The 72,089-nt window shown below is 43.5% G+C and overlaps 1 protein-coding gene across 1 annotated transcript in view; it reads left to right on the top strand.

Annotated features, from left to right (window-relative positions):
* Positions 1 to 70,939: 70,939 nt before the first annotated feature.
* Positions 70,940 to 72,089, top strand: part of LOC126091943 (probable phenylalanine--tRNA ligase, mitochondrial) — a 26,592-nt gene continuing 25,442 nt past the window's right edge. The window contains exon 1 of the mRNA XM_049907274.1: positions 70,940 to 71,632. Within this exon, the coding sequence (XP_049763231.1) occupies positions 71,084 to 71,632 (549 nt within the window). The 5' untranslated portion in view covers positions 70,940 to 71,083. The remainder of the gene's footprint in view (positions 71,633 to 72,089) is intronic.

Raw genomic sequence — 72,089 nt, forward strand, 5'->3', positions numbered from 1 at the left:
GCGGCCGCAAAGATTTTCAAACGGAGAAAAATTTTCATCTAACTCTCGTTCAGAACATGTTCTGTCATACGCAGTCTATTATTTGGTTCTTGTAGATCATTATCAAAGAAAGCAGCAGTGTAAGTAACAACAAATAGCAGCCTCTTTCCATTGTTTCGCTAATGAGACGATTCCTCTCTCTCTCCTTTTTTTTGTAAGCGGCGGTAGCACGCACAAAAGCAAGCCATGCCGCGAGCCGCGACAGGTCGTAAACACGCACTATCAGAATGTGACAAACAATGCATGACACAGTACAGTAATGCATTTTCAGCTTAAGAGTGATGTAAACACCTATAACAAAGAAAACGGCAATCATCAGATCGAAGCAAACTAAGCAATCGATTCAAACGAGACGAAGCACGTGAAAAAGGAAGGGTACCCGAATAAATACGGATGGTGCGCCTGCCGCATAGCAATGGCTACCTGGTAAAGCTTAACTGCTATGCTTACGACTCGAACCAAACTACTGTAGCTGTATCGTCATTCATTCGACCTAAATTGTGTCTCATATTACAATGGACCAACTTTGTTTCGATTTGGAGGTGCGGCCTAAAAATTTTCTCTCCCTTTGAATTTCGAGTCTAAAATTACAGGTGCGCCTTAGATTCGGGAAATGTTTATTTCCTTTATTTCGAGTCTCATTTTTCAGGTGCGGCTTGGATTCGAGTGCGGCTTAGATTCGAGTAAATAGTCCTGATCTTTACCTGTGTTCTTATCATGCCTTTGGTCCCTTAGAAAGGCCTTGAAGGATCAATGACTCCTGTTGGAAGAGGGTGTGCAGCAGGCAGTGACAGATTTCTTCACACAGCAGGACACAGTGTTTTACCAAATGGACATCTTCAACCTGGTGCATGGTTAGAATGATTGCCTCAGTTCTCATCATAATTTTGTCTTATTGGCATATGAGGAGTGGTCAAAACGTTTCTAGCCCTAGATAGTTACTGTAATGTCTCGCATAAACACCACCACCTACTTTTATGGTGACCCTTTATGGGTAGCCAAGTCAAATTTTGCAGCTTCAGCTTCATTAGTTTTGCCACTAAGATGCATTGTATACTGTAGTGTAAACAGAGTGCTGAATATTGGGAGAATCAAGAATTGTGCAGTGATTGAATATCTTCATTTGAAGGGAATGACGTACAAGGAAATTGTGGAAGACATGCATTATGCTATTGCAGCCTCCTGTGCCATTTGAGAGAAGAGATAAAGAAAAAGAGGTGTGGAAAATTGACTCACTGAGCTCTTTTGCATCAGCTTAACACACTGGCACACAAAGCCCTCACAACATTGGAAACTCTGCGTGTCTGCAGGTTCGATTTGTTACATTATTCTGCCATGTTCTCCAGATTTGACTCTGTCAGACAGTTTTCTTTTCTCAAACCTAAAAAAATACCTCAAAGGATGATGATTTGACAATGATGATGCAGTGATTGATGCTGTGAATGCTTTGTTGGACTCAAAATTAAAGACCTTTTATTTGTACGGTTTGCAGAAGTTATCTGAGCATGCCTGGAAGTGTATTAGTGTACACAGATATTATATAGAAAAATAAATTAGTATTATGAAATTTCTGTCATTCTTTATTTTCTAGGCTAAAAACTTGTACATATGACCTCATATCTGAAAAAACAGCAAACTTTTCACAGCAAGTCACAATTTTAAGGAAGATAGCATCATTGGCTTTGATTTACTTTCAAAAAAACACATATTTGTCTAAAAACAAATCTAATCACGATTTTCTGAACATGAAATACATATTATCTTGGAATGATTGGGGCAAGCAAATTTTTTATATGCATTACACACTTTTCTTGTACTTTTATTTCTCGATCTTCCACAGTCGTAGCAGCAATCCACAGAACTACTCTGTATCATTCCTGAAGTTGCTGGCTGACTTTCCAGGAGACGAATGTCAAGAAAATCCTTTATCTTGAAGGATAGTCACCTTGACAACATTTTTTTTCCATAGAGTATGTAACCAACTAACTAAATAACTAGCCAGCTAACTAACTAACTTTGATTGGATGACTGATGCATTTAATGATGGTGACTCACTCTGAAGTCATTTGCCTGTGTTCTCTCTGTTGCAAAAATGTGTGCTATTAAGGAAGATAATACTATTAGTTTGTTCTTTGAGTTGTCACATGAAACTAAAAATAACATTCATATAAATGATCATCAAAAATAAATGAAACTTTGTCGTTCCAGAGATCTTTACAAGTCTCAACCAACTATGCTGTATACATGCAGACTGAAGTGATGAATAAAAATTTGTACCAAGGCTGGGATTTGAACGCAAGCCAGCATTGCTTGGCATAGGTAATTGATCACTTTTAACCAAACACACATTAGGTACACTTGTAAATATGCAATCACAATTAATAGGGTGTGAGACACTAGCACTGAAACACACTCATACATCCATTGTTCTGAAGACAATGTGGGCTGGCACACAAAGTCTGTTAATGATCAAAAGAAACACAAAATAGCTTGCAAACACACAACAACAATATCAAGATCACCACTGTGGATATTACTTGTCGTAGGGAGGTAATAACACTCCTTAGATGTCGAATATACATTTATTTAGCACAGAAGAAATCAAATACAATATGTCAGTAAAAGCATAGTGCACTGAGGGAACATAGACAAAGATAAATCAAAGATGATCGAGTCCAAAGATATGGTATTTTACTCCAGAGGTGCCACAAGTCATTTTACATTCATTTGCCAATTAATTTGGACATACAGTTACATTATGAACATTTCTAATGTCGAGAACGTCTTATGATTTTCCATTATATCAAAAAATTCAGGGTGTACGTAAGGTCTGGGAACACTTTCAATTATTTATTGCACAAGAACCAAACATTTTACAGATATCATAGGTATGTCATTTTGAAGAGAAACCCTGAAAGTTCTTTTCATATATATCGCCACAGCGTAGTTTGGTAATTTGCCGATAGTCGGCGCTAGTCACCAACATGGAGAGTTCAGGTGCGGAGTGAGCTTTCCGTGTGTTGGAGTTTGATGAAAACAAGTTTGCTACAGCTGTTCAACAGATGTTTAGAACCAAGTATGGTAAGAAGCCACCGACAAGGAAGGCCATTTACCACTGGCACAACAAATTTCTTATGACGGGTTGCTTGTGCCCAGCAAAGAGAAACAGACGTCCCAATGTGAGTGAAGTGAATGTGGAGTGTGTATGAGAGACATTCGTAAAGAGTCCTTAGAAATCAGTGTGTCAAGCATCCCATGAACTTGAAATGGCTCCAATGACAGTGTGGAAAGTTCTGTGACAGAAGCTGTCTATGAAACCATTCAAATTGGAGCTAGTGCAGGAGCTCAATGACAAAGACAAGCATTTTGAGTTTTGTTCACAGTTGCAACAATTGAATGAGAATGAGGATGGCATTGTTGATTGCTTAATTTTTGGTGATGAATCCACTTTTCACACTAATGGGAAAGTGAACAGGCATAATTGTCAAATCTTGGGTATAAAGCATCCACACAAATGCATTGAATTTGAGTGTGATTCCCCCAAAGGTAAATCTTTTTTGTGCCTTGTCACGTCGAAAACTGTATGGACCATTCTTCTTTGCCAAGAGCACTGTCACTGGCTATGTTGCAGCAATGGTGATGTCTCAAATGCAATCAGACTCTCCATTCATCTTTCAGCAGGATGGGGCTCCACCCCATTTTCATCATGAAATTCGTGGGTATCTGAATACAGAGCTGCTGCATCGATGGATCAGACGTGCTACGGAAGAGGACAGCTGTTTCATGAAATGGCCTCTCCGATCACCAAATTTCACTCCATGTGAGTTTTTTTTTGTGGGGACACATTAAAGATTTGGTGTATGTACTGCCTCTAACACATGATGTAGCAGAGTTATGGGAGAGAACACAGGAAGTGACGGCCACAGCTGATGATGCCATGCTGAGACAGGTATGGCAAGAATTCGATTACCGTGTTGATGACTGCCGGGTCACTCATGGTTCACATATTTGTAAAAAACCTTCAGAGTTTCTCTTCAAAATGCAATATGGCTCTGAGCTCTATGGGACTTAACATCTGAAGTCATCAGTCCCCTAGATCTTAGAACTACTTAAACCTAACTAACCTAAGGATGTCACACACATCCACACCCGAGGCAGGATTTGAACCTGCAACCATAGCAGTCACGTGGTTCCAGAATGAAGTGCCTAGAACCGCTTGGCCACACTGGCCAGCAAAATGCAATATGTGTGACATCTGTACAATGTTTAGTTCTTGTGCAATAAATAACTGAAAGTGTTCCTGGACTTTATGTACACACTGTATAAATGTATGATAGGAATGGCAGGCTTGTTAACATGTTGCTGAAACGTACAATGGTAACGAACAAAAAGCTCTATTTGAAGTGTTACAGAAACTGCTGGCTATAGTAACTCCCACATTTAGGTATTTAAATATTATTTTGATGTTATAGTAAGACAAGGCATAGAATTCATTATAGTATTGTTAAATACAGCATTGTTTATTATACATGTTATCCTTTGCATGAACAGTAAAAATTATATACATTTCATTCAGATTTATTGCCAGCTTGTTTCAACTATTGCCGCAAGAGGTACAGTCACTTCAACATAAAAATATAAGAAAAAGGAGAGACAAACATTTTTTCAAGGCAGGTTCTTGATCCTGAATTACCACAGCATTACATATAAATGTTTAGCAGCCTATACCATTTTTCACAGCACCTACCATCTCTTGTAATTGTACCCATGATGTAGTCTGGAATGCCTGAACAACCATTGCAATCATGATCATTAATTACCCTTATAATGCACTCAATATATTAAATACATACCTATCATTTTTTACTTTAAGACTCATTTGGAAAAATAATATAAATTATTTCTTTAGCAACAGTCCTTCTCACACAAGCAAGGAAACTCACCAAAAACCATGAACACTTCATCCTGGTTACTGTAAATGTACTCCCCAAACTAGCAAATGAAGCAAACACACGATCAACTTTTACTTTTGTAGTACTCTATTTCACCCATAACAGTTCAATATACCAGATTGCAGACAAAATGTTCACCAAATCTTGTACTCTATCTGTAAAATGTTTGTATTTCTCACCCTGCACAATAGGTCAGATACTCCAAGCAGTACACCCTCTTTAGTATTAATTACTTCCCAAGGTAGCTTGCTTGGAATCATTTCGGTTCATGTCAGAGATACTAATCCCATGTTTCCTGTGACCTTAACTGTCTTGGGGTAATTTCCATGCTTCAATGTAGCAAGTTGTATCATGGTAACTGTAACTGAATGCAGAAAATTAACCACTCATATGATGAGGGGAACTGGAAATATAACAATAACAGACAGAGTGTAATCCAATGAGCAATTATAGTTCTGTCTCTTCTTCATATTTCAGCTTTATATTCAATTGCAGGTTTTTTCCCATCATTTGAACTGAATAACCACATCTCTGGGCTGGCAATTATAACACCAACACATTTAGGAACACCAGTTGTGACATTTCACACCTTCCAAAAGCACATGAAACTAGTCTGAAATTCAAATTTTGAAGATGAAAAATTTATGCACTACATAGACACTGTAATATGCAGATGGAACATGATTCAGCAGCAGAAAGTTATTACTAAATTAGAGATTGTTATAAAGAGAAGATCCCTCATTTTGTTTATATTTTGGAGCTTTTTTCCACTTACCAGTGCAAAATGAAGCTTTCAAAACATCACTCCAGAAAGACACATTCACACACACTGACAAGGAACATACTTGGCTGTGGTTTACCTCCTCTTTATATTATCATTTTATTAAATTTGACTATGTGGTAATTCAATTTGATCCCTGTGTTTAGTCATATCTCTACCAATTCAGTTACAGTTATCTTGACAGAGAGAACACTGAAAATTAGCAGAATATCTCTGCTAGTAGTTGGTTGGTTGGTTGGTTTGTGGGATTAAAGGGACAGACTGCTATGGTCATCAGTCCCTTTTTCCAAAACTTAAAAACACCCACACAGAATAAAAACAAACAATGGAAAAGATGACAGATGACACAGGACAAGAAAGACAGACAGAGACCAGACAATAGGATTTAAAATTACACAGTGTGTGACTGTGGTTGGCCGACCATAGAGACAAAAAAGGAAAAGCCAACCATCGAGAAACACATTAAAAACTCAGTCTAAAATCGTCGGCCAAAGGCCAGACTCAACACAAAAAAACATAACAAACACTCAGATTAAGTGATAAAAACCCTCTGCCTGAATAAAACACAAAACTAAGCCTGCCATGGCAGTGCCATTTGTTAAAAGGGCAGGGAGCGGGTCAGGCAGGGCGAACGTCTGCCTGAGCACAGCTAAAAAGGGACACTCCAACAAAATGTGGACCACTGTCAAAATGGATCTGCAGTGACATAAAGGTGGGTTCTCACATTGCAATAAGTGGCCATGCGTCATCCATGTGTGACTGATGTGCAGCCGGCAGAGGACAACAGACTCCTTGTGAGAGACCCGCAAGGAGGAGCGCCACACACCGGTAGCCTCCTTGATGGGCCGAAGTTCGTTTTGTGAAGGCAGGGTGCGCCATTCAGTGTACCAAAGTTTGAAAACTTTGCAGCGTAAGACTGCTCGCAAATCAGTCTTCAGGAGGCCAACGTCCAGAGATGGGTTACTGGTGGCCTGTTTTGCCAGGCGGTCAACATGTTCATTGCCGGGTATACCAACATGGCCTGGAGTCCACACAAAGACCACAGAGCGGCCGCAATGGGCAAGAGTATGGACGGACTCCTGAACAGCGACCACCAGACGAGAGAGAGGGAAACACTGGTCGATAGCTCGTCCACCACCAATGGGTTCTTCCCAGGTTTCAAAACGTGGGTAACAATGCTTTCCCGCCATTGCGACGGATACTCACCCTCGAACTAGATACGGTTGTAAAGGTCGAGGAGGCGTCGCTGGCAGTCCACTGAGAGGTGTTTTAGCATCTGCACAGTGGATGCAAATCTGGCCCAGGAGCTGCATCTAGGGCACTGTGGAATTCCCACTCACTGAATGGAACATTTTAGGATTCAGGATGGCGGGTGTGAAATGAAAGGCTCCGACGTTCCAACCGCTCTTTAATGGAGCAGAAGGCCAGTAGGTAATTCACAGAAGCGGTACTGAGAGCAAAATGGTCTGCTGAGTGGTTTGCAATGATGTAGGTACAAACTGCTCCATTCAGTGAGAGGGCAGGGACGCTGACAAGGGTCTGATAGCCGTAGAGGCGCCTAATCTTGGCTCAAACCTGCGTTGGAGAGATATGGAGGCCAATGGTGGAGACATACCATTCCCAGCACTCCTGCTTGTTTTGGTAAATGATGCGGCGGGCCTGCGCACAGAGCAGTTTAAAGGTGATGAGGTTTTCTAATGAGGGATGGCGCTTGTGACACTGGAGCGCCCACCTGTGATCTTTAATCGCCTCGGCGATTGCAGGCGACTACCAAGACACAGTCCTCCATCGAGCGGACCCAGAAGAATGGGGAATGGCAGATTCTGTGGCAGTAACGATGCCGGTGGTGACCCAGTGAACCACCGCATCAATGACTTCATTAGACAGAGGCTCAATGGCGGCAGTGTTGGAGAACAAGTCCCAGTCAGCCTTATTCATAGCCCATCTGCAAGGGTGCCCAGAAGAGTGATGCTGTGGCAGTGACAGAAAGATCGGGAAGTGGACACTACCACACAGGTCATCATGCACACTCCATTGGACAGACGGTAAGAGGTTAGGGCTGCAGATCGAAAGGTTGATGATGGAGTACATACCATGCGCCACACTGAAATGTATGAACACACCATCATTTAAAAGGTAGAGGTTGAGCTGTGCCAATACATGCTCAATGGTGGCCAGTGACCCACCCCACAGAGGGTTATGGGCGTTGAAGTCCTCCAGTAACAGGAAAGGTGGCGGCAATTGGGCTATCAGCACAGACAGGACATGCTGCGGGACATCACCATCCGATGGAAGATACAGACAGCAGACAGTAACAGCCTGTGGCGTCCACACCCGAACAACGGCAACCTCTAAAGGTGTTTGTAGAGGGACAGACTCGCTGTGAAGAGAGTGAAGGACATAGATGCAGACTCCACCAGATACCCCTTCATAAGCTGCCCGGTTCTTATAATAACCCAGATAGTCACAGAGGGTGGGGGTTTGCATCACTGGAAACCACGTTTCTTGAAGAGCAATGCAGAAGAAAGGTTGAAGGCTCTTAAGTTGTCAGAGCTCAGCAAGATGGTGGAAGAAACCGCCACCGTTGCACTGGAGGATGATATCTCCATGGCTAAGAAAGGCGTGAAGGGACTGGGGAGGCAGATTACGCCACTGGGTCACTTGCTGCCACCGATGCAGTGCCCGCACAAGGGATATCCATTGCACCCAAAGGTCCGGCGAGATCCAGGTCTTCAGCAGAGTCTAGAATCTCGACCTCATCCTCAGATGCTGAGCTTGTATGAAGCGGTGGGACGAGTGCCATCGCAATGTCGTGATTCTTTCTCTTTTTCTTTTTCTGCTTTTCACACTGTGCCTTCGGTGGTTCTGGCTGGGAGGGCTTCCCCAGGTCAGTCTCAGGGACAGACGACGACGGGGAGGCCCTACAACCAGCAACCAGTGGTTGTTTCAGCCATTTGCGGGTGTCTGCTTTTCCGGCGGTCGGAACTTGCAAAGGGAGGTCCCCAAGGGACCCCTTCCTGGTGAGAGGAGCCGAAGAAGTCTTACACTTCTCTGGCTGGGAAGTGGGAACTGATGTCCCCCATGGTTGGGAGGGGGGGGGGGGTGTTGCCCCTGAAGTAGGTGGAGCAGGAGCAACAGGGAGTGAAGTGCCCCCCACAGTGAAGGGGGCAGGTGGATCCTGACAGATCATAGAGCCAACCGTATGTGAAGACATGGGAGATGGGAGAACTGTTGTTGTAGCAGCGGCATAGGTTGACATCATTGACGTAGGATGGAGCCTCTCATATTTCTGCTTAGCCTCAGTGGAGGTCGTGCGGTCCAGGGTCTTATATTCCATGATCTTCCATTCTTTCTGGAATATCCTACAGTCCGGCGAGCAGGGGGAATGGTGTTCTCTGCAGTTAACACAGATAGGAGGCGGGGCACATGGAGTATTGGGATGCGAAGGACATCCACAATCTCGACACATGCTGCTGGAAGTACATCGGGATGACATATGCCCAAACTTCCAGCATTTAAAACACTGCATCAGAGGAGGGATATATGGTTTCACATCACAGCGGTAAACCATCACCATGACCTTTTCGGGTAAGCTGTCACCCTCAAAGGCCAAGATGAAGGTACCGGTGGCTACCTGATTATCCCTCGAACCCCGATGGACACGCCGGAATAAGTGAACACCTCGTTGATCTAGGTTGGCGCGTAGTTCATCGTCCGACTGCAGAAGAGGATCCCTGTGGAATATAATACCCTAGACCATGTTTAAACTCTTATGGGGTGTGATGGTAACGGAAACATCCCCCAACTAGTCACAAGCGAGCAACCCTCGTGACTGGGCAGAGGATGCTGTTTTGATTAGAAATTATCCAGAGTGCATTTTGGACAAGCCCTCCACCTCCCCGAACTTGTCCTCTAAATGCTCCACAAAAAACTGAGGCCTGGTCGACATAAATAAGTCACCATCAACTCTCGTACAGACAAGGTACCAGGTTGAATAATTTGCACTGCTGTCTTTAGCCAAACATTCCTCCCATGGAGTAGCCAGGGAGGGAAATGATCTCGGATAATATTTCTTCCCATTGAGGTTAGACCTCGATCGCTTAGAGAGTGCTGGTGGAGGCCCACTAGTGAGAGATGATGTACCATGCTTCATTGTGGGTCATCCGCCCTGAGGCCAACCACTCCAACCAGGGGCTGTCCCCATGGGTGCCACCCAGCCACAGCAAAGACCACCTGGCAGGATGGCCTTTGCCGGGAGCCCTGATGCCCCAGAGGGGTAGGCATCTACTCCTCGGCATATGTGGGGAGGTAGCAGCTCAGGCATCAGCAGTGTGATCCCTGTGTAGTCAGGGGGCTACCCACCGAGAGGGTACATGACGACCCCACCACAACGGACTGGCTACCGTGCTGGATGTCGGGTGTCGAATATCCATGTGCATCATGAGGGCAAAGATGGAAGTGCACAATGGAGGGAATGTATGTTAACTGAAGGACAATGCAGCTGATGTGTCCAGAATCTTGGTGTAACTCCACCTCCACGACAACAATGAATGTGCCTGATCTTAGGGCAAGATGGATATACAAATGATTGAAACGATTTCACAGCTCTACAATAACTTTATTATTTGAGATATTTTCAAAATGCTTTGCACACACATACAAAAACTCAAAAAGTTTTTTTAGGCATTCACAAATGTTCGATATGTGCCCCTTTAGTGATTCAGCAGATATCAAGCCGATAATCAAGTTCCTCCCACACTCGGCGCAGCATGTCCCCATCAATGAGTTCAAAAGCATCGCTGATGCGAGCTCGCAGTTCTGGCACATTTCTTGGTAGAGGAGGTTTAAACACTGAATCTTTCACATAACCCCATAGAAAGAAATCGCATGGGGTTAAGTCGGGAGAGCGTGGAAGCCGTGACATGAATTGCTGATTATGATCTCCACCACGACCGATCCATCGGTTTTCCAATCTCCTGTTTAAGAAATGCCGAACATCATGATGGAAGTGTGGTGGAGCACCATCCTGTTGAAAGATGAAGTCGGCGCTGTCGGTCTCCAGTTGTGGCATGAGCCAATTTTCCGCGGGCTACGCGTGAAATTTGCCCGCACATGTTCAACCGTTTCTTCGCTCACTACAGGCCGACCCGTTGATTTCCCCTTACAGAGGCATCCAGAAGCTTTAAACTGCGCATACCATCGCCGAATGGAGTTAGCAGTTGGTGGATCTTTGTTGAACTTCGTCCTGAACTGTCGTTGCACTGTTATGACTGACTGATGTGAGTGCATTTCAAGCACGACATACACTTTCTCAGCTCCTGTCGCCATATTGTCTCACTGCGCTCTTGAGCGCTCTGACGGCAGAAACCTGAAGTGCGGCTTCAGCCGAACAAAACTTTATGAGTTTTTCTACGTATCTGTAGTGTGTCATGACCATATGTCAATGAATGGAGCTACAGTGAATTTATGAAATCGCTTCAATCATTTGTAATAGCCCTGTATAATACAATACATAAGGCATCCTTCCCCAAATGGTATGCACTATCAGAAAGTTTTGAAAGGTAGTGGTCAAACCCCTGAGGGGACCATCACATATAAACCGAAACACTTGAGACTCCTTTTAGTCACCTCTTACGACAGGCAGCAATACCACGGGCCTATTCTTACCACCGAGCCCACAGGGGGCTCTGCTAGTAGTAAGTGGTGTACACTCTAATCTTTCATATCAGATGAAACAGATCTCTCACAGAAGTTGGAATTGCGATCACACAATTCCATTTCTGTGATTTAGAAGCAGTTTATATTGGGGTCACTATAAAACTACTTACTTGCTACTTCGTCTCTCAAGGTATGCCCATACTTAGTCCAATGACTTGAAAGCCTTGTTGTCAGGCACATTTCGATCTTTTCAGTGTCCTAGAGCTTTGGTCATCCTGTGGTAGTTCAGTTTCAATGAGCTTGTTGCTCTCTTGTGGTCGAGATGATCATAATTCATGTCTCTGAATTTTAGATGCAACACTACTGATCTCAAGTTTAAGATCACAGCTATTGATTTTATTTTGAATAGTCTATCATAAACCTGTTCTTATAGTAAAACAGTATAAACATGCAAGGACTAAGCTCCTCCGTCGTGTATCCAAATTGTTGTTCACCGAGAGGGGTGCTGGTGAGTATCCACAACACTGATGGTCTTTACACTCCGTTTAAATAGGCCTCATTTCTTCTGCTGTCTTTGTATCAATGAGTTTATGTTAGTTTACAGTACATTGTATGCATCTAGTAGTCAGTTTGTATACCTGATCAAGTTCATACTGTATTGCCTCCTAATGAGATGGAAGGAGGAGGTTGGAATTGAAAAAAAGAATGCTATAATTGTAGCTCTGCACCACAAAGGCTTTCCTAGCAAGACAAGAGTAACAATATTTGGCTTAGCCAAATCTACAGTGGTGTATACACTGCTCCAGTTCAAGAAAATTGGTGCCAAGGCAAGAGTTTCACAATTTGGAAGACCCTAAGCAACATCATAAAGCATAGGTCAGTTCATATGTGTACAGAGTAAACGTGAGGACTCTTGCTGCATCTGAAATTAAGAACCAAGTAAACAATATATGAGCATCTCCAATCTTTGCCTTAGCAGAGCAATGCCATTTATTTGAACATGACTTAAATGAATGGATAGCAGCCAAAAAACCTTTATTACACAAACAAAAGAAGTTGAACTGACTGCAATGGGTACAGCAACATAAACACTGGAGAGTGCAGCAATGGTCCAAGGTGTTGTTCATGGATGAATTGAGTTTGAAATTTGGAAGCCATCACTGAATATTTACTCATTGACTTCATGGAGAACATATGAAGTCATTGAGTAATGCCAATGGCGAAGAGTGGTGGAGGGTCGGTCATGGTGTGGGAGTGTTTTGTGGGTGATAGAGTCGGTTGTCTAGTGAGAATTAATGGAACATTAAAAAAGGAAGGATATCACAAGATACTGATTAGCAATGCAGTTCAATCTGGCCAGAGACATGTTAGTTGTGGGTTGTTCTGCAGCAAGGCAGTGATCCCAAACAGGCTTCCAAATTGTGCAGAGGGTAAGTCAATAGAGGATAGAAATGTGGGAAACTGAAGGATATGATCTGGTCAAGTCAGCCACCTCCTCACTTAAATACCATTGAACATTTACAGGATGAACTTGACAGGGAGGTCAGAGATCTGAGATCATCAAATGTTGAAAATCTATGGAATAATTTACAGATGTGCTGGACTGTAACCTCTGCAAAAATATTACAAAATATTATCTCCAGAATGCCAATAGTCTGTGCAACTGTACTTAGCATGAAGGGTAGATACTCTGAAGAGGCTAAAATTTAAACTGTGTTGTATTGTACTTATGACAAAGAGAGAAAATATTTATTTTGTTGGCCTATTTAGTTTGTATAATGTGGGTGTAAATTAAAATAAAGTATACAGCTTTTTTCATAGGTGATCAAATACTTTTGACTGGTAGTATATACTTAGTACCAATACTGTAACTACAATAAACAGAAAATAAGCAAATATAGAGATCCTTGTCAGGGAAGGTGATTTATTTACTAAACTATACAGGTAGCAATGAAATGCTTATCATGTATTCTGCTGAAAAAAGGAAGTGTTATACCCTCAAAGAAATGGTCATTTTATTGACACATGATGTGACATCATTGTAGGAGTATATTACAAAAAATTCAGGTCAAATTGTAGTGTTGGCAGAAGAGCCAACACCATGTTGCTAGAGGAGGCCGAAATGCACGCTATAAGCTCACGCAGGATGGCATGAGGTCTGGAACAGTTAAAGGAGATGAGTCTACTAAATAAAGTACGTAGTTGATGTAATACTTAACTTTAATCCATAATTGGTGTACATCGGTCTGATGGTTCATGCTTCATTAGACACATAGCAAAGGATAAATGGCGCCTCGCTAGGTCGTAGCAAATGACGTAGCTGAAGGCTATGCTAACTATCGTCTCAGCAAATGAGAGCGTATTTGTCAGTGTAGCTTCGCTAGCAAAGTCAGCTGTACAACTGGGGCGAGTGCTAGGAAGTCTCACTAGACCTGCCGTGTGGCGGCGCTCGGTCTGCAATCACTGACAGTGGCGACACGCGGGTCTGACGTATACTAGCGGACCGGGGCCGATTTAAAAGCTACCACATAGCAAGTGTGGTGTCTGGCGGTGACACCACACAAATGAAACACATGTCACAGTGAAGGGTGTCCAGTCATATCACTACAATGCATACCACTCTCTGATGGCAATGCAGGTGTGTATTTACACACACAAATGATCATGAAGGTGCCAAATGGCACCCTGCAAAACATTGCCCCAAAGCATCTTGGGCCTTTTGTTGCAATTTGGCAATGGTTCTTGCAAGCTCTGGAGAAAAAATATGTTTCCAGTTCATCATGTCCCATATATGTTCAAATGATGAGAGATTTGGTTGGCCAGGGCAGCTGTTTTACATCACGAAGAGCACATTGTGTCACAATAGCCATATGTGGATGTGCATTGTCCTGCTGAAAATGCGCATCAACTAACTGTAAAAGAAATGGCAGCAGCATGGGGGTAACAGCTTGTGCAAAGTAGAGAGCACTGGTTACTTTATCTTGTGGAAGCACCAAATGTGACTGAGTTGTAATTGATGGTCCCCCACTCCACAAAGCCTGGGTTGGGAACTATGCATCATGGGTGACTGCACACTGGAATATGAAGCTCACAGGTCTACACCATATACAGGTATATTCCTCACACTCGTAAAGACAGACAGAACCTACTCTCAGCAATGACAACAACAGAGCACCATTCCATATTCAAGTTGACCCCTTCATGACACCTGAGTCACCATGCTTGGTGGTGTCGTGTGTCAGTTTTAATCTGGCCAGAGCCACACATGATTCTAGTCCTGCTGCAAGATGATGACAAGTGTTCATCAGAGACAAGGGTATCAATGGGAGTGCCCCAGAGAAGTGTGATAGGCCCACTATTATTTTCTGTATACATAAATGACCTGGTGGACAGGGTGAACAGCAATTGCAGCTGTTTGCTGATGGTGCTATGGTTTATGGGAAGGTAGAGTGAATGTAGAAGGATACAAGATGACAGACAAAATTTAGCTGGTGTCTAAAGTAGAAACATGTAAGTTAATGCAGATGACTTGGAAAAACAAAACTCATAATGTTCGAAGACAGCATTAGTAATGTGCTATTTCACACAACCACATCATTTAAATACCTGAGTATAATGCTACAGAGTGATATGAAATGGAATGAGCATATGAGGACAGTGGTAGGGAAGACAAATAATCAGCTCTGGTTTATTGGGAGATTTTTGAGAAAGTGTGCATCTGTATAGGAGACCACATAAAGGACACAAGTGTACACTTTCTGGAGTACTGCTTGAATGTTTGGGATCAGCACCAGGTCAGTTTAAAGTGAAGCACCAAAGCAATTCAGAGGCATGCTGCCAGATTTGTTACCAGTAGGTTCAAATAACAAACAAATATTACAGTGATCCTTCAGGAATTCAAATAGAAATCCCTGGAGGGAAGGCAATGTTTATTTTGTGATACAGTACTGAGAAAATTTAGAGAACTGGCATTTGGAGCTATCTGCAGAATGATTCTACTTCTGCCATCATAAATTTCACCTAAGGACAACATAGATAATTATATGAGAAATTAGAGCTCTTATGGGGGCATGTAGACAGTTGTTGTTCCTTTATGCTGCTAGATTTGTTACCAGTAGGTTCAAATAACAAACAAATATTACAGAGATCCTCCAGGAATTCAAATAGGAACCCCTGGAGGGAAGGCAACGTTTGTTTTGCGCAACAATATTGAGAAAATTTAGAGAACTGGCATTTGGAGCTATCTGAAGAATGATTCTACTTCTGCCATCATACATTTCACAAAAGGACAACATAGATAATGTATGAGAAATTAGAGCTCTTATAGGGGCTTGTAGACAGTTGTTGTTCCTTCACTCTATTTGCAAGTGTAACAGGAAATGAAGGGCTAGTAGTGGTATGGGATAACACCAGGCAGTGACTTGCAGAGTAAGTACACATAGATGTAGATGTAGATGTAGATGGTTCCCCATGATCCTTGATGACACCACATGTACCTCAATTTCATTCCTGGATTATGTTTGGTTGGCCACTGCTGTCCATGTAATGCATCAATCTTGGCATGCGTCTGTACTATCTGGAAGTCCTGAACCTCATCTACAGGTGAGGGAATGTTCCTCAGACCACTGTTGATAGATATGACACAGCACCAATACACTGTGCCCAACATGTGTAGCAGTCCACCAACACATCCATCCAGCTTCCTGCAGGTCCACAATGCATCCAAGTTCAAATGGTTGAAGCTGTTCAACAGGAGTACATACTCACTGGCATGGAATCACTGTCCAGAAGAAATAATGTAGCAAACACTGTTCAACCCTAAACTCAGCACAGTTACTGCCCGCAGAATCAAAAGAGAGGCAACACAGACAGCCCTCCTGAGCATCATGACTGTAATGAATGAATCACTGACACTGAAACCCCTCAGTATGCACTTGTTATACCCACGTGCCACTGAATACAGTCCTTGTGAGTGTTGCATTTTTCTCCTTGTAGCATATATTAGGATCTTCTTGTTGTGGTTTCCTGTCTGAAAATCGGTTTGATACAGCTATCCACACTATTCTATTCTGTGAAATCCTCTTCCTATCTACATGACTACTGCATCTTACATATATTATGGCAACTTGTTTCCAAAAACAGAGGTGTTAACTGTTATAAAAACATACATTCTAAAAGCCATATAGCTTGTGAAAAGTCTGCACCCAAACACTTATTCAGATTTCCACCAGTACAATACTAGAAATAAAGAAAGATTTTACATTGGCAGCCACAGAACAGCACTTTATGAAAAGGGGCCTCAGTACACAGGTATAAAATTAGCTAATGCACTGCATAGTGCAGTTATGGCTCTTCCTACAATTAAACTGAAACATCAGCTTAAGAAATTTTTAGTAAAACACCCTTTCTACACATTAGAAGAGTATCATACTTATATGAAGAACAACAAATACTTTGTGAAATTATGTGAATAGAAATCAGTAAACATCTTATTGTAATTTTGTTGTAAATTAATGATGTATTCAGAAGAATGTGTCTTGTGTATTGTACAAATAACTTTAATCATTAATCTTTCTTTGTACATACGCAGTGTACCATTCGATATTGAATAAAGCTATTGTTGTTATTATTATTATTATTTCCAAACTGAGAGATCCTTGGTGCCTTGGAATGTGTCCTATTTAATAATTTTTCTTTTTTCCTTTTTTTTAGTGAAGTTGTACCACAAATTTCTTTTTTACCCATATTGATTCAATTACTTCTCATTGGCCATTCAATCCACCCATCTAATCTTTAGCATACTATTCTAGTCTGAACTGCTTATCATCCAGTTTCACTTCCACATAGCTGTACCCCAAATACCTTCAGCAACTATTTCCTAACACTTAACCATGAACCATGGACCTTGCGGTTGGTGGGGAGGCTTGCGTGCCACAGCGACACAGATAGCCATGCCGTAGGTGCAACCACAACGGAGGGGTATCTGTTGAGAGGCCACAGAAATGTGTGGTTCCTGAAGAGGAGCAGCAGCCTTTTCAGTAGTTGCAGGGGCAACAGTCTGGATGATTGACTGATCTGGCCTTGTAACATTAACCAAAACGGCCTTGCTGTGCTGGTACTGCGAACGGCTGAAAGCAAGGGGAAACTACAGCCGTAATTTTTCCCGAGGACATGCAGCTCTACTGTATGATTAAATGATGATGGCGTCCTCTTGGGTAAAATATTCTGGAGGTAAAATAGTCCCCCATTCGGATCTCTGGGCGGGGACTACTCAGGAGAACGTTGTTATCAGGAGAAAGAAAAATGGCGTTCCACGGATCGGAGCATGGAATGTCAGATCCCTTAATCAGGCAGGTAGGTTAGAAAATTTAAAAAGGGAAATGGATAGTTTAAAGTTAGATATAGTGGGAATTAGTGAAGTTTGGTGGCAGGAGGAACAAGACTTTTGGTCAGGTGAATACAGGTTTATAAGTACAAAATCAAATAGGGGTAATGCAGGAATATGTGTAATAATGAATAAAAAAATAGGAGTGTGGGTAATCTACTGAAAACAGCATAGTGAATGCATTATTGTGGCCAAGATATACACAAAGCCCATGCCTACTACAGTAGTACAAGTTTATATGCCAACTAGCTCTGCAGATGATGAAGAAATTGATGAAATGTATGATGAGATAAAAGAAATTATTCAGGTAGTGCAGGGAGATGAAAATTTAATAGTCATGGATGACTGGAATTTGCGGTAGGAAAAAGAGGAGAAGGAAATGTAGTAGATGAATATGGATTGGGGCTAAGAAATGAAAGAGGAAGCTGCCTGGTAGACTTTTGCACAGAGCATAATTTAATCATAGTTAACACTTGGTTCAAGAATCATGAAAGAAGGTTGTATACATGGAAGAACCTGGAGATACTAAAAGGTATCAGATAGATTATATAATGGTAAGACAGAGGTTTCGGAACCAGGTTTTAAATTGTAAGGCATTTCCAGGGGCAGATGTGGACTCTGACCACAATCTATTGGTTATGAACTGTAGATTAAAACTGAAGAAACTGCAAAAATGTGGGAATTTAAGGAGATGGGACCTGGATAAACTGAAAGAACCAGAGGTTGTACAGAGTTTCAGGGAGAGCATTAGGGAACAATTGACAGAAATGGGGGAAAGAAATACAGTAGAAGAAGAATGGGTAGCTTTGAGGAATGAAATAGTGAAGGCAGCAGAGGATCAAGTAGGTAAAAAGATGAGGGCTAGTAGAAATCCTTGAGTAACAGAAGAGATACTGAATTTAATTGATGACAGGAGAAAATACAAAAATGCAGTAAGTGAAGCAGGCAAAAAAGAATACAAACGTCTCAAAAATGAGATCAACAGGAAGTGCAAAATGGCTAAGCAGGGATGGCTAGAGGAGAAATGGAAGGATGTAGATGCTTATCTCACAAGGGGCAAGATAGATACTGCCTACAGGAAAATTAAAAAGACCTTTGGAGAAAAGAGAACCACTGGCATGAATGTCAAGAGCTCAGATGGAAACCCAGTTCTAAGCAAAGAAGGGAAAGCAGAAAGGTGGAAGGAGTATATAGAGGGTCTATACAGGGGCGATGTTCTTGAGGACAATATTATGGAAATGGAAGATGAAATAGGAGATGTAGATGAAGATGAAATGGGAGATACGATACTGTGTGAAGAGTTTAACAGAGCACTGAAAGACCTAAGTCGAAACAAGGCCCCAGGAGTAGACAACATTCCATTAGAACTACTGACAGCCTTGGGAGAGCCAGTCCTGACAAAAATCTACCATCTGGTGAGCAAGATGTATGAGACATGTGAAAGTCCCTCAGACTTCAAGAAGAATATAATAATTCCAATCCCAAAGAAAGCAGGTGTTGACAGATGCGAAAATTACCGAACTATCAGTTTAATAAGTCACAGCTGCAAAATACTAACGCGAATTCTTTACAGACAAATGGAAAAACTGGTAGAAGCCAACCTCGGGGAAGATCAGTTTGGATTCCGTAGAAATGTTGGAACACGTGAGGCAATACTGACCCTATGACTTATCTTAGAAGAAAAATTAAGGAAAGGCAAACCTACGTTTCTAGCATTTGTAGACTTAGAGAAAGCTTTTGACAATGTTGACTGGAATACTCTCTTTCAAATTCTAAAGGTGGCAGGGGTAAAATACAGGGAGCGAAAGGCTATTTACAATTTGTACAGAAACCAGGTGGCAGTTATAAGAGTCAAGGGACATGAAAGGGAAGCAGTGGTTGGGAAGGGAGTGAGACAGGGTTGAAGCCTCTCTCCGATGCTATTCAATCTGTATATTGAGCAAACAGTAAAGGAATCGAAAGAAAGGTTCGGAGTAGGTATTAAAATCCATGGAGAAGAAATAAAAACTTTGAGGTTTGCAATGACATTGTAATTCTGTCAGAAATAGCAAAGGACCTGGAAGAGCAGCTGAACAGAATGGACAGTGTCTTGAAAGGAGGGTATAAGATGAACATCAACAAAAGCAAAACAATGATAATGGAATGTAGTCGAATTAAGTCGGGTGATGGTGAGGGAATTACATTAGGAAATGAGACACTTAAAGTAGTAAAGGAGTTTTGCTATTTGGGGAGCAAAATAACTGATGATGGTCAAAGTAGAGAGGATATAAAATGTAGATTGGCAATGGCAAGGAAAGCGTTTCTGAAGAAGAGAAATTTGTTAACATCGAGTATTGATTTAAGTGTTAGGAAGTCGTTTCTGAAAGTATTTGTATGGAGTGTAGCCATGTATGGAAGTGAAACATGGACGGTGAATAGTTTGGACAAGAAGAGAATAGAAGCTTTCGAAATGTGGTGCTACAGAAGAATGCTGATGATTAGATGGGTAGATCACATAACTAATGAGGAGGTATTGAATAAAATTGGGGAGAAGAGGAGTTTGTGGCATAACTTGACTAGAAGAAGGGATTGGTTGGTAGGACATGTTCTGAGGCATCAAGGGATCACCAATTTAGTACTGGAGGGCAGCGTGGAGGGTAAAAATCGTAGAGGGAGACCAAGAGATGAATACACTAAGCAGATTCAGAAGGATGTAGGTTGCAGTAGGTACTGGGAGATGAAAAAGCTTGCACAGGATAGAGTAGCATGGAAAGCTGCATCAAACCAGTCTCAGGACTGAAGACCACAACAACAACAACAAATTTATATTAACAAAATTCTTTTCTCAGAAGTGCTTTTCATGTATAACAATTCTGCATTTTATGAGGGGCACCGAAATATCAACCTCACACTTGCCACAAGTGGACCATGGAATGGTTCCTTTCAGAAGTTATCACCGTACATGTTAAGACATTTATCTCACTGGAAGACAAGATGATCAATTCCTGTTTTGAGGAAAGCAAATAGCTGCTCATGATTCCACATCTGCTATCACCTTTGCATTTCCTTTTCCATCTGAAACTGACATCCATGCATATCTTTCTTTCTTCAGATAAAGAAAGATTTGAAAATCACATGGAGAAAGATTTGGGTTGTATGGAGGATGTTGCAGCATTTCCCAATGAAATCAGAGAAGCATACACTTTATCCAATTGAGAGCATGGGGGCAAGCATTATTATGCAACAGGATGATTCCACCCAACAGCATTCCAATACCCCAAGGTAAAGTGGCAAAGCCAACAGTGTAAACATTCCACGTCTCCCCCACCAAAGAAACCCGAAACTGTTCACACAAGTTCTGTTAAGACCATGATGATTTTAATGCATGAGGATGCCCACCTGCTACGCTGCCAATTGGGCCAAAGGCTACGCTTCAGCAACTTGGTTGGGAAACATTGCAACATCCTCCGTAAAGCCTGGATCTTTCACTGTGTGATTCTCATGTCTTTGGCAGTCTGAAGAAAGACATGAGTGGACATTTTTTCAGTTGGATGAGGAGTGGGTACTGTTGTGGATCCATCAGTGGCCTTGTGTTCTACAGAACTGGGATTGATTGTTTCATCTCCCAGTGGGATAAATATCTGAATTGTGTTATGACGGCTTTTGAATGGAACCACTCCATGGTCCTGTCATGTCAGGTGTTTGATTTTCATTTGACTGCTCCTCATATAGGGTGTTCCATAAAGAATCCAATTTCTAATTCAATAACAAAGCACCTAATTTATTTGAAAATTGCTAGTATTAATATGTCAATATGAAACACAAAGACTGCAATTAAACATGAAACAAAATATTGGGCAAATGTCATCCATGACTTCATCCATATACATCCATTCTATGGACAAAATTTCTGATGACTCTAGAGCAAAGTTCCATGCAAATTTGACCCATGACACATCTAATTCCTGCCTTGAGGGATAGTTCATGAATTTTTCACCTTAATGCAAGATCTTACATACCTCCACAAAACAGTCATATAGTGTCAAATCACGTGATATCAGTGACAGTTCTGATTGTCATTGCTAGAGATGAGATGAACAGGAAATCTTTCTCTTAGCAACCTAGTTGTTTCAACAAGCATTGTGGCAGGTTGCCCCATCCTGTTGGATGTTTCACATTCAATTCTTGCTCTTGCAATTGCAGCCATAAAAGCTGTGTTATCATCTGACAATAACAATCACCAGTCACTGTCACTGCTTTTCCAATCTTGGCTTCAAAAATGTATGGCCCATTTAGTCAGCCAGCCCACAACCTGCACAAAACAGTGACTTGTTCTGGATGAAGGAGGGCTATGCGAGAGGCGTTCAATGAATTCGAAAGTAAAATTATATGTACTGACTTGGCAGAAAATCCCAAGAAATTTTGGTCTTATGTCAAAGCAGTAGGTGGATCAAAACAAAATGTCCAGACACTCTGTGACCAAAATGGTACTGAAACAGAGGATGACAGACTAAAGGCCGAAATACTAAATGTCTTTTTCCAAAGCTGTTTCACAAAGGAAGACTGCATTGTAGTTCCTTCTCTAGGTTGTCACACAGATGACAAAATGGTAGATATTGAAATAGATGACAGAGGGATAGAGAAACAATTAAAATCGCTCAAAAGAGGAAAGGCTGCTGGACCTGATGGGATACCAGTTCGATTTTACACAGAGTACGCAAAGGAACTTGCCCCCCTTCTTGCAGTGATGTACCATAGGTCTCTAGAAGAGCATAGTGTTCCAAAGGACCAGAAAAGGGCACAGGTCATCCCCGTTTACAAGAAGGGACGTCGAACAGATGTGCAGGACTATAGACCTATATCTCTAACGTCGATCAGTTGTAGAATTTTGGAACACGTATTAGTTAGAGTATAATAACTTTTCTGGAGACTGGAATCTACTCTGTAGGAATCAGCATGGGTTTCAAAAAAGATGATCGTGTGAAACCCAGTTCGCGCTATTCGTTCACGAGACTCAGAGGGCCATAGACATGGGTTCCCAAGTAGATGCCGTATTTCTTGACTTCCGCAAGGTGTTCAATACAGATCCCCACAGTCGTTGAATGAACAAAGTAAGAGCATATGAACTATCAGACCTATTGTGTGATTGGATTGAAGAGTTCCTAGGTAACATAATGCAGCATGTCATTCTCAATGGAGAGAAGTCTTCCGAAGTAAGGGTGATTTCAGGTGTGCCACAGGGGAGTGTTGTAGGACTGTTGCTATTCACAATATACATAAATGACATTGTGGATGACATCGGAAGTTCATTGAGGCTTTTTGTGGATGATGCTGTGGTATATCGAGAGGTCGTAACTATGGAAAATTGTACTGAAATGCAGGAGGATCTGCAGCAAATTGATGCATGGTGAAGGGAATGGCAATTGAATCTCAATGTAGACAAGTGCAATGTGCTGCGAATACATAGAAAGAAAGATCCCTTATCATTTAGCTACAATATAGCAGGTCAGCAACTGGAAGCAGTTAATTCCATAAATTATCTGGGAGTATGCATTAAGAGTGATTTAAAATAGAATGATCAAATAAAGTTGATCGTTGGTAAAGCAGATGCCAGACTGAGATTCATTGGAAGAATCCTAAGGAAATGCAATCCAAAAACAAAGGAAGTAGGATACAGTACGCTTGTTTGCCCACTGCTTGAATACTGCTCAGCAGTGTGGGATCTGTACCAGATAGAGTTGAGAGAAGAGATATATAAGATCCAATGGAGAGCAGTGCGCTTTGTTACAGGATCATTTAGTAATCACAAAAGCATTACAGAGATGACAGATAAACTCCAGTGGAAGACTCTGCAGGAGAGACGCTCAGTAGCTTGGTACAGGCTTTTTGTTGAAGTTTGGAGAACATACCTTCACCGAGGTGTCAAGCAGTACAGTGCTCCCTCCTATGTATATCTTGTGAAGAGGCCATGAGGATAAAATCAGAGAGATTAGAGCCCTCACAGAGGCATACCGACAATCCTTCTTTCCACAAACAATACGAGACTGGAATAGAAGGGAGAATCGATATAGGTACTCAAGGTACCCTCCACCACACACTGTCAGGTGGCTTGCGGAGTATGGATGTAGATGTAGATGTAGATGTAGATGTAGATGAAGACACTTCTCACTGTCTGTGCAAGGATTCTCTGTGCCCCAAACCTGGCAATTTTATTTGACATATCATTTATAACTTTAAGTTTAATATAATAAGCAGGAAGTGTGCCTTGTCACAGAAGGTCATTTTTTTATGAAAATCACTGTCGAATTCTTGTTTTGTGAATATCCAATCAGCTAATATTTGTCACTTCAAATGGTCCATTGGTTTCAGCTTATGTGTTGTTTGGGTCATAAGGGAATGCAAATGCAGATCTTTTGTTAAAATTCAATGCAAATTGCTTCTCAGAAGGGCTCACTGTTGAGAACAGCAGTTAATTCACGTCATTGCACTTGTAGTGACACTCTCAATGATGACTGAGACATTCTCTAATGACTGACAATAATGAGGACATCCAGATGATTTTACATTTCCCGTCAATCCTGTACCTTCAGATTTCCTTACCAGTCTCTGCACCATTTGCACATTAGGCAATGGCTATCAAAAATTACAAAGTCTTCAAATGGTCTCTGCATGGCATTCAGTGTACTTGAAATGCACTTTCAAAATCTGGATTTTTGATCCATCATGTGTCACTCTACAGGGTGTTTATAAATGAATATGGTGGTTTTAATGCTTTATAACGTTTATTACATTAAACTTACAGTTACAATTGATATGTCAAATGAAAGAGCAACTCAAACAGTTTTACCAAGAACCTTATAAATGTTCAATGTGAGCACCATTTGTCACATGGCACACATCAAGTCTATAGTTGAGTTCTTCCCAAACGCAAGGGGCCCGATGACAGGGCTTGCTTTGCATGGCCTCTATGTTCACCCAGCCTAATGCCATGTGATTTTTTCCTTTGGGACTTCATCAAGGATTGTGTGTATGTGCCCCCGCTACCAGCAGACCTCCCTGAATTAAGTAACCAGACTGAAGCAGCTCTTGCTACAATCACTGAAGACACACTTGTCAACATTTGGGAAGAACTCAGCTATTGACTTTATGTGTGCCATGTGCCAAATGGCACTCACATTGAACATTTATAAGGTTCTTGGAAAAACTGTTTGAGTTGCTCTTTCACTTGACATATCATTTACACTCCTGGAAATTGAAATAAGAACACTGTGAATTCATTGTCCCAGGAAGGGGAAACTTTATTGACACATTCCTGGGGTCAGATACATCACATGATCACACTGACAGAACCACAGGCACATAGACACAGACAACAGAGCATGCACAATGTCGGCACTAGTACAGTGTATATCCACCTTTCGCAGCAATGCAGGCTGCTATTCTCCCATGGAGACGATCGTAGAGATGCTGGATGTAGTCCTGTGGAACGGCTTGCCATGCCATTTCCACCTGGCGCCTCAGTTGGACCAGCGTTCGTGCTGGACGTGCAGACTGCGTGAGACGACGCTTCATCCAGTCCCAAACATGCTCAATGGGGGACAGATCCAGAGATCTTGCTGGCCAGGGTAGTTGACTTACACCTTCTAGAGCATGTTGGGTGGCACGGGATACATGCGGACGTGCATTGTCCTGTTGGAACAGCAAGTTCCGTTGCCGGTCTAGGAATGGTAGAATGATGGGTTCGATGACGGTTTGGATGTACCGTGCACTATTCAGTGTCCCCTCGACGATCACCAGTGGTGTACGGCCAGTGTAGGAGATCGCTCCCCACACCATGATGCCGGGTGTTGGCCCTGTGTGCCTCGGTCGTATGCAGTCCTGATTGTGGCACTCACCTGCATGGCGCCAAACACGCATACGACCATCATTGGCACCAAGGCAGAAGTGACTCTCATCGCTGAAGTCGACACGTCTCCATTCGTCCCTCCATTCACGCCTGTCGCGACACCACTGGAGGCGGGCTGCACGATGTTGGGGCGTGAGCGGAAGACGGCCTAACGGTGTGCGGGACCGTAGCCCAGCTTCATGGAGACGGTTGCGAATGGTCCTCACCGATACCCCAGGAGCAACAGTGTCCCTAATTTGCTGGGAAGTGGCGGTGCGGTCCCCTACGGCACTGCGTAGGATCCTACGGTCTTGGCGTGCATCCGTGCATCGCTGCGGTCCGGTCCCAGGTCGACGGGCACGTGCACCTTCTGCCGACCACTGGCGACAACATCGATGTACTGTGGAGACCTCACGCCCCACGTGTTGAGCAATTCGGCGGTACGTCCACCCGGCCTCCCGCATGCCCACTATACGCCCTCGCTCAAAGTCCGTCAACTGCACATACGGTTCACGTCCACGCTGTCGCGGCATGCTACCAGTGTTAAAGACTGCGATGGAGCTCCGTATGCCACGGCAAACTGGCTGACACTGATGGCGGTGGTGCACAAATGCTGCGCAGCTAGCGCCATTCGACGGCCAACACCACGGTTCCTGGTGTGTCCGCTGTGCCGTGCGTGTGATCATTGCTTGTACAGCCCTCTCGCAGTGTCCGGAGCAAGTATGGTGGGTCTGACACACCGGTGTCAATGTTTTCTTTTTTCCATTTCCAAGAGTGTATAACTGTAAGTTTAATATAATAAAAATTATAAACTGTTAAAACCCCAATATTCATTTATAAACACCTTGTATTTTTGGTGATAACAATTCACACAAATGTCAATTGACAATGACAATCAGTAATCATAATATCTTCAGATAAAAGTCTCTTAAATTTCACATCCAGCAATCTAACAAACCAAAAGAGGTCCTCAGTTTAAAAGCTGCATTCCTTATGGGACACCCTTTATAATCTATCTACTTCAGCCATTGTTGGCTACTTTACTGCTCATTTACTACTTTTTGTGTCTCATTTCCTAACCTACTACATTTTAGAACAACTTTAATTGATGCTTATCTTATAAACTCGTTCCAAGATATTACCAATCCCATTCAGCTGCCCTTCATCCTTAGTCTTCACAGTCATAATATTTTCTTTTTTTAGTTTCTTGTGCCTGACCTGTAAGTCCCTTTCCAGATTTGTCAATGGTTTTCTATACTGCCTGCTCAGCGTACAGACTGAATAACATTTGGGATAGGCTGCAACCTTCTCAGATACTACTTCCCTTTCATGTCCTTTGACATTTGTAACAGCAATCTGTTTTCTGCACAAGTTGTACACTACTTTTTGCTCCCTGTATTTTATCACTATTAGCTTCAGAATTTTAAATCTGTGTAGTAGTCAGCAGTGTCAAAAGCTTAGGTACTTCATATGACAATTAATTTTGTAGACTGCATAATATGCATTGAGTGTACAACCCCTACAAATCTACAGATTCGTAAACTTGTCCAAATTGTGACTCCAAAAAAATTCATGATGCATTGTTTTTCAGAAATTCTATGCCTAATACATGCTATAGACAGCTTATTAACAGAAGGAGCATCGAGAACTTTTCCACTTGTTTCCTGACAGGAACAGTACTTGACTAAAAATTAAGACATTATTGCAACTTTACAACAAATTACATCAAGTACCTCCTAATTCATGTGCCTGCTACAAAAATGCTGATTTGGCACAGTAATATGAAAATGTGTGTGGTCTAATTACATGTGGGAGATTGAGGGAAGAAATTCTTCAATAAACCATGACAAATGGCAATTAAAAATAAGTTACTTGCTCTAAGTAAGCAAGTATGCAAAGTTTCTTTTATCAAAAATGTTATTTCTTTTGAGTCAACCTTCATAGGTTATAATGCACATGTAACAAATTGAATTTTAAAGGACTGATAACTGCACTTTTATATTCCTTGCTATGACCCTCCTTTCTCCCAAATCTCTTCAGTTTGTAATTCCAACTTACTGCTCTGGCATTAAGAGTTAAATGTATCTCTTTACCTCAACCTCCTTTCTGTATAACTTCCTCATAAACATGTAGATTTTCAATACTGTGGTAACCATTCACATTGGGCTTACTTACAACTGCATCATTGTTATTTGTCAACACTGGCTAGTCATATGATAGACTGTTGGCACACGAAGCACATTGTCATCCATATTCATTATTTCATGTCACACAACTTTTAATACTCAATTAAGTGTATTTATAGTCTACATGTTGAAAAACATATCATAATTCCACACATCAAAATATTATATCCAATTTGCAGCTAACAAAAGCCTATTACAAGATTGAACACCAAATTATGATGCTTGTTGTCTCATGATGATTTAGTTAGGGTAAGGTTGAGACATACTAGGAATTTGGCCCAATCCAACAGATTCTGCAAATAAATGATTTTAAAGAAGCATTTAACACTCTAGTACTGGGTGGTAATAATTAAAATGCAGCTACTCACAGATGTCCAGTGTGCACTGTACTTATCATGTGGCAGAAAAACTTCATAGATATTCTAAAGCATAAATGCAGAACTGATTCAATATATGAGCCCAAATCTGGCACTGTGAATGCAAGAAAGATGTATAGAAATGTTTCCACATGAAGTGGGTTAGGAACTAGACATGAGCAAAAAAGTTTGAACAAGACAGAAGGGCATGATTATGATTTTATTATTAAGCACTACTTACACAATTTGTTCAATATGAGCACTGAAGATGTCGACAAAATGCTGTATGGCATCAGATTTGCACCTGGTGGCCAAAATTGAAATTAATTTTTTCCCCAATGTTCTGAATGGTTCTGAATTATCCCATTAGTGTATCTACTAAGTTTCAGTGCCATACAGTAATTACAGCCCACACTGGACCTCCCTTAGTAGCCACACTTCAGTTGTAATTACCTAGCATTTTACTCAACTTCAAAATCAGACAACCCCAGAAGCAATAAGAAATAAGTGATAATACAGAGATAATAATACAGAACTTAACTGCAGTATTTTGATGACGTTATGGGGACAGGATACAATTATCGATTGAATGCAATAACTATCCCCACTAAATTCCACATAGAGGTATATTTTGTACTTAGTCATAAACATGTACACAGTGTGAGATATATAACAGAACTAAAAACTAACATGGAGGCTCGGCAGAGCAATAAGATGGTGTCAATCATGGTTGATATGACCTATCAACGCCAAACAGCTGCCCCCCCCCCCCCCCCCCCCGCCCCTCCCCTCCTGCAGTACTACGGAGTAACACTTGTGAGGCTTGAGTGGAGGTCATGTGGATGTCAGTAGTAGTCATGCGGGCGCACAACCAGGATTTCCATCTCGGTCGACGCAAAGTGCGGAGGCGGAGTGATTGGCGGCAGGTCCACCTTGTATTCAGTCAACCAGCGGGGGCAGACAATGTGTCAGCCGGTCCGAGAGCAGGCGTGTGGAATGGCCTGTGGTTTGGTGCAGGTGTGCCCACCCCGAATGCAGATTGAGCTGTCCTAGGAGATGAACGCGCGAATTTCTTGTGGGTCACATTCACGGGGGATGGACAGTCTATGCACTACACTGACATTTATTTGCCCATCGGAGGGCGAGGCCGCGGTGTCTGTTAGGAGCACAAGCACACAGTCATCGAAGGTGACGATCGACAAGTTTCCACATAATGTGGTGGCACGTTGCAGCACAGGTTGTATGTGGGAGAGCAAGTCTCCACATTTGGTGAAGTGGTGGCAAAACCCGCATGTGGGTGGACGACAATGTGCCTGGAAAACCTGCTAATGGTGATGACGAATCGTGGGTTGGAGAAAACAGTGCCACGGGATGAGGCAAAGTATTTTTCAGCTCCGCAGTGGAAAAGTCATCAGGAGGGTCCGACTGAGACGGCAGAGGGGCGTCAGAGTCCACGAAAGCAGGTTTGAGCCCGTGCAATGAAACAGTTTGAGGACAATCTTTAACCATAATGTCGAAGGTTGTCTCACCCTGCCAGAGTACTTTAAAGGGCCCGAGGTAAGGTGATTGCAGGGGTTGCCTAATGGAATCATCCCTGAGCATAACGTGGGAGCAAGTGTCGAGTGGGGGTGGCACATAAGTGTCTGGTGGGAAATGGCTGATAGGCGGGTGTAGTCGTGCATGTTTGAAGTGAGTGCGCATGCGACTAATGAAATCTGGGAAGGGGGGAAAATTGTCAGGTGCTTGAGGCAGAATACGTTCCTCTAGTAGGACTGTGTTCTCCCCGAAAACGAATTCAGAGATGGTTCCCTGTTAATCTGGTTTAAAGGTCGAACGGAGGCCGAGTAACACTCGTGGAAGCGCCTCAGACCAGAGGCAGTTGTGGCACCTGAGGACAGTTTTGAGGGTGCAGTGCCACTGTTCAGCTAACCCATTGCTTTGCTGTTGTATGAACTTTTTTAATGCCGCAGATGTTACATAAAATGATGAAGAGGGCACACTCAAACTGCCGACGTCGGTTGGTGGTGATGGTGGTCAGGCAGCCGAACCTGGCAATCCGTGAGGTGACAAAACCCTTGGCCATGGTTTCAGCGAAGATGTTGAGTAAAGGAACAGCTTCCACCCAGAGAGACATGCGGTCGATTGTGGAGAGAATATATTTGTGGCCCTCCGACGGGGGGAATGGACCTATAAGGTCGATATGTACATGACGAAATCTTCCTTGCGGAATGTCGAATTTTCCTAGTGGAGGGGAGGTGTGGTGGCCGATTGTTTTTCGTGACCAGAGACGTAGCTGCGTGCCCAGGTCTGATAGTCCCGTTTAATATTTTTCCACAAGAAATGCTCGGATACGAGCCTTGTGGTGGCACGGACGCGAAGGTGAGTTAGGTTATGCAAGGCATCAAAGGCTTGCCTTTGCAGTGTGGGTGGAAGCAACGGCCACAGGGTGCTGATACAAGAATTACACCACACCTCGTCCAAAACGCCACGGAACTTGGCTTTGGTAAAAGCAAGAGATGTTTGAGGATCTGCAAGGAGAGCTTGAGATTCCTCGTCAGAGGCCTGGAAAGTGGTCAGGTTGGCTAAGTCAATGATGCTTGAGACAGTATTGATCTGCGAAAAAAAATCGGCGAGAATGTTTTCTGTGCCTTTGATGTAGCGAACGTCTGTTGTGAATTCAGAGACTAAATCAAAGTGGCGGAAACGCCGAGGAGGTTGTAGAAAGCGTCCACTAGTGGTTTGTGATCAGTAAGGGTCAAGAAAGAACAGCCCTCAACGTCGAGACGAAAGTGTTTGATGGCTTCATAGACTGCCGGAAGTTCCCTATCAAAAGCAGAATATTTCTTTTGAGCTGTATACAGGTTTTTAGGGAAGAAATGAAGGGAAGAAACCATGTCACCTTTTCACCTTTGCGTTGCTGTAGTACTGCCCCCACCGCGAAGTCGCTGGTGTCCGTAGTGATGAACAACTCGGCCAACAGGTCGGGATGGGCGAGTATCAAGGCATGAGCTAAGGAAGGTTTTAGAGCCTCATGGGCCTCCAGCATAAGTTCAGTCCAGCGAACTGGTTTAAAGCCTGAAGTCTGTTTGCTCAACAGCGAGTCTGTCAGCGGGGCCTGGATGGTGGCGGTAGAAAGCATATGTTGACGGTAGTAATTTATTGTACCCAAGAAACGTCTCAGTTCTTTGTAAGTAGCTGGAGGTGGCAGTGACGTGATGGCCTGTACGCGGGATTTCATCTGTGGAGACAGTGTAACTCAAAAATGTGACAGAAGACTGGCGCAGTTAGGATTTGTCCTTGTTAAACTCGACACCACTGGAGTTCAAGGTCTGGAGGACCCTGGATAAATGATTATCGTTTTCTTCAGCCAAGTTGCTGAGAATGAGTATGTCATCCAGATATGCAAAGCAAAACTCGAACTGTCATAAGATTGAGTCAATGAAATGTTGCCACGTTTGTGTCACATTTTTCACACCAAACAGCATGAAGTTGAATTGGAAGAAACCGAGCAGCGTGATTATAGCTGTCTTTGGAATGTCTTCAGGTGCTATGGGAATCTGGTGATAGGCACGTTCACAGTCAATAACACTGAAGATTGTGGCGCCCAATAACATATGTGTGAAATCGTTTATGTTCAACACTGGGTAATTGTCCATGATGGTACGAGTGTTTAAGCATCTGTAGTCGCCGCACATTCGGAAAAACCGTCTTGTTTGGTGATGAGGTGAATCGGTGAAGACCAGTTGCTGTCTGATGGCTGCAGGATACCTGCCTCCGAAATTTCGTTAATTTTCTGCTGGGCTGTGCACAACTTAATGGGGTTGAGGTGTCTAACCTTGTGCCTAATAGGAGGGCCAGCAGTGGCAACTATCTTGCATGTCGTTCTGTCAGTGACAGAAGAAACTGAGAACTGCAGGTGAGACTGAGCAATGTCATGATGTGAAGTTTTTGAACAAGTGGGGCGTGATGAGGTGTAACAGTTAGGGCGAGTGGGAAAAGGCAGCACGAAAGTCACATGCCTATTACGTGAGTGCAGCATGTGCTGGTTTGGAGAGGTCTGCTGCGTGCGCAGTCCGGAGCGGGTTGGGCTGTGCAGCGACTGTCTGTTGTCAGCCTTGCCTTGGGTAACCGGCAAGGGCGAGAGAGGTGTTGGCGTCGCGCGGGGAACAGCGATGGCCGCCGAGTCACGTGTCTGGCATGCGAGAGGGGCGGAATATTTATCAACATGCGGGGCGGCTGCCTGTGTGGTGGGCGTGGTCATATTGCGCATACGACTGTCACTAGAAGCACTGTTTGAAACACATGGCACTAAACATGGTGAGCGCGTCGGGCATGCAGTGTCTACCAGATGCGAATCGTCACATGTAATTAATGTTTTTGGACTAACCTGCTGAGTGTCTGAGCTGGTGTGTGCTGGAGAAACATGATTAGGTGGCGGCACTGTGGACTGCATTTTCAGCATTGAGGTAAGTGCCGCGACGAGCTCGTTGTAAGTGTGTGCTATTCGTTGTTTCAGCTCGTCGTTCTCCCAGTGGAGTTGTGCTGCCGAGTCGTATTCTGACAGTAGGTTAGTGGCACAGGTCACAATGTCGCCTGCGAGGGTGGAGCACTCGCCTACTAACTCACACGTCACAAGAGAAACAGAGTGCAGAACGTAAGCGCAGGAGCACAGTATCTTAGTGTTTGTGGGATGATGTAGCACTGAGCCCTGAACCACGACTGGAGAGAGTTTGTAATGTGACAAAAAATCCATACCGCGAATTGGTTCATTGATGTCAGCAATGGAGAAAGTCTATGGAAAACACAGATAAGGAGATAGGTGCACCGTAACTTTCACAGAGCCTGAGGTTTGTAAGGTTGATGCACTGACAGCTCGTAGAAGTGATCTCAACGGTGAAAAGGCGGGAGGAGCCAACGATGTGGATATGACAGACACGTCAGCACCTGTGTCAATTAGGAAGACGAGCCATGACAAAATGTCAGTCACATATAAACGACCACTCAGCCGGATGGATGAGTGGATGGAGTGCAATGTGTGAGGATGCCTGTGAGGTTCCCCACAAGACTCGGTGCCTTCTAGATCCTGCGGTTGGCATTTGGGTGCTGGCAAGGTAATCGAAACTTCTTGGTATCATCACCGAATATCTTGTGGTACCAACAATACGGATGAGCTGGATGTGGTGGTGGCAGTGACTGCGGCAGCGGAGGAGGCTTGTCCTCATTGATTTGTTCCAGGATGTATACTGGCATGTATGGTGCATGGGCGATTTTTGAGTGCTCAGATGGAAGAGAGAGCGAGCTGATACTGCCAGGTGGTGTAGACAGTGCAGAGGTGGAGCAAGCTCTGCCTCTGCCTGCAGAGGGCCAGTAAACAGGAGCAGTTGTGCCAACCAGTGGTGAGTGGTGTGCTGGTTGGTGTTGTCGTAGCAGTGAATACAGCTGGTCTGCGTTGCGAAGACAAGAGCTGATTGACACGGAGGAGTGCAGTAGCAGGTGAATCTGTAGGTTGGCAGGTAACTTCATGGACCATACCACCCACAGAGTAACGTCTAGCACTGTATGTTCACTCACAAGTAGTCAAAGGTGATGCCAGAGTAGTGATGGAGTTCGGTCCCCCAGGTGCTCCTCGTACAAAATCTTGATGATTAATTCTTGTGGCGAGCAGGCAAGTTGGTCCAATATTGTTTTCTTTGCAAACTCATACTTCAGTGGAGGCGGTGGCGAGAGGAGTAGATCACAAATTAAGTCCAAGTGATCATGGAGGTGCGTAACGAGACATAGGAATTTAGAGTTGTCATCAGACACATGATGTAACTATGTAACTTGAACAGATGCTCCATAAGCACAAACCATGGTACGGAGTTGTCCTCATATAAAGGGGGCAGCTTCGGCAAATGTCTGGGGGGGGGGGGGGGAGGGGGGGGGACGAAGGCAGCTTCAGTGTATCTTGGAAGTCCTGCTGGTCCGTGGTAGGAGGGGCCGTATTGCAGCCTGGCACCATAGGTGTACGTGTGTTATGGGCAAGCACATCTGAAGCAATGGCAGGCTGCATTGGCATTGATGTGTCATGAGAACATGATGCAGCTGGTGTGGTCAGTACTGTGGGAACATGTGGTTGTGCAACATGTGTGGTAGTCCCGTAAACTGGACCAGAGGTTAGAGGTACAGATCTGAAGTCGTCCACCTCGGAAATGATGCGGAAGGCCAGCACAGCAGACACAGCCAGAACTGTGGGAGAGGTGAGAGGCTGAACGGTCAGTATCGGGGCCCCATGTGCATGTGGGGGGTTGGGGAGGGGGGTAAGGGGGTGGTACTTCATACGACAACAGTGTGAGTTTTCTGTGCACATCGGGAACACTCCCTGTTTGGCCAGACTATAAATTACTGGTGAAACTTGCTGAAGATCACATTGTTGCGGTGAAACATTCCTGGAAGGCAAAGCACTGTAAGATGTGCTCAAGCCCACATGGTCGAAAAACTGAGCAACAGGTCTAGTGGGTGAGCAAGGGGAATTTGGTGCATGAAAATGTCCATCATTAGTTTGTGAGTGAGGCAAAACTGGAATAGGTTGGTAGTGGTTGATAGCATGTGTGTTTTGCACAAATTTCAGTGTTACACATGGCAGTACTGTAACCGACAGTGTGGCCTATTGAAAGTCAAAGTACGTGTGCGAATGTAGATCACTTTGAACATTACATGATTGATCGGTAGTCATGCAGTTCTGAAAATTATCCACTTCACATTTCATATGTTGGTGAGCACAGTCTGGTGACACAAAACCTGAGTCCATTGTTGATTTAATGGTGTAGCACTCAACCATTGTAGAACAACAAAGTTTAAGGTTAACTTGGTTAAAGATCGCAAATCACTGTCGATTAGTGAGAGCCGGCTGTTGGCGAAGGCCTGATTATCATAGGTGAGCCTCCAAATCTTTGAAATAAACTTTTGGGGAGGTAGCCATGGCGTCATGTGCATAACCTGTTGATTTACAACACCTGGCATGGAAATTGCGGAAGACATAGTGACTTCGTGGTCACCAGTTGGGAACAGGATATGATTACTGGTCGAATGCAATAACTTTCCCCATTAAATTCCAATAGGAATATATTTCATAGTTAGTCATAAACATGTACACAGCTTGAGATGCAGAACAGAACTAAAAACTAACATGGAGGCTTGGCAGAGCAATAAGAGTCCAAAGATGGTGATAATCGTGGTCGATACAACCTATTGACGCCATATTTGTAAGAAATTCTTTGAAAATCATGATACAATACAGTTTTATGTTTCTATTCTTTATTCGAACCACACAATTTCAGTTTTACAGCAGACTATTCTCAGGGTTGTACCAACACAATTAACAGAAATACTATCAATAAGGAAAATGGCTTTGTCATTGGATGTCACAGGAGTGTCACATTATAAATTAGGAACATGTTGTTGAAAGACACAAATTGAATCAGTAATCATATGAACTTGGCATACAGAATATGAGTTTTAGATGATAATATTTTTCATTTACACTTTATTGGAGGGCTTTGTAGTTTAGCAGTTAAATGCATGCATGAAAACGTTTTTGTGAAGTACAAGGTAATATATTCATGACATCTCAATCGAAAAACAAAGATTAACTTCTCATAGCTGGGACTTACAGTAATGTAAGAGTTTTTAAATGACATTATGGTCACCTTTTGACTGTAAAACTGTTTATTTGTGAATCCCAATATTGCAATTTTGATCATGTGACCATTATCTTGTGGGAATAACTTCATCTTAGCAGATGCCAAAATCCGACAATCATCTGACATGACATGACACAGAAGATGGTTTCATCACATTGTGTTCCTGATTACAACTTTTTGTGTGTACTGCACTGTTCCATAACATTTTGTGGGGTAAATGATTATGTGTTTGTTTTTGTTTCATATAAAGTAGAAGCTGGTTTCACTGCATGCTTTTCTGTGAGCTCACTTATATATGTTCCTGCTTACAAATCTGTGCATGAACTACTCGATTTAAATGCATTTTAAGTATATTGCTCTTATTCTACTTTATTTATGTTCACACCATTTTTCTCTATTTTCTCACATTTAATGGAGAACTCCATGCTGGCAGGCTTTTGACAAAATTGGTATTTAACTTTCTTACATTTTGCAACAGTATTCAAAGCAGAACTGCATTGTCATTCAATGACATCTTGCCACTGAGTAGACTAGAGAATTCTTCCTTGCAAATACTAAAAAATGCAACAGTACCTATACATATTTTTCCACACATTATTGACAGGTACTACAAACAATACATTTTAGCAAAAATCATCCTAACACAGTTCTCCATCAAATGCAAGAAGGTATGGAAAATGGACATAGACAAAAATAAGGTAGAATACAAGCAATATATTTACAATGTGATCAAATCTAGCACTTCACACATGGATTTGTAAGGAGGAACAAATATATGTCAGCCTGCAGAAAATCATGTAGTGAAAGCAGTTTTTGTTTCATATGAAACAAAAACACAATATGAACAATATTATGAAAAGGATGGTCTGCTACTCACCACACAGAGGAAGCATTGGGCTATCTATCCCACTCAATATTACAGGTGTGAACAAAAATTAGACAGAATAGTAGTAACATATTTACAATACAATTCAATGAGTGTAATACACACAAGAAGTAATAATCAGGAACACAATGCAATGAAACCAGCTCCTGTTTACTATGAAACAAAAACAAGATGGAAGACTTTAAATTACTCAATAAGAAAATGATATGAGAAACAACTGATAAACTTGCACTGGACCAGATGGTCTGGCAGCAAACCAAGGTCGTGTTACCCGAAGTCTCTACTTAAGTTTCATCCCCCTGGGATCACCAGTCAAATGAAATGACAAAACTTGTGAGACATTACAACAAACATAATGCTGTTAGTGAACCTGTCAGACACAGCTTCTCATATGTTTATATCAAATGGAAGTAAATGTATAAATATTAAAATACCTACTGCATACAACACATCAAATTATTACGCATGTTCAGAATCAAGCTGCCCATTCCTTTGGATGTACTACGGGATACTTGAAAGATGTACTGGTTCACCAAAAGAAAAACAAACTTACAGTCTGTTGTTAAGGGTGCTTTATCATTCAGGAAAGAATTAAATAAAGTAATGCAATTAAGAAAAATGAGAGAAACAGGAAATACATTTGATATTAAACTGTAGCCACTCATTTCAGCTTAAAACATTGGTGAGTAGGTCATGTAATGACTAAAGAAAATTTTCCATCCTTTGCTGCATAAATATAGTGGCAAAATCATTACTGTAGTGAAAATGCTGATTAACAAAAATTGTGAATCAGATCTACTGCAGCTGTTGACCATGGCTGATGGAATCTGACGATGACTGAGTGCAGGTCTGTTCCATGAACAATGCTCAACTAACTGAACAGTTAAGACAAGAACTGTTGTACATAAAGCAATAAAACAACTGTAAGAATGAACAGCCATGTAAAGGCTTTATAATGTAACCAGGCACTATTTAGTACAATTCAAAGTTATGCAGGCAGTGTTATGAATATAACTGCATGGAACCACTAGAATTACCATTTTATTGTGTATCATGTATAAAAGAATGATTGGTTTTAACAATCTACCAATCAGCATTGACAGCTAATTTACATACATCACAACTGGAAAGGAGGAAAAGGGATGCACCTGTATTATGTACTGCCTAGACAAAGCTTATGCCAAACAGGAAGTTTTAACAGAAATGATAATGTCTCTAGAAGACACAAATGAATATTAACAACTTTTGTGTATCAACAGTTATGAAAAGGGCAGATTGCTACTCACTTTAAAGATGAGACATAGAGTTGCAGACAGGCACAATGAAACAGACTGTTTTGCACTGAGCTTTGACCAAAGCCTCTTCAAAAAAGAAAAGAAATCTCTCTCTCTCTCTCTCTCTCTCTCTCTCTCTCTCTCTCTCTCTCTCTCTCTCTCTCTCACACACACACACACACACACACACACACACACAAACATTTTCAGGGAGAGTTCCCACATGCGTAATTCAGTAAAGCTTGAGTTGGTAGGAAGGCTCTAGATGCCACAGCCTGTGAAGCCATCATTATTCGATCCTGGATTATTTTCTATTATTTTATTCAAATTACCAGCTACCTGTATTCAATCAAAAACATGAAGTTTGTTGATTTCCACTAAACTGTAGGGGTCAACAGATCAGTGTTTTAGGTCAGTACAGTATATACAGAGTGGTCCATTGATAGTGACCAGGCCAAATATCTCACTAAATAAGCGTCAAACTAAAAAACTACAAAGAATGAAACTTGTCTTGCTTGAAGGGGGAAACCAGATGGCGCTATGGTTGGCCCACTAGATGGTGCTGCCATAGGTCAAATGGATATCAACTGCGTTTCTTTAAATAAGACCCCCCATTTTTTATTACATATTCGTGTAGTACGTAAAGAAATATAAATGTGTTAGTTCGACCACTTTTTTCGCTTTGTGATGGATGGTGATGTAATAGTCACAAACATATGGATCACAATTTTAGAGAACAGTTGATAACAGGTAGGTTCTTTAAATTAAAATACAGGGCATAGGTATGTTTGAACATTTTATTTCAGTTGTTCCAATGTGATACATGTACCTTTGTGAACTTATAATTTCTGAGAATGCATGCTGTTACAGTGTGATCACCTGTAAATACCACATTAATGCAATAAATGCTCAAAATGCTGTCTGTCAACCTCAATGCATTTGGCAATGCGTGTAATGACATTCCTCTCAACTGCGAGTAGTTCACCTTCCGTAATGTTCGGACATGCATTGACAACGCACTGATACACATTGTCAGGCATGGTTGGTGGACCACAATAGCAAATATCCTTTAACTTTCCCCACAGAAAGAAATCTGGGGACGTCAGATCCACTGAACGTGAGGGCCATGGTATTGTGCTTTGACAACCAATCCACCTGTCATGAAATATGCTATTCAATACTGCTTCAACCACACGCGAGCTATTTGCCAGACACCCATCATGTTGGATGTACATTGCCATTCTGTCATGGAGTGAAACATCTTGTAGTAACATCGGTAGAACATTACATAGGAAATCAGCATACACTGCACCATTTAGATTGTCATCGATAAAATGGGGGCCAATTATCCTTCCTCCCATAATGCCACACCATACATTAATCTGCCAAGGTCGCTGATGATCCACTTGTTGCAGCCATCATGGATTTTCCATTGCCCAATAGTGCATATTATGCTGGTTTACGTTACCGCTGTTGGTGAATGACGCTTCATCACTAAATAGAACGCATGCAAAAAATTTGTCATCATCCCATAATTTCTCTTGTGTCCAGTGGCAGAACTGTACATGATGTTCAAAGTCATTTCCATGCAATACCTGGTGGTTAGAAATGTGGTATGGGTGCAGGCGATGTTGATGTATTCTCAACACCAACGTTTTTGAGATTCCCGATTCTCACACAATTTGTCTGCTACTGATGTGCAGATTAGCCATGACAGCAGCTAAAACACCTACTTGGGCATCATCATTTGTTGTAGGTAGTGTTTGATGTTTCACACATGGCTGAACACTTCCTGTTTCCTTAAATAATGTAACTATCCAGCGAACAGTCCGGACACTTGGATGATGTAGTCCAGGATACCAAGCAGCATACATTGCACACGTTGATTGGGCATTTTGATCACAGTAGCCATACATCAACATGATATCGACCTTTTCCGCAATTGATAAACGGTCCATTTTAACACGGGTAGTGTATCATGAAGCAAATACCGTCCGCACTGGCGGAATGTTACGTGATACCACGTACTTATACACTTGTGACTATTACAGCACCATCTATCACAAAGCGAAAAAAGTGGTCCACCTAAAACATTCATATTTCTTTACAAACTACATGAACATGTAATAAAAAATGGGAGTCCCTATTTCAAAAAACGCAGTTTATATCCATTTGACCTATGGCAGCACCATCTAGCAGGCCAACCATAGCGCCATCTGGTTTCCCCCTTCAAGCTAGATGAGTTTTGTTCCTAGTAGTTTTTTCATTTGATGCTTATTTCATGAGATATTTGGCCCAGTCACTATCAATGGACCACCCTGTATAATACATACTGCTGAACAATGCAATATTGTATGCTGCTTATGAACACTGTGACAGAACATGAGCATTGGAGTAGTGGAGTGTGTTTCAGAGGGCTGTCAAGAAGTCATATCTGGCAAATTACAGTGTTTATTGTGTGCGAGTGAATGCTTCTGAAGTAGTAATTTTTCAGTTAACAGTGTTTTTAATTGTGAAAAAAATCAAAACCATGAACAAATCCATGTCTGATGCACCAAAATGATCTTATTTTGGAATTTAAGTTCACAATGTTAGTGGAGCATGAGTGAAAAGATATGGTAAGGGGTGGAAATACTTCACACTTTGCAGTTAAATAAACAGAAATAACTGGAGCACAGGTCAAGAGACTGCTAAATCATTAGCTTCTGGGCCTTGCCTGAAGTGTTTTACAAGAAGAAGGGGAATACTGCAAATGAAAAGGAAAGTTAGAAGATATAGACCTGCTAGTAGAGAGAGATATTCACTTGCAATTATCAATTTCTAGCAGCCACATACTAATAATCTAAAGTTCAATTATGATGGCTCCAGCCGAAATCCAGTACAAAATGCAAATGCAACACATGGAGGCAGGAAGAAGGAAGTGAGAAAAGGATGGAAGGAGAGAGGGATGCCATGGTTAGATTAGATTAGATTAGTTTTTGTTCCATAGATCCGTGCTGAGGAGATTCTCATGGATGTGGAACATGTCAATATATATATATATATATTTTTTTTTTAGCTGAAATAACAATACTAATAGTATGAATATATACAATGCATCATTTGTTTCTATTAAAAAAATCGTCAATGGAGTAGAAGGAGTTGGCCACTAGTAAGTCTTTCAGGCTCCTTTTAAACTGATCTTTATTTGTAACTAAATTTTTTATGTTTGTTGGTAAATTATTGAAGATGAGTTTTCCTGAGCAGTGGACCCCTGCTTTTAAGTCCTTGTGCAGATCATTTTTGTTCCTGGTATTGTATGATGAACTGAGCTGTTTGTTGGAAAAAGAGATATATTATTTAGGACAAATTTCATGAAGGAGTAAATATACTGAGAGGCAGTGGTTAGTATACCCAGTTCTTTGAAGAGGTTTCTACATGACTCCCGTGAATTTACATGCTTTTGGACTCTGAAAACTTTTGTTTGACTTGAAGAGTTACCCCAAAATATTATACCATATGACATTATGGAATGAAAGTAGGCAAAGTATGCAAGCTTTTTCATTTTTATGTCGCCTATGTCTGCTAACACTCCAATAGCAAATACAGATTTGTTAAGGCGTTTCTGCAGTTCTGTGGTGTGCTCCTCCCAACTGAATTTATTATCAAGTTGTAATCCCAGGAATTTAAGACTGTCAACCTCTTCTATCTGCTTGTCTTCATACTTTATGCATATGCTGGGTGGAAACCTCTTACAGGTTCTGAATTCAGAATGAGATTTTCACTCTGCAGCGGAGTGTGCACTGATATGAAACTTCCTGGCAGATTAAAACTGTGTGCCCGACCGAGACTCGAACTCGGGATCTTTGCCTTTCGCGGGCAAGTGCTCTACCATCTGAGCTACCGAAGCACGACTCACGCCCGGTACTCACAGCTTTACTTCTGCCAATATCTCGTCTCCTACCTTCCAAACTTTACAGAAGCTCTCCTGCGAACCTTGCAGAACTAGCACTCCTGAAAGAAAGGATATAGCGGAGACATGGCTTAGCCACAGCCTGGGGGATGTTTCCAGAATGAGATTTTCACTCTGCAGTGGAGTGTGCGCTGATATGAAACTTCCTGGCAGATTAAAACTGTGTGCCCGACCGAGACTCAAACTCGGGACCTTTGCCTTTCATGGGCAAGTGCTCTACCATCTGAGCTACCAAAGCACAACTCACGCCCGGTACTCACAGCTTTACTTCTGCCAGTATCTCGTCTCCTACCTTCCAAACTTTACAGAAGCTCTCCTGCGAACCTTGCAGAACTAGCACTCCTGAAAGAAAGGATATAGCGGAGACATGGCTTAGCCACAGCCTGGGGGATGTTTCCAGAATGAGATTTTCACTCTGCAGCGGAGTGTGCGCTGATATGAAACTTCCTGGCAGATTAAAACTGTGTGTACCGGGCGTGAGACGTGCTTCGGTAGCTCAGATGGTAGAGCACTTGCCCGTGAAAGGCAAAGGTCCCGAGTTCGAGTCTCGGTCGGGCACACAGTTTTAATCTGCCAGGAAGTTTCATATCAGCGCACACTCCGCTGCAGAGTGAAAATCTCATTCTGGAAACATCCCCCAGGCTGTGGCTAAGCCATGTCTCTGCTATATCCTTTCTTTCAGGAGTGCTAGTTCTGCAAGGTTCGCAGGAGAGCTTCTGTAAAGTTTGGAAGGTAGGAGACGAGATACTGGCAGAAGTAAAGCTGTGAGTACCGGGCGTGAGTCGTGCTTCGGTAGCTCAGATGGTAGAGCACTTGCCCGCAAAAGGCAAAGGTCCCGAGTTCGAGTCTCGGTCAGGCACACAGTTTTAATCTGCCAGGAAGTTTCATATCAGGGCACACTCCGCTGCAGAGTGAAAATCTCATTCTGGAAACATCCCCCAGGCTGTGGCTAAGCCATGTCTCCGCTATATCCTTTCTTTCAGGAGTGCAGGTTCGCAGGAGAGCTTCTGTAAAGTTTGGAAGGTAGGAAACGAGATACTGGCAGAAGTAAAGCTGTGAGTACCGAGCGTGAGTCGTGCTTCGGTAGCTCAGATGGTAGAGCACTTGCCCGCGAAAGGCAAAGGTCCCGAGTTCGAGTCTCGGTCGGGCACACAGTTTTAATCTGCCAGGAAGTTTCAGGTTCTGAATTGCATGTAGTGAGTCTTTTCAAAGTTTAATGTCAATGAGTTGGCTTTAAACCATTTATTAATATCCATGAAAATATCATTAGCAGATCTTTCTAGAACTACACTCGGCATACTATTTATTGCAATACTTGTGTCATCTGCAAACAAAATGAACTCTGCTTCTGGCAGTGTAACTGATGAGAGATCATTAATGTACACAAGAAAAAGCAATGGCCCTAAGATGGATCCTTGTGGGACACCACATGTAATTTCTTCCCATTCTGATGATGACGGATGACTTAATTCAACTAGTCCCTTGCACTGACACCCTTTGTTTCCTGTTGGCGAGGTATGACTTGAACCATTTTGCAGCACTGCCCGTGACACCATAGAATTCTAATTTATTTAAAAGGATGTTGTGGTTCACACAATCAAATGCCTTTGACAAATCACAGAAAATACATGCTGCTTGTAATTTGTTATTTAACGAATTAAGTACATTTTCACTGTAGGTGTAAATAGCCTTCTCGATATCAGAACCCTTCAGAAATCCAAACTGTGTTCTTGATAATATGTTATTTGTTTTCAGATGGTTGAGAAGCTGCCTGTATATTACTTTTTCTAAAATTTTTGAGAATGCTGGCAAAAGTGAAATCGGTCTGCAGTTTGATGGTATCTCTTTATCCCCTTTCTTGAATAGAGGCTTAACATCTGCATATTTTAGCCAGTCAGGAAATGTCCCAGTTATAATCGACTGGTTACACAAGTAACTTAGAATTGTACTAAACTCACAAGAACATGCCTTAATTAAATTTGTTGATATTTCATCATAACCACTAGAATGCTTTGTTTTTAAAGATTTTATTATGGACGGTATTTCTTTTGGTGAAGTGAGTGACATATCCATGTAGCTGAAGCTATTTGTAAAGGCTAGTTTCAGATATTCAAGGGCATTATTTACTGATCCTGAAAATCCCATTCTATCAGTAACAGATATAAAGTACTTGTTAAATAGATTTACCACACTATGCCCATCGGTTACTAATGTGTCATCTACCCTTAATGCCATTTGCTCCTGTTCCTTTCTGGTTCTACCAGTCACCTCTTTCACTATATCCCATATTGTTTTTATTTTTTTCCCTGACATTGCTATCTTCTTCTCGTAGTGCATTTGTTTAGATGTCTGAATTACTTTTTTTTAATCTTTTACAGTATTCCTTGTATTTAGCTAAATCATCAGCATTGGAGCTATTCTTGGTTGACAGATACATTTTCCTTTTTGTCTTACAGAAAAGTCCGCAGCTCGTGGTCGTGCGGTAGCGTTCTCACTTCCCGCACCCGGGTTCCCGGGTTCGATTCCCGGCGGGGTCAGGGATTTTCTCTGCCTTGTGATGACTGGGTGTTGTGTGATGTCCTTAGGTTAGTTAGGTTTAAGTAGTTCTAAGTTCTAGGGGACTGATGACCATAGCTGTTAAGTCCCATAGTGCTCAGAACCATCTTACAGGAAATCTTTATTCCTTGAGTAATCCATGGTTTTATTATAGGCTTCTGTTTAATTTGAGTAACTTTCAGAGGTAAACAGTTTTCAGACATGGTACCGACATTGTTCATGAATGTATTATATTTTTCATTCATGCCATGAGCACTATAAACATCTTTCCAGTTCATATCTTTGAGCAGTTTTCTAAAACACTCAATTTTTGGTTGACTGACTATTCTCTTGTACTCAGATTTAGCAGTCTTGATAATCTGCTTAAGACTTACATCTAAAACAAGGAGCTGCATGTCATGATCTGATAGTCCATTTATTACAGGTTTTATGATATAATTTTGTTCCTTTGATTTGTCAATAAAAATGTTATCAATGGCTGTCCTTGAGCATTTAGTGATCCTAGTTGGAAAGTTTACAGTGTGAGTTAGATTGAAAGACAACATTACTAACTGCAGTAAATGTTTAGTGGAAGATTGCATTAGAAAATCTGTATTAAAGTCACAAGCAATCAAAATTTCTTTGTTTCTTCCTGTTAAATAACCCAAAAGAGCTTCTAGATGATTTATGAATAGATTATAATTTCCTGTAGATGCTCAGTAAATAGTTACTATTATATAGGATCTGTTATAGAACTCTACTTCTGTTGCACATGCTTCTAGATGCTGGTCTAAACAGAATTTATTAATGTCAATGTTCTTGAATTTATGGCAGTTTTTAATTAATGTGGCAACTCCTTCTCCATCCATATCTACTCTGCAGAAGTAGGAAGCTAGCTTAAATCCTGAAATGTCTAACAAATCTATACCAGTGGTCACTTGTTCAGAGAGGCAGATTATGTCAATTTGGTTAGATGAATTCATTTCATCATTACAAATGAGTAGTTCGTCAATTTTATTTCTGAGTCCCGGAATGTTCTGGTGTAATAAAGATAACTGATACTGCATACTAATGGGATTATAACTGCTTTGGTGAAGATTAACTGGCAGTTTCTGATTACTTTCTGTTAAACATTGTTTAAATGGAGGCTGTATGCTAAAATCTGACTCCTGTTCACCTGTTTTCTCAAACTGAGTGTGTTTGCCAATCTCTCTTAAAAATCGTTTTCTTTCTCCCTTCCCTATCCTAAGAAAGGCATCCCTCTGACACCTGTGACCACTGGTATTTTACCACTTGTGACAGTGCCCCCCCCCCCCCCCCTTACATTTTCTGCAATCAACCCAGACAGTTTTCCCTTCCCTTTCCTATTGAGGTAAAGGCCATGCCTAGTGTAGTCCCAGATATCGATTACGTCCACAGGAATCAAACCAATATGGGACCCTATATCTGTCCTAAGCAGCCACTCCAACTCCAAGTTCACCCTCCCGACGGAAGAGTTCAAATGAGGCCGATCATGGCGTCTCAACACTGACACAAATCCCACATTCGTATGCTTCATTGCTGATGCTATCTTCACCAGGCCACTCTCTATGGAATATTCAGAGTCTCTGTCAATGGTGTTTCCCAGACCACCCACTATAACCACGGCATCCTCCTTCATGAAATCTTTGCATAAAGAACCTACATCCTCTGTTAGCTGACCCAGATCTGCACTAGGCTTGAAAAAATTTGTGACCTGGTACTCTGGACCTAGATTTTCCTGCAGTAGTTGGCCAACACCTCTACCATGGGAGCTACCTAACAACAGAACTTTCTTTCTCTTTACAAATTTCCCTACCTTTTGCAAGTCCTTGAAAGCTTGTTGTGCCCTTTCTACAGCTTCAGCTACATGAGGCTCATCCGATTCTGACTGAGGCAACAGGTCAAATCTATTTTTAAGATTTAGGACAAAGCTGTCTGATGCTCTCCTTTGCCTGTTCCCCCTATTACCTGTTGCCACTTCCCATCTCTGTTCACCCTTCTCCCTTTTTAACCTGTCCAGTTCCTCCTTTGCCTTGTCTAAGTCAACTTGAAGAGCTGAAATGTTCCCTTCCTGTTCCAGTATTTTCCTGTCTCTGCTGCAGATCCTACAATACCATTGGTGAGCCTCATTTATGTCCCCATTTCCCATGCCACTACATTCGCCCCAATGAAAGAAACTACAGCACCCTTCACACCAAACCCCGGAACTAACGATCCTATGGCATGTCACACACTTCTCACTCATGGTAAAAACAGAAATCGTATAAACTGATTTAAGTACTGACTAAAACATAAACAAAGGACCCTAGAAACTATTCAGGCAGATATAAATAAATTGAAAGATTACTGATTAAAAAAACTAGTGATTACATATAAGTTTAAGTCACTGTTTACTTATGATACGCGCACTTGAAATTAAGCCTAAAATCCGTGCTATAGGCACGAGAAGGAAAATAAACTTCTAACCCCGTTTAATCTTCCTTAACACTTCACTAACACTTCCACTAATGTAACAACACTTATATTATATTTATACCCACAGCAAACGTTTACCTATAAGTTTAATTCACTGCTTACTTACGATTCGCAAGCTTGGTAGTAGCATAACGTGAAGTAGCAAAAAATGAAGTAGTGGTAGAAACATTAATCCTCCATTACTAGATTGATAATCCATTACACGGTCACTCACATGGATGACATTTGTCTCCCACAAAATAAATGGTGTATCTGGATGCTTTGAATGATGTGTGTGAATGATTTTACAAGTATTTTATTTATATCCAAACATAATACACTTGTTATTGTTGTTGTTGTTGTGGTCTTCAGTCCAGGGACTGGTTTGATGCTGCTCTCCATGCTACTCTATCCTATACAATCTTCTTCATCTGCCAGTACCTACTGCAACCTACATCCTTCTCAGTCTGTTTAGTATATTCATCTCTTTGTCTCCCTCTACAATTTTTACACTCCACACTGCCATCCAATACTTGATTGGTGATCCCTCGATGCCTCACAATATGTCCTACCAACCGATCCCTTCTTCTAGTCAAGTTGTGCCACGAATTTCTCTTCTCTCCAGTTCTATTCAATACCTCCTCATTAGTTATGTGATCTACCAATCTAATCTTCAACATTCTTCTGTAACACCACATTATGAAAGCGTCTATTCTCTTCTTGTGTAAACTATTTATCATCCACATTTCACTTCCATACATGGCTACACTCCATACAAATACTTCCAGAAACGACTTCCTGACAATTTAATCTATACTCAGTGTTAACAAATTTCTCTTCTTCATAAATGCTTTCCTTGCCATTGCCAGTCTACATTTATATGTCCTCTTTACTTTGACCATCATCAGTTATTTTGCTCCCCAAATAGCAAAACTAATTTACTACTTTAAGCGTCTCATTTCCTAATCTAATTTCCTCAGCATCACTCGATTTAATTCAGCTACATTCCACTATCCTCATTTTGCTTTTGTTGATGTTCATCTTATATCCTCCTTTCAAGACACTGTCCATTCTGTTCAGCTGCTCTTCTAGGTCCTTTGCTGTCTCTGACAGAATCACAATGTCATCGGTGAACCTCAAAGTTTTTATTTCTTTTCCATGGATTTTTATTCCTACTCCAAATTTTTCTTTTGTTTCCTTTACTGCTTGCTCAATATACAGATTGAATAACATTGGGGTTAGGCTACAACCCTGTCTCACTCCCTTCCTAACCACTGCTTCCCTTTCATGCCCCTTGACTTTTATAACTGCCATCTGATTTCTGTACAAATTGTAAATATCCTTTTACTCCCTGTATTTTACCCCTGCCTCCCTCAGAATTTGAAAGAGAGTATTCCAGTCAACATTGTCAAAAGCTTGCTCTAAGTCTACAAATGCTAGAAATGCAGGTTTGCCTTTCCTTAATCTATTTTCTAAGATAAGTTGTGGGGTCAGTATTGCCTCACGTGTTCCAACATTTCTACGGAATCCAAACTGATCTTCCCCGAGGTTGGCTTCTACCAGTTTTTCCATTTGTCTGTAAAGAATTCACTTTAGTATTTTGCAGCTGTGACTGATTAAACTGATAGTTTGATAATTTTCACATCTGTCAACACCCTTTCTTTGGGATTGGAATTATTATATTCTTCTTGAAGTCTGAGGGTATTTTGCCTGTCTCATACATTTTGCTCACCAGATGGTAGAGTTTTGTCATGACTGTCTCTCCCAAGGCTAGCAATAGTTCTCATGGATTGTAGCCTACTCCCAGGGGCTTGTTTTCACTTAGGTCTTCCAGTGCTCTGTCAAACTCTTCATGCAGTGTCATATCTCCCATTTCATCTTCATCTACATCCTCTTCCATTTCTATAATATTGTCCTCAAGAACATCGCCCCTGTATAGACCCTCTATATACTCCTTCAACCTTTCTGCTTTCCCTTCTTTGCTTAGAACTGGGTTTCCAACTGAGCTCTTGACATTCATGCAAGTGGTTCTTTTTTCTCCAAAGGTCTCTTTAATTTTCCTGTAGGCAGTATCTATCTTACCCCTCATGATATAGGCCTCTACATCTTTACATTTGTCATCTAGCCATCCCTGCTTAGCCATTTTGCACTTCCTGTCTATCTCATTTTTGAGACGTTTGCATTCCTTTTTGTCTGCTTCATTTACTGCATTTTTGTATTTTCTCCTTTCATCAATTAAATTCGATATCTCTTCGTTTACCCAAGCATTTCTATTTGCCCTCATCTTTTTACCTACTTGATCCTTTGCTGCCTTCACTATTTCATCTCTCAAAGCTATCTAGTCTTCTTCTCTGTATTTCTTTCCCCCATTCTTGTCAATAATTCCCTAATGCTCTCCCTGAAACTCTCTACAACGTCTGGTTCTATCAGTTTATCCAGGTCCCATCTCCTTAAATTCCCACCTTTCTGCAGTTTCTTCAGTTTTAATCTACAGTTCATAACCAATAGATTGTGGTCAGAGTCCACATCTGCCCCTGGAAATGCCTTACAATTTAAAACCTGGTTCCTAAATCTCTGTCATATCATTATGTAATCTATCTGAAACCTTCCAGTATCTCCAGGCTTCTTCCATGTATAAAACCTTCTTTCATGATTCTTGAACCAAGTGTTAGCTGTGATTAAGTTATGCTCTGTGCAAAATTCTACCAGACGGCTTCCTCTTTCATTTCTTAGCCCCAATCCATATTCACCTACTATGTTTCCTTCTTTCCCTTTTCCTACTGTCGAATTCCAGCCACCCATGACTATTAAATTTTCGTCTCCCTTCACTATCTGAATAATTTCTTTTATCTCATCATACATTTCTTCAATTTCTTCATCATCTGCAGAGCTAGTTGGCATATAAACTTGTACTACTGTGGCAGGTGAGGTCTTTGTATCTATCTTGGCCACAATAATGCATTCACTATGCTGTTTGTGGTAACTTACCTGAATTCCTAATTTTTTATTTATTATTAAACCTACTCCTGCATTACCCCTATCTGATTTTGTATTTATAAACCTGTTTTCACCTGACCAGAAGTCTTGTTCATTCTGCCACCAAACTTCACTAGTTCCCACTGTATCTAACTTTCACCTATCCATTTCCCTTTTTAAATTTTCCAACCTACCTGCCCGATCAGACCTCCGCGTCCACCAGGATAATAGGGCCAGCAATGCCGCCGGGCCACCTAACGGTGTCAACAAAGGCTGTAACTGGCACCCCCTTCGCAGCAGCCCCACTTTCCGCTCCCGACATGGCGAGAAATACACCAAATAATGCAGTTATACACAGTACGCCGACAACAAAATACATCATCAGTACTTGCGATCCCGCCCCTCCACCCCTCGTTCTACCACCGATTCTGCTTGCCAACGCCCAAGACAAACTCTCCGAATTCATAGAGTCCCTCAATAAAGGCAAGCAGAAGTCCCATCTGCCGATCGAAATCCTCCCGAAACTCACCGTCTCAACCCAGCCCTCAACCCGAACCAAATTCCTAAAATCCCCCCTCACAAATCCACTTCCACAAAACAGCGGCGTGCAAGGAAAGACCGGAAGGATAGGCACTCCAAGTCCAAGAGTAAGAAAACGTCCACCACCCATACCCCAACCACTCCCACACCCTCTGAGGAGCCTGCGCCCCTGACAGCACCTGTTGTCGCCCTGGGAGGGGACCAAAAAACAACGGCACTGGAAGGGAACCACGTAACCAGGCAGGATTCGGATGGTTTCGTGCTGGCAAGGAAAACGTTTCGCCAGCCAAGGCTTCTGCCGGCCCGGGGAGTGGAACCCACCCCAAACAGATTTCAGGCGGTGGCTGATGAGCCAGAGACAACATAAAACAACACAACAGAAACACAAACACAGAATCAAGTCACCCACCACCTCCCCCCGATTGTCGCTGAGTTTTCTCAGAACTATGAAGAACTCTTTGAGCTGTTGAAAGCAGAAATCGGGGGAGGCAGTTTCCAGGCAAAACCTGCCGGTGGAGACAAAATAAAAATCACAGTACATACACTTGAAAACTACACTACAGTCAAGACACTTTTAAATAACAAAAACATACCCCACTACACGTTCCCCACAACAAAAACACGCAACGAAAACTAGTGATAACAGACCTCCTAAGACGAGTGTCCCCCCAGGCAATCAAAACAGACTTGACTGCCCAGGGGTATGTCGTCAAGACCGTCCAGCAGATGGGCAACATTAACAGCAAGTGGCCACTATACCAGGTCACACTCATGGACATCCCCCAAAACAAAATGGAGATAAAAATGGTCCTGGCTGTGCCTGTCACCACTGAACCGCTGCGCCGTAAAAACGAGACAGTGCAGTGCTTCAGGTGTCAGGGCCTAAACCATATCGCTGCCTACTGCACCATGCCAATAAGATGCAGGAAGTGCGCCGAGGCCCACGACACAAGAACATGAACACTACAACACATGGACCCACAAATAAGTTGCGTGCTGTGTGGCCAAAACCGCACATCGGGTTACCGAGGCTGTGAGGTCCACAAACGACACACACAGCAGGCAAAGGGCGCAAAGGCCGCCCCCCCCACACACAAACAAAACACCATGAACCCATCCAGACACACAAGAAAACAAAACATGACAACACACATGGACAAGGCCTGGGTAAAACCAAGGCCGGACACACCAAGGGCGACTTACTCGGAAGTGGTTTCTCCTCCGAGGGGCCATGAAAGTGTGGCCCAATCACCACAACACCAGACACTATCACAAGAACAACAACGGGAAACATACAGCAACAACGACCAGGTTTGCCATGACAGAGAAAGCCCTAGGGAACCCCACACACACTCCCCCCCCCCCCCTCCCCGCCCATGGATCAGTTGTTAGGCGTAATGGTGCAGACCATGAACCTCATCATGGAAATGAAGGAATTCAGGGAAGCCCAGAAGCAGAACACACAGATCCTCGTAGCCCTTCATGCAACAGTCCAGCAGTCGCTCCCTTCTGCGACTTCCTCAGTAGTATCAAAACCCCATCATGAATAGATGACCAAATATCCAAGGCATGACAATATGCGTCTCTAATGCAGACGGCATTGTTAATCAAGAGGTCGAGTTCAGAAAGCTCATGAAGGAGTTCTCCATCGACATATGCATTATGGAGGAAACCCACTTAAAACCGGGAATAAAAGCGACAGTTCCCAACGACGTTAGCTACCGTAAAGACAGGCCAACCCAAGGCGGAGGAGTGGCCATATACATAAAAAGAGGGATCCCCACCACCAAGTATTCCTACCAGCTACCAACAAAATCGAAGCAGTGGCGGTGGAAGTAACCACTGCCACTGGACCCCTAACAACTGTTGCAATTTACCGACCCCCACAAGACCAGATAGATGAGGGAGACATAGCTGCTCTAGGGAAAACTGAAGGCAAACTCATAATAGGTGGCGACTTCAATGCCAAACACCCTGATTGGAATTCTAGAGTAACCTCCAGAGCAGGCGCCAAACTGCAACAACCAGCGCGCACCCACCACTTCGAAAAATGGGGTCCAGTCGAACCCACACATTTTCCAAAAAATGGAGGCAGGCCCGACGTGTTAGACATAGCACTCACGAGGAGGATCGCAAGGTTTGTGGCCGCAAGGACATTCAACAGAATGTCCTCAAACCACAACCCAGTGATTCTGGAGGTCGATGTGAGAGAATGGGTAGCACTTCCACGGTACCAAACGTCGTACAAACGTACAGACTGGGAGCAATACCGAGAAACTGTCGCCTCTGATATCGCTCGCGCTCCGCCACCTACTTCCGAAACAGTAGAACAAACTCTACAAGACCTAACAGGCACAACCTTGCAGGCAGCGGAAGAAGCCACCCGTCCACAAAGGGATGGCCCACTACCGCAAATACAGCTCCCGGAACACTTGCTAGCTCAAATTCGACATAAGAACAAAGTGACAAAAGAGTGGAAGATCACCAAAATCAGGCCACCAGGAGGCCTGTCAATCGTCTACAGAGAGAACTGAAGGTAGCGCTCAATGAGCACGAAATCCAGCAATGGCAAAACCGCCTCACAGCTCTCAAAGTAAACGATCATACACTATGGCAAGCAACCAAACAGTTCACAAAAAGACGCGCTAGGATGCGGCCACTGCACAGCGAATGGGGACCGGTCTACAGCCATGCTGGGAAGGCCAACACCCTCGCCGACTCCTTCCAGAAGCAGTTCCAAGTGGCAGACCCACAGGATGAAGAGCATGAAGAGGTAGTCAGTCGTCAACTGGCTGTCTTCCTCAATGCCAAGGAGGACCCAGAGGACGAACCCATACTTTTTGACCCCGAGGACGTGGCAAGAGTAATTAGGTCCCCCTCTACAAAAAAGGCCCCTGGACATGACAGTGTCACCAATCAGTTAGTCAAAAATCTCACACCCACAGCGATCACATACCCCGCGAACGTACTCAACGAGATTACACGATCCCGCGAGTTCCCAGCTTGCTGGAAACATGCGGAAGTGGTCGCGATACACAAACCAGGAAAAGACCCTCTATTCCTGCAGCACTTCAGGCTGATTAGCCTCTTGCCAACTCTCAGCAAGATCTATGAATGCCTCCTGCTAAAACCCATACAGGAACGTATTACCAGAGAGCAACTCCTGCCGGATTTCGAATTTGGGTTCCGGCATAACCACTCTGCCCCACAACAGGTCATGAGAATGGTTGAAGCAGCCACAGTGGACTTCAACCACAGAGGCTACTGCGGGATAGTGCTACTAGATGTAACCAAAGCCTTTGACTCAGTATGGCATAGAGGGCTACTATACAAGTTGTACACGCAGGGGTTCCCTGGGAGCATAGATAAGCTAATCAAAAGCTATCTCACGAATAGGACTTTCTCTGTCAAAGTAGAAACTGCCACCTCCACCAAAAGGCGTATTCGTGCTGGGGTGCCCCAGGGATCGGTCCTGGGGAACGTTTTGTACAGTCTGTACACTGTGGACACTCCAATGGCCCCCCTGGTGCACACTGCGCAATACGCAGACGACACAGCCTTCTACATGAGAAATGCGAACAAGGACCTGGTCATCCGTAGGCTACAAAAGGTTTTAGATGACACAGAAACTTGGGCCCGTCACTGAGCATCACCATCAACTCTGAAAAGACACAGGCAATGCTGATTACCCGCAGGCTTGGAAGGCGCGAACCTCCTCAACGTCCCCCCCTCCATCTACACCTAAATGGAACCCAACTCCCCTGGCGCAGAACCGCCAAGTACCTTGGCGTAACCTTGGACTCTCGTCTCACGTGGAAACCCCACGTAGACGAGGTCCACATGAAGGTCTGCGCCAGAATGTCCATCCTATACACAATCCTGAACTCAACCAGCTCCCTTCCCTGCCCAGTGGCAGTAAACGTGTACCTGGCCCTGATCCGGCCAGTCATGGAATGTGCGTGCCCTGTCTGGGGATACGCGGCGAAGCAGCACCTCGACAAACTCCAGAGGATGCAGAACCGTGCCCTCAGAAGGGCATTGCATTTAACCCTTGGATTCCCCATAGATGATCTGCATGCCGCGGCTGAAATCCCACTCCTGAGAGAGCGATTCCAAGACTTGGCAAGGGCTTACTATGAAGGTTCTTCTAGATCAGGAAAAGTCCTCATCCACTCCCTAGGTCGGTATGACATGTCCCGCGACCAACAGAAGGGACCTATGACGATCTTCGACGATTAAGTCGAAGAGAAAATCACAACACCCAATCCCTTAATTCTGTTCCTTCCCATATAACACCAATCATCTCGCCTACATCAGGCAGAACAATCATCACATATCACAGATACCAAAAAATTATAGAAAAATCGCACACACACGTTCACAGGGGAGTAAAAGCCGAAAGGCTACAAACTCCCCCCACACTTCCCCAAAGAGGGGAAAGTAAAAGATGAGAGCAGCAGCATCCCGACACCGAGACCCAATACACAAGGACATGCACACTAAAACACACGGACCCATAAATAAGGTGCGCACTGTGTGGTAAAAACCACACAGCAGGTTACCAAGGTTGTGAGGTCCACAAAAGACACTCACAGTAGGCAAAAGGCAGCGTGGCCGCCCCCCACACACGCAAACAAAACATCACGAACCCATCCAGACACACAAGAAAACAAAACATGACAACACACACAGACAAGGCCTGGGTAAAACCATGGCCGGACACACCAAGGCCGACTTACTCGGAAGTGGTTTGTCCTTCGAGAAGACATTGAAGCGTAGCCCCTTCACCACAACACCAGACAACATCACAAGAACAACACCGGGAAACACATAGCAACAACGACCAGGTCCACCGTGACAGAGAAAGCCCTAGGGAACCCCACACACAGCCCACACCCACAGGTCAGATGTTAGGCACTATGGTGCAGACCATGAACGTCGTCATGGATATGATGAAGGAATTCAGGGAGGCCCAGAGGCAAAACGCACAGATGCTCGTTGCCCTTAAGGCAGCAGTCCAGCAGTCGCTCCCCTCTGCGACTTCCTCAGTAGTTTCAAAACCCCATCATGGACAGATGACCAAACATCCAAAGCCTGACAATGTGCGCCTTTAACGCATACGGCATTGTAAATCAAGAGATCAAGTTCAGAGAACTCATAAAGGAGTTCTCCATCGACATATGCATGATGGGGGAAACCCACCTAAAACCGGGAACAAAAGCGACACTTCCCAACTACGTTAGCTACCGTAAAGACAGGCCAACCCAAGGCAGAGGAGTGGCCATATACATAAAAAGAGGGATCCATCACCACCAAGTATTCTTACCAGCTACCAACAAAATCGTAGCAGTGGCGGTGGAAGTAACCACTGCCACCGGACACCTAACGATTGTTGCAATCTACCGACCCCCACAAGACGAGATAGACGAGGGAGACATAGCTGCTCTAGGGCAAATTGAAGGCAAACTCATAATAGGTGGCGACTTCAATGCCAAACACCCCGATTGGAATTCTAGAGTAATCTACACAACAAGCGCCAAACTGCAACAACTAGCGCGCATCCACCTCTTCGAAACATTGGGTCCGGTTGAGCTCACATATTTTCCAAAAAATGGTGGTAGGCCCGACGTGTTAGACATAATACTCACTAGGAGGATCGCAGGGTTTGTGATCACAAGGACAACCATCAGAATGTCCTCCAACCACAACCCAGTGATTCTAGAAGTCGATGTGGGAGAATTTGTAGCACTCCCACGGAACCAGCCATCTTATAAACGTACAGACTGGGAGCAATACCGAGAAACTGTCGCCTCTGATATCGCTCGCGCTCTGCCACCTACTGCCGAAACAGTAGAACAAGCGCTACAAGACTTAACAGGCACCACCTTGCAGGCAGCGAAAGAGGCTACACCTCCACAAAGGGATGACCCACCGTCGCAAATACAGCTCTCGGAACACTTGCTAGCTCAAATTCGACATAAGAACAGAGTGGCAAAAGAGTGGAAGATTACCAGAAATCAGGCCACCAGGAGGCTGCTCAGAGAGAACTGAAGGTAGCGCTCAATGAGCACAGAAACCAGCAATGGCAAAACCGCCTCACAGCTCTCAAAGCAGACGATCATACACTATAGCAAGCAACCAAACAGTTCACAAAAAGACGCGCTAGGATGCCGCCACAGCTCGGTGAGCGGGGTCTGGTTTACAGCCATGCTGGGAAGGCCAACGTCTTCGCCGACTCCTTCGAGAAGCAGTTTCAAGTGGCAGAACCCCAGGATGAAGAGCATGAAGAGGTAGTCAGTCGTCAACTGGCTGTCTTCCTCAATGCTGAGGAGGACCCAGAGCACGAACCCATACTTTTTGCCCTCAAGGATGTGGCAAGACTAATTAGGTCCCTCTCTACAAAAAAGGCCCCTGGACATGACAGTGTCACCAATCAGTTAGTCAAAAATCTCACACCCACAGTGATCACACACCTCGCGAACGTACTCAACGAGATTACACGATCCCGCGAGTTCCCAGCTTGCTGGAAACATGCAGAAGTGGTCTCGATACACAAACCAGGGAAAGACCCTCTATTCCTGCAGCACTTCAGGCTGATTAGCCTCTTGCCAACTCTCAGCAAGATGTCTGAGCGCCTCCTACTAAGACCCATACAAGAACATATTACCAGAGAACAAATTTTGCTGGATTTCCAATTCGGGTTCCGGCATAACCACTCTGCCCCACAACAGGTCATGAGAATGGTTGAAGCAGCCACAGAAGGCTTCAACCACAGAGGCTACTGTGGGATAGTGCTACTAGACGTAGCCAAAGCCTTTGACTCAGTATTGCATAGAGGGCTACTCTACAAGTTGTACACACAAGGGTTTCCCGGGAGTATAGTTCAGCTGATCAAAAGCTATCTCACGAATAGAACTTTCTCCGTCAAAGTAGAAACTGCCACCTCCACCAAAAGGCGTATATGTGCTGGGGTGCCACAGGGATCGGTCCTGGGGCCCGTCTTGTACAGCCTGCACACTGTGGACACCCCAATGGCCCCTCTGGTGCACACTGCACAGTACACGGACGACACAGCCTTCTACACGAGAAATGCGAACAAGGACCTGGTCATCCGTAGGCTACAAACAGTTTTAGACGACAGAGAAACTTTGGCCCGTCGCTGGCGCATCACCAATAACTCTGAAAAGACGCAGGCTATGCTGATTACCCGCAGGCTCGGAAGGCGCGAACTTTCTCAACGACTCCCCTCCACCTTCACTTAAATGGAACCCAACTCCCCTGGCGCAGAACCGCCAAGTACTGTGGCGTAACCATGGACTCTCGTCTTATGTGGAAACCCCACATAGACGAGGTCCACAGGAAGGTCTGCACCAGCTCCCTTTCCTGCCCAGTAGGAGTAAATGTGTACCAGGCCCTGATCCAGCCAGTAATGGAATATGTGTGCCCTGTCTGGGGATACGCGGTAAAGCAGTACCTGGACAAACTCCAGAGGCTGCAGAACCACGCCCTCAAGAGGGCATTGCATTTACCTCTTGGATTCCTCCCATAGATGATCTGCACGCCGCAGCCGAAATCCCACTCCTGAGAGAGCGTTTCTAGGATCTAGCAAGGGCCTTCTATGAGGGTTCTTCCAGATCAGGAAACGCCCTCCTCCACTCCCTAGGTCGGTATGACATGTCCCGCAACAAGCAAAAGCGCCCCAAGACGATCCTCGACGATTAACTCGAAGAGAAAATCCCAATATCCAATCCCTAATCCTGCTCCTTCCCACATAACACCAAAAATCTCGCCAACCTCAGGCAAATACCAGACACAAACAGAACAGTCATCACATTTCACAGACACCAAAAAACTACAGATTTAATCACACACACACGTACACAGGGGAGTAAAAGCCGAAAGGCTACAAACTCCCCCTCACACAGATGAGAGCAGCAGCATCCCGACAATCGCTGAGTAGCAGTCAAGCGTGGAGAATTTGTTGCACTAACTAGCTCACGTCAACCATAGACCCACGCTTGCACGGGTGTACAACCAGGAGTGTTTTACAGCTTTATTTTTATTAAAACATTGATGGGCACTTGCACCAAGGTCTCTCAGCTTAACAAAACGGCACTTGAGAAGTTTTGCATGGCGTCGTCCGACAGTAGATTTGTCGTGTCTTTTCGTCGAGGTGGTATGTCGAGCTCGGGTGGTGCCTTGGGGTCACTGCGGTCTCTTTCCGCTGACGACACAAGGCACGTTTTCTTGTTGCTGTGGGCCGCGCCGCCGGCCATTTCGAACACTTTGGCTGCCGCAGAGCTAGGCTCTGCCCCCCCCCCCCCCCCCGAAGAATAAGGATAAACTAGCCCAGGACCTGGAAGCGCGCTGTGGAACCAAAGAAAGGTTTTCCGCCACCTCCGTCGAGAATTCCGCGTCTGCGATCATTCTATTATGGCCAGCAATGCAACTGGGAAACCCAGTGGTGGCAACAAAAGTTTTAACTCGAAGTCCCTTGGTAGCAACCCGCCTTTCCTATCTGGACATGGCAACATGTACACAGATGGAAAACACATGTAGAACACAAACGAACAACTACATTGTCAGTATTTGCGATCCCCGCCCTCCCTCCTATCTCCTGCTCCTGCTTACCAACGCCCAAAATCGTCTCTCTGAACATATCCTCGATTTAAATGGCAAGCAGAAGTCTCGTCTACCCACCAAAATCCTTCCCAAATCCACAACTGCTACCCAACCCCCTACCTGATCTCAGTTCTCCTCAGATCGCCCCACTCAAGAGCACGTCCACGAATCAGCGGCGTGCAAAGAAGGATAGGAAAGACAAACATAAAAAGAGCAGGAATCCCACCCAAACCCAAATCGCCCCACCCCTACCCCTGAGGAGCCCACGGTTCCTGAGCCACCGACAGCACCTGTCTTAGCCCTGGAAGGGAACCAGGAAACTGGGGAGGATTTGGAGGGTTTTGTGCTGGCGAGAAAAACCTTTCGCCAACCGAGACTTCCACCTGCTTGGGGAGTGGAACCCACCCCAAACAGATTTCAGGCTGTGGCGGATGTGTCAGACGAAACAGACGAAACAACAGCACAAAATGAAACACCATACGCCTCCCACCGATCATTGCAGAGTTTCCCAACAACTACGAGGAACTCCACGACTTGATCAAAACACAACTCAAAATATCACTTTACACAACATAGAAAAGTACAACATCATTAAAAAGGCCCTCACAGACAAAAATATACCGTATTACACGTTCCCCACCACCAAGACAAGGAACAAAAACATCGTCATTAGGGACCTCCCCAGATGGCTGTCAGCCCAGGCAGTCAAGACAGACCTGACTGCCCAGGGATTTGTTGTCGAAACCGTCGAGCAGATGGGCAAAATGGGGCAGAGAGTAAGTGGCCATTATTCCAAGTCACTCTGTCCGACATACCACAGAACAGGCGCTAGATAAAAGCTGTTCTGGCAGTCCCTGTCACCACAGAGCTGCTCTGCTGCAAGAACAAGGTGGTGCAGTGCTTCAAGTGTCAGGAACTGGATCACATTGATGCCCACTGCCAGATGCCTTTGCGCTGAACCCCACCACACCAGGACTTGCACAATAAAACACATGGACCCACAGATGAGGTGCGCGCTGTGTGGTAAAAACCACACGGCCGAGTACCAAGGCTGCGAGGTTCACAAAAAACACACGCAGAAGACAAAGGGAGTGAAGGTCGTGCCCCACACACGAAAACAAGACACTGCCACCCCATCAAACCACACAGAGAGACAAAACAGGACAACACACACAGACAAGACTTGGGTAAAACCAATGCCTGACACTCCAAGGGCAACATATGCCGAAGTGGTCTTTCCAGCAAAGAGCCACGAAAACGTCGAGAAATCGACACAAGCCCTGTCACCACAACACCAGAAACACACGCAAGAACGACACTGGGAAAAACACAACAATGACCAGGTCCAGCAAGACAGAGGAACCTCTAGGGAACCCCACACTCAGTCCACACCCTCAGATCAATTCTTAGGCATTATGGTCCAGACCATGGACCTCGTCATGGAAATGATGAAGGAATTCAGGGAGGCCCAGAAGCATAATACTCAGATCCTCGTTGCCCTTCAGGCAAAAGTCCAGCAGCCACTCCCCTCTGTGACTTTCTCAGTAGTTACAAAACCCCATCATGGATAGACGACCAAATATCCAAGGCCTGACAATGTGCATCCTTAACGCAGACGGCATTGTTAAGCAAGAGGTCGAGTTCAGAGAACTCATGAAGAAGTTCTCCATCGACATATGCATTATGGGGGAAACCCACCTAAAACTGGGAATAAAAGCGACAGTTCCCAACTACGTTAGCTACCATAAAGACAGGCCAATCCAAGGTGGAGGAGTGGCCATATACATAAAAAGAGGGATCCCCCACCACCAGGTATTCTTACCAGCTACCAATAAAATCGAGTCAGTGGCCGTGGAAGTAACCACTGCCACCGAACCCCTAACAATTGTTGCAATCTACCGACCCCCGCAAGACGAGATAGACGAGGGAGACATAGCTGCTCTTGGGCAAATTGAAGGCAAACTCATAATAGGGGGGCGGCTTCGATGCCAAACACCCCGATTGAAACTCTAGAGTAACCTGCAGAGCAGGCGCCAAACTGCAACGAATAGCGCGTGACTACCACTTCAAAACATGGGGTCCGGTTGAGCCCACACATTTTCCAAAAAATGGAGGTAGGCCTGATGTGTTAGACAGAAAATTATTTTGAACAATTATTTCATGAGCCCACTCGAAGCGTAAATGGTTGCGAAAGCATACTTGACCTTTTAGCAACAAAAAATCCTGGACAAATAGTGTTGTGACGAGTACAGGGATTAGCGACCACAAGGCAGTTGGCGCTAGGGTGAATACCGTAACACCTACAACCAACAGAAATAAACGCAAAGTATATCTATTTAAAAAAGCTGATAAAAATGCTCTTAAAGCCTTTTTAAGAGACAGTCTTCACTCCTTCCGTTCTGATCATGTAAGTGTAGAAAAGTTGTGGAATTTTTTTCATAGAGATAGTATCAACAGCAATTGAGAGATATATACCACATAAATTAATAAGTGATGGTACTGATCCCACATGGTACACAAAACAGGTCAGATCGTTGTTGCAGAAGCAACGAAAAAAGCATGCCAAATTTAAAAGAACGCAAAATCCCCAAGATTGGCAAAGTTTTACAGAAGTTCGAAATATAGCGCGTACTTCAATGCGAGATGCTTTTAATAATTTCCACAACGAAATTCTGTCTCGAAATCTGGCAGAAAACCCAAAGAGATTCTGGTCATACATAAAGCACTCCAGTGGCAAGGCACAATCAATAACTTCCATGCGTGATAACAACGGTGAAGTCACTGATGACAGTGCCACTAGAGCAGAGTTATTAAACACGGTTTTCCGAAACTCCTTCACCAAAGAAGACGAAGTAAATATTCCTGAATTCCAATCAAGAACAACTGCTAAGATGAGAAACATAGAAGTAGATATCCTCGGTGTAACAAAGCAGCTTAAATCACTTAATAAAGGCAAGGCCTCCAGTCCAGATTGTATACCAGTGAGGTTCCTCTCAGAGTATGCTGATCAAATAGCTCCATATTTAGCAATTACACAGGGTGTTACAAAAAGGTACGGCCAAACTTTCAGGAAACATTCCTCACACACAAAGAAAGGAAATATGTTATGTGGACATGTGTCCGGAAACACTTACTTTCCATGTTAGAGCTCATTTTATTACTTCTCTTCATATCACATTAATCATGGAATGGAAACACACAGCAACAGAACGTACCAGCGTGACTTCAAACACTTTGTTACAGGAAATGTTCAAAATGTCCTCCGTTAGCGAAGATACATGCATCCACCCTCTGTCGCATGGAATCCCTGATGCGCTGATGCAGCCCTGGAGAATGGCGTATTGTATCTCAGCTGTCCACAATACGAGCACGAAGAGTCTCTACATTTGGTACCGAGGTTGCGTAGACAAGAGCTTTCAAATGCCCCCATAAATGAAAGTCAAGAGGGTTGAGGTCAGGAGAGCGTGGAGGCCATGGAATTGGTCCGTCTCTACCAATCCATCAGTCACCAAATCTGTTGTTGAGAAGCGTACGAACACTTCGACTGAAATGTGCAGGAGCTTCATCGTGCATGAACCACATGTTGTGTCGTACTTGTTAAGGCACATGTTCTAGCACCACAGGTAGTGTATCCTGTATGAAATCATGGTATCGTGCTCCATTGAGCGTAGGTGGAAGAACATGGGGCCCAATCAAAACATCACCAACAATGCCTGTCCAAACGTTCACAGCAAATCTGTGTTGATGACGTGATTGCACAGTTGCGTGCGGATTCTCGTCATCCCACACATGTTGATTGTGAAAATTTACAATTTGATCACGTTGGAATGAAGCCTCATCCGTAAAGGGAACATTTGCACTGAAATGAGGATTGACACATTGTTGGATGAACCATTCGCAGAAGTGTACCTGTGGAGGCCAATCAGCTGCTGATAGTGCCTGCACACGCTGTACATGGTATGGAAACAACTGGTTCTCCCATAGCACTCTCCATACAGTGACGTGGTCAACGTTACCTTGTACAGCAGCAACTTCTCTGACATTAGGGTTCTCGTCAACTGCACGAAAAATTGCCTCGTCTGGAATGTTCCGTGCTCCCTAAGACGCCGATCAATTGCTTCGAACGTCTTCCTGTCGGGACACCTTCGTTCTGGAAATCTGTCTCGACACAAACGTACCGCGCCACGGCTATTGCCCCGTGCTAATCCTTACATCAAACGGGCATCTGCCAACTCCGCATTTGTAAACATTGCACTGACTGCAAAACCACGTTCGTGATGAACACTAACCTGTTGATGCTACGTACTGATGTGCTTGATGCTAGTACTGTAGAGCAATGAGTTGCATGTCAACACAAGCACCGAAGTCACCATTACCTTCCTTCAATTGGGCCAACTGGCGGTGAATCGAGGAAGTACAGTACATACTGAAGAAACTAAAATGAGCTCTAACATGGAAATTAAGCGTTTCCGGACACATGTCCACATAACATCTTTTCTTTATTTGTGTGTGAGGAATGTTTCCTGAAAGTTTGGCCGTACCTTTTTGTAACACCCTGTATACAACCACTCGTTCACAGAAAGATACGTACCTAAAGACTGGAAAATTGCTGAAGTCACACCAATACCCAAAAAGGGAAGTAGGAGTAATCCGATGAATTACAGGCTATATCACTAACGTCGATTTTCAGTAGGGTTTTAGAGCATATACTGGATTCAAACATTACGAAGTACCTCGAAGAAAACGATTTATTGACATATTGTCAGCACGGATTCAGAAAATATCGTTCTTGTGAAACACAACTAGCTCTTTATATTCATGAAGTAATAAGTGCTATCGGCAGGGGATGTCAAATTGATTCCATATTTTTAGATTTCCAGAAGGCTTTCGACACAATTCCTCACAAGCGTCTTCTAATCAAACTGTGTGAATGCGGAGTATCGCCTCAGTTGTGCTACTGGATTCGTGATTTCCTGTCAGAAAGGTCACAGTTCGTAGTAATAGACGGAAATTCATCGAGTAAAACAGAAGTAATATCCAGCGTTCCCCAAGGAGGTGTTATAGGTCCTCAACTGTTCCTGATCTATATTAACGACATAGGAGACAATCTGAGTAGCCAACTGTTCCTGATCTATATTAACGACATAGGAGACAATCTGAGTAGCCGTCTTAGATTGTTTGCAGATGATGCTGTCATTAACCGTCTTGTAAAGTCATCAGATGAGCAAAACGACATGGAAAATGATTTAGATAAGATATCTGTATGGTGCGAAAAGTGGCAGTTGACCCTGAATAACGAAAAGTACGAGGTTATTCACATGAGTACTAAAAGAAATCAGCTAAATTTCGATTACGCGATAAGTCACACAAATCTGAGGACTGTAAATTCAGCTAAATACTTAGGGATTACAATTACAAATAACCTAAACTGGAACGATCACATAGATAATATTGTGGGTAGAGCAAACCAAAGACTGCGATTCATTGGCAGAACAATTAGAAGGTGCAACAGGTCTACCAAAGAGACTGCTTACACTACGCTTGTCCGCCCTATTCTAGAGTACTGCTGTGCGGTGTGGGATCCACATCAGGTGGGACTGACGGATGACATCGAGAAAGTGCAAAGAAGGGCAGCTAGTTTTGTATTATCGCGAAATAGGGGAGATAGTGTCACAGACATGATACGTGAATTGGAGTGGCAATCACTTTTAAAAAAAAAAAAAAAGGCGTTTTTCGCTGCGACGGGATCTTCTCATGAAATTTCAATCACCAGTTTTCTCCTCCGATTGCGAAAACATTCTGTTAGCACCCAAATGCATAGGGAGAAATGATCATCACGATAAAATATGGGAAATCAGGGCTTGCAAGGAAAAATTTAAGTGCTCGTTTTTTCAGCATGCCGTTCGAGAGTGGAACGGTAGAGAGACAGCATGAAGGTGGTTCATTGAATACTCTGTCAGGCACTTTATTGTGAATAGCAATCACGTAGATGTAGATGTAGACAGACCTTACTAGGAGGATCGCGGGCTTTGTGGCCGCAAGGACAATCAACAGAATGTCCTCCAACCACAACCCAGTGATTCTAGAGGTCGTTGTGGGAGAATGGGTAGCGCTCCCACGGTACCAGATGTCCTACAAATGTACAGACTGGGAGCAATACCGAGAAACTGTCGCCTCTGATATTACTCGCGCTCCGCCACCTACTGCTGAAACAGTAGAACAAGCGCTACAAGACCTAACAGGAACCATCTTACAGGCAGCAGAAGATGCCACTCCCCCACAAAGGGATGGCCCGCCCCCACAAGTACAGCTTCCGGAACACCTACTAGTCTAAATCCGTCACAAGAACATAGTGGCAAAAGAGTGGAAGATCACCAGAAATAAAGTCACCAGGAGGCTGCTCAATCGTCTACAGAGAGAGCTGAAGGTATCGCTCAATGAGCACAGAAACCAGCAATGGCAAAACCGCCTCACAGCCCTCAAAGTAGACGATCACACACTATGGCAGGCAACCAAACAATTTACGAAGAGACACACTAGGATGCTGCCACTGCATGGTGAGAGGAGTCTGGCCTAGAGCCATGCTGAACAGGCAAACACCCTAGCCGATACCTTTGAGAAGCAGTTTCAAGCGGCTGTACCCCAGGATGACGAACATGAAGAGGTAGTCTGTCGTCGACTAGCTGTCTTACTCAATGCTGAGGAGGACCCAGAGGACTAACCCACACTTTTCGCCCCCAAATACGTGGCAAAAGTAATGACGTCCCTCCCTACAAAAAAGGCGCCAGGACACGACAGTGTCACCAACCAACTAGTTAAAAACCTCCCGCCCTTGGCCATCGAACACCTGTCGAAAGTCTTCAATGAGATTACTCGTACCCACGAGTTCCCAGCATAATGGAAACACGAGGAAGTGGTCGCGATATACAAACCAGGGAAAGACCCTTTATTCCTGCAGCGCTACAGGCTGATTAGCCTCTTGCCAACTCTCAGCAAGATCTGTGAGCCCCTCCTGCTTATTCCCATACGAGACCACATCACCAACGAGCGGCTTTTGCCGTATTTCCAATTCGGATTCCGACAGAAGCACTCCGCCCCACAATAGATCATGAGGCTAGTGGAAGCAGTCACAGAGGGCTTTAACCACAGAGGCTACTGCGGGTTAGTGCTACTTGATGTAGCCAAAGCTTTCGACTCAGTATGGTGTAAAGGGCTACTGCACAAGTTATACACACAAGAGTTCCCTGGGAGCATTGTTAGTTTCATCCAAAGCTATCCCACGAATAGAGCCTTCTCTGTCAAGGTAGAAACAGCCACCTCCACCAAAAGGGGTATTCGTGCTGGGGTGCCACAGGGATCGGTCCTGGGGCCTGTTTTGTACAGTCTGTACACTGCGGACACTCCAGCGGCCCCCCAGATGCACACTGCATAGTATGCTGACGATACCGCCTTTTACATTCGTAATGTGAATAAGGACCTGGTCATTCGTAGGCTACAAATGGTTTTAGATAACACAGAAACCTGGGCCCATCGCTGGTACATGACCATCAACTTTGAAAAGACACAGGCTATGCTGATCACCCAGAGACACAGGAGACATGGACTCTCTCAACCCCCCCCCCCCCCGCCCCTCCCCTTCACCTGCAGCTACATGGATCCCGAGTCCCCTGGCATAGATCTGCCAAGTATCTCAGCGTAACCTTGGATTCGAGACTAACATGGAAAACCCATATCGATGAGATCCACACGAAGGTCTGCGCCAGAATGTCCATCCTATACCCAGTCCTCAATGCAACCAGCTCTCTTCCCTCCTCTGTAAGACTAAATGTCTATCAGGCCCTCATATGGCCAGTAACAGAGTATGCTGCCCTGTCTGGGGATACACAGCAAAGCAGAACCTGGACAAACTCCAGAGGCTGCAGTACCGCACCTTCAGGAGGGCACTGCACCTACCCATGGGATTCCCCACAGACGACCTGCACGCCGCTGCCAAATTCCCACTCCTCAATGAAAGATTCCAGGATCTGGAAAGGGCTTTCTACGAGAGCTCCACGCCTTAGGTTGGTATGGCATATCCCACGATAAGCACAAACGCCCCATGACGATCTTCCATGATTAAGTCGATGAGGAAAATCCCAAAAATCTCCAGAGCCTAACACCAATCCTTAATCCTTAAAGTACCAAACATCTCATAAACCTCAGGCAAGTACTAGACACCACCAGTGCACCAACACAACACACAGACAGCCAAAACAGTCAAAGACAATCACACACTCACAACACACATTGTGTAGTAAAAGCCAGCAGGCTACAAACTCCTCTATACACTTCCCCAAGGAGGGGAAAGTAAAAGGTGAGAGAGAGAGCATCCTGACACTTCGCCTTAAGATGATGGATACGCAGTCCATTGAAACATTGCGACTAGAAGACGACGCCACTCGGCTGATAACCCGTAGAGATTTCATAGTGGAAATACGCTGGGAAAGCCTGAAATTGCATACTGTAACAGCTGTTTTCCAGGCGCCATGTTTAACTGGTCTATCAAATCCGCTTCAGACCTTAAAGCTGGGTTCAAACATGGAAAAAAGCGTCGCCACAGCTAGGGGCATACTGCATTTACATGTGTGAACTCCCAGTTTTTTGTGGCGAAACTTATGAGACGCAACTTTTATCACTTCACAAAAAATTGAGCTTGGTTGTACTTTGTTGCACCACTTTCCAACCACCAATGTTACCTGCTGGTAGGATTTCGAAACACGAATATTCTGTTGCAATTATCGTGCAGTAATTGCTGCTGTACTCCATTCGATTTAGTGTGTTCTTATTTTAATGGTCGGCAGGTACACTTTCGAAGCTTCCACAACTACAAGAACAGCAACCTATGTCTGATTTTTTGCACCAGTGTATGTGTGTGTGCAAGCTAATGACATATCCCAGGAATGAATAAATAAATAAACTTAATATATGTTACCAAAAAAGCTAGTAGTATAAACTTTGTAATTTGTGAGACCAAGCATTGTATAAATCGTAAATTGTATGTAGGAAATAGCTCCAGAGTGTGATGTGGCAGCTGTTAAACTAAAAATTAGCTATTCGAAATTCCTATATCAACGAATACAATAAGATTCTAAAATCTTGTGATGTTTCGTTTAATACTTTGCTGTTGCAGACAGTATTTTCGTCTCGGAGTGCTATTTCTTTTATAAATGCTTTTGTTGCCCCTGAGTCATCCCTGTGCGAAATCTATTTTCGGATCTGACATTTGGGTTTGGTCTTCCTTGTATTTAACTATTGTCACAGCTCTAAGGCTCTAACCTGTACCATAACATTCGTATCCGCCCATACGATTTTAATTCACGCCATATCGAAAGCTTTGTAACTACGTAGAGTTTGTGGCGTCCTGTGTGAAAGGTAGCTGACGATGCCACTACAGCAAGGCACAAGCTGTGGCGCCACATTAGATGCACGTGTAAACCCGGATAAGGCCCAACTTAAGAGACGTAACTTTTGTCATGTCAAACAAAGTTAAACGTGCTTGTACTTTGTCGCGCTACTTCCCTTCCACCTCTGCTCCCTGGTGTCAGTATTTCGAAGCACGGGCATTCGGTTGCAGATGTCATGGAGTAATCGTTGCTGTACGTTATTTGATTTCAGTGTGTGTTCATTTTATTACTGAAAATTTATTTTCGGAGCTAGCATTTGGGTTTCGCCTTCTTTTTATTTAACTTTTGTTGCAGTTCTAAGTCCATAACCGTGTGTGAACCCGACTGCCGTTTTCACTCACACAACAAATGTGGTGCCACGGTTTGTGCCTTTCAGTAGTGGCCTCGTGAGCTAACGTTTACACAAGACGCCACAAATTCTACGTAGTTACACAACTTTCAATATGGCGTAAACCGAAATCATGTGGGCGAATACGAATGTGCAGGTTATTGCTTTAGAGCTGTGACAAAAGTTAAATACATGGAAGACGAAACCTACATGTTGGATCCGAAAACAGATTTCGCGCAGAGATAAATTGGGGGTCACAAACACATTTACAAAAGAAATAACACTCGGCGACAAAAATGCTATCTGCATCGGCAAACTACCCAAGAGTTGGCAATTTGGCATCTTCTGCAGACATGCCACTCTTCCAAGATATTAGAATCTTATTGTATTCATTGATTAAAGCCGGGTTCACACACGCAACGAAAGTATCACCACAAGTCAAGTCATTCTGAAGTGGCGCTGTGAGCTACCGTTCACACAGGACGCCACAAATTCTTCATAATTGCGCAGTTTGCAAAATGGCGTCACCTGTCACAGCTAATTAAACGGCTGTACATATTACTAATTAAGATGTTTTGGAAACATTATAAATGTAAAATATTACTTACCAAAGTGTTCCTCGTGTCTCTTGTCTCAACTAAATGTTTTAAGAACCGATCTGCAGCTTCAAACCAAGCAAGGCTGGGTTTATGAATACCGTCTGTAGACACACCACTCTTAAGTGATTTCAGTACTTTTTCATGTTCATTCATGTAAGCATTTCGAATGCTTCGAATTTTTAATTTTGTTGTAGCAACATCAATTCCAGGTACATATTCACACATACTGTTTAGTAAACAGTATGCAGCATCTCTCAAATTTCTGTCTTTGTATGATTCGCTTTTGTGGTTCCTGCTATATAGCTAGAGAAGGCCGAAATGCACGCGTTTAACTCAAGTGGCTGGAGTGAGGTCTGAAACAGGATACGGAATGAATGCTATAAAGAAAAGTACGTAGCTGCTGGAATACTTAACTTTAATCCATCATTTGTATACAACATTCTTGATGATACAAGTGAGACTCTCTCTAGAAATGGTTAATGGCGCCTTGCTAGGTTGTAGCCATGGACTTAGCTGAAGGCTATTCTAACTATCTCTCGGCAAATGAGAGAAAGGCTTCGTCAGTGTAGTCGCTAGCAAAGTCGTCGTACAACTGGGGCGAGTGCTAGTACGTCTCTCAAGACCTGCCGTGTGGTGGCGCTCGGTCTGCGATCACTGACAGTGGCGACACGCGGGTCCGACATGTACTAATGGACCGCGGCCGATTTAAAGCTACCACCTAGCAAGTGTGGTGTCTGGCGGTGACACCACAGTTCCAAAGGCATTCTCGTTCTTGATACACCTCCAAGAATCTCATAATTGCCGCTGTTGACCACTTTTTCGACATATTAACAGCAAACGCACAAACAAAAGCACTATCTGCGAACGAATATGCACTAGAAAGGTTTGAATCCAGCCGCGAGGTAGCAATCGAATGACGTTATTCGATTGTGGAGAAGGCAAAATGGCGCAACAAAGTAGAACCAAGTTCAACTTTTTGCGGCGTGACAAAAGTTGCGCTCCTTAAGTGGCGCCACCGAAAACTAGGAGTTCACACATGCAACTACAAAGCAACTGCAGTTCGCCATTAGCAGTGGCGATACTTTTGTTGCCTGTGTGAACCCGGCTTCAGGCATCCTGAACAACTTAACATGTGAAGAGGAGAGCGAAAAACACTTTTAGAAGGTCGGTTTTCAGCTTTCGGAAGATGTGTCGAGTGCGAACGTAGTGAATATTCGATATGGCACCCACCACGTAATGTGGTATAATTGTAACAATACCTGTCTCTAGGGCCGTTTTAAGTGTTTCGCCTTTCAGGTTTTAAACTATACTACATTTTATATAACTATATTTTCTGTTCTGTCAACATTCTTTACATGGCGAAAGAGGTATCGAGTGCTAACCGCCAACCGGGCTTGCTAGTGCTAGTCCTTCTCTGGAGTGTTTTCATTTTCCGAGGTGGTAACGCTGGTGTGGATGTAAACATATGTGTCTCGTTCTCATATTATGAGGGGATGTAAGGTGTTGTATTGAAGTGGAAGTGGTGTTTATGTCTCTGTCCCGTACAAGAAATGGTGCGAAAATTAACTAGCTTTTTCCCGACATCACCGATACGATGTTCGTTTTCTACAGTAAATGAAACTAAACCACTCTCAAACATCGAAATAAAGGGAAAATCATATAGTCGAGATGAGTGGACAAATGTAACGCCCAAAGTTCTATCTTATATAGGAAAAAACTTACATTCTCAACCAGGTCATCCTTTGCATTTAGTCAAGAAGCGCATTGTGAACTATATGTATAAGACATTCGTGGGACGGAGGGGAAATCCTTTGTTCGCCGTATTCGATGATTTAAGCCCTGTGGTTACCGTCGAACAGAATTTTGACAGCCTTCTTGTCCCACATGACCACCCCAGCCGGCAAAAAAGTGATTGTTACTATATAAACAGAAGCAATTTATTGCGAGCACACACTACAGCCCACCAATCTGAACTTATTGGCAGTGGTCTAAACAATTTCCTAATTATAGGTGATGTATATCGTAGAGATGAAATAGATTCAAAACATTATCCGGCGTTTCACCAAGTCGATGCTGTCAGGATATGCACTCCTGAAGAAGTGAGTATGCAGTAATGTAATAGTTTTCGTACACTGACAGTTCTGGTGGGGAAAAAAGAAAAAAAAAACAGTATTACACCATGAAATAAACATAGGTAACATAATTGAAAATGTACGATAGTCATTTTTGATGTCATTTGGAATACAAGGGTTTTAAGACCGTTCTGTATTGTCCAACACATCCATTTCAAATATTTGCCACACTCTAGCATGCAGTATTTAGCACTAAGCTTTACTTTGCATGTGTTTGTCTCCAACAATCATATATCTGTATTGATACCTCCAAACAGAATTGCATTATAATGAATTATGCGAATGACATTAATGAAAGGAAAAAGCTGAATAGTAATCATTTACTGTGTACGTCATCATCTTTTTTGCGTGCTCACGATTATAGATATTGAGGAAGCTAGATTTAGAAGTTTTTGTCAGCCTATGTTTCTCATTGCTCTGAAGT

Source organism: Schistocerca cancellata, chromosome 7 (assembly GCF_023864275.1).
Source record: "Schistocerca cancellata isolate TAMUIC-IGC-003103 chromosome 7, iqSchCanc2.1, whole genome shotgun sequence".
NCBI lineage: Eukaryota > Metazoa > Arthropoda > Insecta > Orthoptera > Acrididae > Schistocerca > Schistocerca cancellata.